Source organism: Crocuta crocuta, unplaced genomic scaffold (genome assembly GCF_008692635.1).
Source record: "Crocuta crocuta isolate KB4526 unplaced genomic scaffold, BGI_CrCroc_1.0 scaffold57, whole genome shotgun sequence".
In the NCBI taxonomy this organism is placed as follows: Eukaryota; Metazoa; Chordata; class Mammalia; order Carnivora; family Hyaenidae; genus Crocuta; species Crocuta crocuta.
The window spans coordinates 2,359,568-2,431,656 of NW_027532163.1; positions in this window are offsets into that span (position 1 = coordinate 2,359,568).

Consider the following 72,089-nt stretch of genomic DNA (forward strand, 5'->3'; position numbering starts at 1 on the left):
TCCATGTTATTGCATGGATCCATGGTTCACACCTTTTGAAAGCTCCATCATATTTCATAATACGGATGCACCACAGTTTTATCTGTTTACCGTCAACAGATATTTGGATCGTTTCTTGTTTTGGATGATTACAAATTAAAAATGAAATGAAAATTCAGGCCTACACAGGTCTTTGTGTAGTCATACATTTTCATTCCCATTGGATAAATACCTAGAAATGGGAGAGTGAGACATAAAGTGCACATTGAATATTGTAAGAAACTGACAAAGTGGTTTCCAATCTGGTGCTCTCCCACCACCAGTATGAGTGAATACGGACTGTTCCACATCCTCTCTAAAACTTGGTTTTGTCATTACAGAAAAAATGTAGTATTAGTCTGCTAGGGCTCTTAAAATACCCTTATGTACCAATGGTGGCTTACACAGCAGGACTGTATTTTCTCATGGTTCTGGGGTCCAGATGTCTAAGATCAATGTGTCAGCAGATCTGTTTTCTTCCTGGGGCCTTCTGCTTAGCTTCTAGCTGGCCGCCTTCTGCTGGGAATCTCATAGGGCTTTTTCTCGTGCATACATGTCCCAGGTGTCTCTTTGTGCATCCAAATGTCCTCTTATCATAAGAACACCAGTCAGATTCAACTGAGCCCATCTTAACGGCCTCATGTTAACTTTACCACCTCTTTAAAAATCCCTAGCTCCAAATATAGTCATTTTTTGAGACATTAAGAGATTATGGATCCAACATATGAATTTAAAGGAGGTTGGGGTGCGTGGATGGCCCAGTCAGTTATGTCCAACTCTTGATTTTGGCTCAGGCATGATCTCATGGTTCATGGGTTCAAGCCTCCCTGTATCAGGCTCTGCTTTGGCAGTGCAAGGTCTGCTTGGGAGTCTCATTCTCTCTCTCTCTCTCTCTCTCTCTATCAAAATATAAAGATAAATAAATAAATAAATCATTCATTCATTCATTCATTCATTTATTCAAATAAAATATAATAAATCTACAGTTTATGGGTGCCTGAGTGGCTCAGTTAGTTAAGTATCTGACTCTGGATTTTGGCTCAGGTCGTGATATCACGGTTTGTAGGTTCAAGCCCTGCATCAGGTTCTAATGCTGACAGTGTGGAGTCTGCTTAGGATTCTGTCTCCTCTCTCTATCCCTCCCCTGCTCACTCTCTGTCTTTCTCAACATAAATAAAAATAAACTTTAAAAAAATGAAGGAAGTGTAATTCAGTCCATAGTCGACACTAATATCACATACAGTTTTATTTTCCAATGTCTTGACAAATAGTGACATTGAAGATCATATCAAGTGCTTGCTTGCCACCTATGTCTATTTTTTAATAAAATGCATATTCAAATCTTTAATAGGATATTCTATTGATATTTTGAGGTGGGTTGCTGTTGATTCATGAAAATTCTTTATGTGATCTGAAAAAAAGTATTCGATCAGATGTGTGTTTGCTTGCAAAAGATTTACCCATGTTAGTGGCTTACTTATTTATAATCTTTACATCATTTTCCAATGGACAGAAGTACTCAATTTTCATGAAGTTCAATTTATCATTTTTCTTTAATAGCTTGTGGTTTCAAAGCTTGTGATTTTATATGTAAACTCTTACTTAGTCTAAGATTACAAAAATTTTCTCCATTAATTTCCTTGAGAAGTTTTATAGTTTTAAGTTTTACATTTACATTTTTGGCCCATTTTGAGTTAATTTTTCATGAGTTGAAGGTCATTTTTACATATAGATATCCAATCATTCTCTGTAGAAAAAACTATTATTTTTCCATTGAATTATCTTGACAATTAGTCAAAAATCAATTAACTCACCATATATGTGTGGGTTTATTTCTGGGCTTTCTATTTTGTTACATTGATCTGTATGTTTATCCTTCTCCAATAACACAGTGGCTTAATTACTGTAGCTTTACATTAATCCTTGAAAATCAAGTAGTCTCTCCTCCATCTGCATTCTTATTTTTAAAAGCTGCTTGTTTTTTTTTTTTTGATGTTTTACATTAACTTGTAAACTTAAGATCAACTGTTCAATTTTTACAAGGAAAAAAAAGCTTACTGCTATTTTGATTGGCTGTGCATTTACTAGGTAGAATCATTTTAGGATTAGCATCATAACAAGTGTGAGTCTTTCAAAACATTAGCATGGTATATTTATTTAAGGTTTTGTGTCTGCTTTAAATTCCATCACCAATATTTTCTAGTTTTTCCCATGCAAATCTTGTATGTATCGTGCTGACATATTGCTAATATTTCATGATTTTAATGCCGTTGTAACTGGCATTGATTTTTTTATTTGAATTCCCACTTCTTAATTTCCAGTAGTTTATAGAAATACAATTGTTTTCTAAATTTTGTCCTATAACCCCAAGATCTTGCTAAAATCATTTGTAAATTCAATAGCTTTATTTATAAATTCTTTCGGAATTGTTGTGTAGAAATCATACCGTCAGTGACTGAAAACAGTTTCATTTATTCCTTTATAATTTGTATGCCTTTTACTTCTTTATCTTGCCTCATTTCACTGACCAAGACCTCCGGTTCAATACTGAGTGGGAGCTGCAAGAGTAAAATCTCTACCTTGCTTCCCATCTAAGTGGGGAAGCAATTAATCATTCTTTCACTATTAAGTATACTAACTACATTTTTTTTCATGGATGATGTTTATCAAATTAAAGAAATATTCTTCTCTTTCATGGTTTGCTAACAGTTTTTATCATACATAGATATGGATCTTATCCAGCTCTTTTTTGGCATCCACTGAGGTTCTTTCTTTTGTTTTCTCATTCTCTCTTCTTCTTTCTTCTCCTTCTCCTCCTTCTCCTTCTTTCTCTTTCTCTTTCTCTGTCTCTATCTCTTTCTGTATATGAACAGACTTCTATGTGTTATCATTTTAAGAATTAGCTAATCAGATTCCTGACTCTTTTTCAGGTTTATAGACTTTTTGCTTCTATCCCCTCCCCAAAGGGAATAGATCTTGGTGTCTTGATTAGGGTTTTCTATCATTCTTTCATCAGGAGCAGGTCACCAAAAGCAGATGGATTTTGCTGCTGTTCCTCCCGAGAAGCCCTGGATTTCTGCCGAAGTCCTATAGATTGGAGTATGTGCAGATCCTGCCTCAGTGGCTTATAATCTTTTACTTTATAGAAGAGAGAGAGAGATGAGGATGTAGGTGAGGCTCTTTGCCCGGTACAATCACTTCTTCCATACATATTCCATGGAGGAGAACTCTTACTGCTCTGTTTCTCATCTTTAATGTGGTTTCTTGCTGGAGGTCTGTGGGCTAAAAGCTTGGAACGGATTATGAGCTTTCCTTCTGCTATTCCAAATCATCACTAACCCACACTTGGCCTTTTTAATAATTCATTAAATTTTTCCTGACTTCTTGTTACCCACTCATATGATGGACACATCTTTCTCTGTGCTCTACCAAAGGGGAGATAGATCATTGTGGTCCAATCTCTCACCCGAAAGTCTAGTCTCTTTTTGTACTTTTGTTTCCTTAAAACTTCACTTCTCTGATGGGGCTAAGAAAACATATAATATTATCCATCTTTTTCTCATTCTTGTGGGAGCAATACTGGGGTTTTTTTTTCCATTTTTCTACATCCTAAGAAAGCAAAGTATCAATAACAACCTTTTTTTTTAAGTTTATTTATTTTGAGGGACAGTGTGAGTGGGGAAGGAGCATAAAGAGAAGGAGGGACAGAATCCCAAACAAGCTCTGCACTGTCAGCACAGAGTCTGACATGGGGTTCAAACTCAAGACCCATGAGATCATGACCTGAGCTGAAATCAAGAGTTGGACACAACCGACTGAGCCACCAAGGTGACCCACAAGAACAACCTTTGAAAATGAGTTACATTATTTAAAAAAATAGAAACTATGAACTTAATTTTTAATTTAAAAAAAAGAGTGGAATAAAGTAAAATATGACTGTGAAAATGGCATTAAAAACTCATACTGATACTCCAATTGTCTAGGAAACAGGCATCAATGAAATAAATCAGTTATTATGTCAAGAGAAGATATAAAACATATAACCTACCAGACTGATATCCTTGATAATGAGTTGATCTTTAGCTGACAAAAAAATGATGGCACATAGATAAAACACATAGTGTGATTTCTCATAATATTTTATGATAACATATGCATCAAAAAATGAAAATTCACATCCCTTTCCATTGAGAAATATTTATTATAATGTTCACTAAGGCCTAGAGTTTCTTACTTAAACTTCTTCTTTAAACACTTAAAGAATAAGTGTGAAAATAGAAAAGAAAAAAACTTCCAAAAGGTCTGAATCAAAATATAAAGGCTTATTTCTGAGAATAGAAGAGTTACTTCTTACCTACTTTGTTCATGATGCAGATAGCATTAAAAAATTAAATTCTTCTGCTTCATTGTAGCAGGTAAACAAAAACTAAGTCAATGGACTTATCGAAAACCTTATGGACTTTTAATTCTAGAAGAATCATAGCTCACTTGCATGTGAAGAAGTGATTGTTTCTTATGAGTATTACATAAACAACATTTCATGCTGCTGAACAATTTCAAATACCCTACAATTTTAAATTAAGAAGGAACAAGAAAACATAAAGAATTAAACCTCAGGAAAATAACATTCATTTTAAACCAACTTCTACTTATAAATTTTGGAGGAATCTTTTAAATAGTGCCTTAAAGGTTTTCCCTAAGTTATCAGTTAATCAGAATGTGTGTGTGTATGTGTGTGTGTGTGTGTTCTTGAATTCAATTTAATTGTCTTATTTCACATTTACTTTGCAGATTTGAAATGAATGCATTAATCTAGCTTATTTACCATAGCATCTACAAGTCTAACAAAACTTTTATCCACTGGGACCTTCAATAATTAGCCATACCATTTTTAATACTCTATTTTAAGTGTTTTTCAGCACCTTGATATCCCTACGCCCCTCTTTACTAGTTTAAATTGCAAAGCCAGTCACGCTTTGCAAACATACATAATTCTTTAACTTTTCTTCTACTGACTTCACAAAATCTGAATCCAAGTAAACCCAATGCTAACCTCTCTTCATTTGTGCCTAAGCAGTTGCAGAGAAAATCACAGAACCCCACTGGCATTGCCAGACTATGAAATCACTTGGTGTTCATTTCGTATTTTATTCTTTATTCTCCCACATAATTCTTTAATGACTGTTTTCTTTTCAACTTTCTAATCCCTCTTCCCCACTCCTCATTCTAAGTTTCCCTGTCTCCAAGAAAAATAGAAGCAAATGGGAAAAAAAAAACTACTTAATTTAGCAACAACAAATGAATCAAATAGCCTAGATCTATGTCATTCTATTCTGCCTTTTTTTCTGCTAAAGTAGGTCTACTGACCCTTTCTCTTAGTCCAGCCCTTTTGTTTACACATCGTATCCTTCCCACATGCCTCAGTGACAGTGCTTTTGCAGCTTTCCTGTCCCTCCTAATCATAATTTTACTCTTATTTTCTGGACTTTTTCCATCATCAGACAAACATACCATGATAGGTCTCAGGTTAAAAATATGCACATGATTAACTCCCTGAAATACCACTTTGCCCTTGCAATTGTTATCTCATTCCTCTTGCTTATTTTTATAGAAAAATGACTCCCAAGATCCCGACTCCAATATCCAATTATCTAGTTGCCTTTCCCATTGCATATGCTACAGGCATTCCAAACTCAGCTCAGCCACTGAACTCTTGGTGTCTCTTGTTTCACATTTCAGTAAATCAACCCTTACAAACTATTTTGGCCAAATAATTAGGATTCATCCTTGATACTTGTTTTTCTTTTACACTACGTGTCACATCTTCATATCTAGAAGCAAGTTTTATTTTCCTGTCTACTAAAATTTGTCTTAATTTTGGATTGTTTTCATGACCTCCACTGCCAAAATTCTCATCCAAGCTATCATGACATCTTGCATAAATGAATGCAATAGCTTTCTAACTAGTCTCCTTACCTCCACACTTGTTAGTATTCACAGAGAAGCCCTAATGATGTTCTTAAAACATGAATTAAATAATTTATACTCTTCCTCAGGTATACAAACAAACTTCAATGGTTTCCAATTATACTTAGAATGAAATAAAAACCCTTTACTAAGTCTTAAGAGGGTCTCTGTGACATTACTCTGCTATTTTGCTTAAATTAATTCGTCTGCCGTGTTTACAATCCTATTGACACCCTAGTCTTATTGTTTTCAAATACACTAAGCTTGTTCACACCTCAGAACTTCTGTGTTTGTGTTTTCTTGGTCAGTCATACTTTCATTCCCGATATTCATGTTTTGATCCTTCATTTCAATTAAATCTCTCATCAAATACAACTACCTTAGAAAGGTCTGGGATTACATCACATAAAATAGTACACTTCAGTGATCTCTAGATCATACCATGTTTTACTTCTTTTTAGTTACTATCACTCCCTGACATGTTATCTGCTGCTTATTGTACATTTATTTACTGTCATTTGTTTACTGTCACTCCAATATGTATTCCATGACGACAGGTACTTTGTCTTGTACACCATGTTATCACCACATCTAACCTAGTAGCTGACAGATGTTAGGTGCTTATGAATTTTTGCAGAATAAATGAACTACTGTATTTGTCTCCTAGAAGTAGTAAAAATTGCTACAAACTAGACAGCTTAAGTCAACAGAAACTTATTCTCTCATAGTTCAGGAGGTCAGAAGACTAAAATAATGGTCTCAGCAGGACTGATTCCTCTTTGGGATTCAGAGGAAGAATCTATCCCATACTTCCTTCCTGGCTTCTGGTGGTTTCCAGTAATATTTTTTATTTCTTATTTTGTAGACATGTCTCTCCTATCTCTGCCTCCATCTTCATAAAACATTCTCTGTGTTTTTTTCACATTGTCTTCCCCTTGTGTGTGTCTCTGTGTTCACATTCCCATTTTATATGACGACAGCAATTTTTGGGTTAAAGCTTACCCTAATCCTATATGACCTGAACTTAATTACAACTGCAAAAATTCTGTTTCCAAATAAGTTCCGGGTTCTGAGGTTCTGGATGGATGTTAATTTGGTAGAAGAGGTTGGGACATGATTCAACCAAGTGCAATTCTATTTATATCAGATCATAAAGATGAAAGTTTATCAGGTTGTGTCAGAATAATTTCAGAATAGCATGTCTTATCATGATTGAAAAGCCCTGGAAAGAATTGCAAGACTTGAATGATTCTCTTGTGTATCTTTTCAACTCACATTCCTTCATTCAAATCATTGTTCTTTCATTTAAAAAAAATATTGTTGTGTGTTTCTATATTATATGTCTTTGTCCTAAGTCACAGAGGCACATTAATTAGCAAGCCATAAATGGTTTCTGCTCTCAGGAAGTTTACAATCCTATTGGATTGCTAGAGTTATTTTTCTTCATGACATTTGGCATCACCTGAAATCTTTAGCTGGTATGAGTCAAGCCTGTATTAGTAAATACATGGCACACTCCAACTGAGTAATATGAAGAAAGTTTAATAAAGGAATAATTTTAAAAGTTTTAAGACAGGCTTTAGGATAGCGATCAAGAAATAATACAGTACCATAGGGATAGTCATAACATAGAACATTTACCATCCTTAGGCCTGAGGGGCAAAGAGGAGAGAGAGGGTGAAAAGGAGAACTTTTTGATAGTGTGTCTCTATCTAGAAAACAGCTTCAGATTATAACCAAGGGTCTTTGTATATGTTCACTTTTTATAAAGTGCCTGAGTTTATTGTGAATAAGTTTCTATCTTTATTTAGTAATAACTTAATCTTTTAAAGTGTTTTGAAGTGATAGTGTATAATAAAAAGTAGAAATAGTGGATAAAGCAACTTGTGAATGTCTTTTTATTATGTATAAGAGGACCATTCTGAAGATGGGATTGTTGTCATCTCTGAGCAATATACATCAAGACTGTTGTATGACATGGAAGGCAGAAAGAAGTGCAAGGGAAGGGATGTATGCAGCTCCATTCCTGTTTACATTTGGATTATAACCAGTGGTGTGTTTGTGAATTTCTTTTGGCCATACTATATGAATATATATTTTTTTAATTTTTAATGTTTATTCATTTATTTTGAGACAGAGAGAGCAAACGGGGTTGAGGGAAGGGAAGGGGGAGAATCCCAAGCAGGTTATCAATCTAGATGATTTTAGAATCATCTAGAAGAACTGTACTTATTGTACCTTATTGTTCAATGTCTTACTTTGAATTGAACATTAAGAGAATACAGTATTTTAATTGTGATTCAGCCAACATTTATCCAGAGTTTTGTCATCATTTTGTCTTTTAAGAAGTATTTGCCCCTACAAGGGACTGGACTGCATTTCTTTGCTGATTGTTGTAGTATAGTGTATTCTTAATAATCAAACTACTCGTGGCTTTGAGACTTTGAACTATAAATAGTCACGATGTTAAAAAAAAAAGATACATACTGCACTATCTCAAAAAATGCATACTCCTCTGCATAAATGCACACATACAGAAGGACTGCTTGCAAATATGGAAATACTAGCAGACACTTAGTAGGATATATCAGAATATAGACTGCTTATAATCATGGATGATTTTGTATTCATTGCTTCATGTACTTCCCAATTTTCCATAGTGTGCATATTTTAAAAGTTGAGTGCAGGGGTGCCTGGGTGGCTAAGTCCGCTGAGTGTCCAATTTCAGCTTAAGTCATGATCTCGTAGTTCCTGAGTTCAACCCCTGCACAGGGCTCACTGATGTCAGTGCAGAGGCTGCTTTGGATCCTGTCCCTTTCATTTGCCCCTCTCCCACTTGCACATGCTCTCTCTTTCTCTCTCTCAAAAATGAATAAACTAGGGCACCTCAGTGGCTCAGTCAGTTAAGTATCTGACTTCGGCTCAGGAGGACATTGGGATAAACAACACATTTTTGTACAATATGGTGGCTAACTATGGAATTGGAGTGTCATAAATAGCAAAGAAGATATGAAATGTTTGAAACACCATTATGATACTATTTTTTTCTAAAATATTTTCCACCTGTTCCTACTATCCTACTGACTGGGGACCTTCTAAATTCTTCTTCTTCCAAATTCCATTCCTCACTGCATCACATGTTTTCAGGTGAAAAGTAGTCCATTTGGCTCATCGCCATCACTTCCAACTCATCATTCCGATGTAAGTAGAAACTTCCGATGGCATGTGGGAGCAGACGTCGTCATCCTGCCTCTTCAAGCATTTTGGCTTGGATCCATTTCAAGTCCAGGGTTGTAATTCCCATGCCTATTTTCTTTATGCAGCTGTGTCTCATGAGGAAGGGAATATGGAATTTCCTGGAGATGAATACTTCTTGGACCCCCAAACATGTGAGGAAACTTTGAACAGATTCTTGTTGGCATGCCCGTCTTGTATATTAATGATGACCTCCTGTCTGGCACCATTTGGACGTTATTCATCAGCAAAGAAACCTTAGATACACTGCCACTCCTCATGAGGTTGTATTGCAGTGTGGAGAGCTGAGGCTTCCGTGCCAGACCACTTGGGTTTAAATAGGCTAAATGAGAATCATAATAGCACCTAAGGTACAGACTAATAAGAAAGTTGAATTTACCAACATATGTTAAGTGAGCATCATACTACCTTAGCTGAATTAAGTACTTGATAAATGTTGATTATCAACACTCACACTCCCATGTAAGCAAATGCATTTAGAGAAGAGAAATTCTATCCATTCTGAATGCTTAGAGTCACTCTTACTAGTGTTATTCAATCATCATCATGGGAAATGCAAATGTTCTATGATTCTTTTGGTGATATTCATGAAGCTTTAAAATGTGTATGTCTATACATATCCTTATGCTAGAATCACATACCCATAAATATTCTTTGTTCTAGAATTATGCTATGCCTATGCATGTATATATTATATGATTCTAAATGTGTATATATACATACATATGTATATAGGCATTGTTACACTTTTTTGGTTTACAGAGGAGAAATATTTTTAAAGCCCTGTATTACCTTTTTTTAATGTTTATTTTTGAGAGAGGGAAAGAGACACAGAGTGTGAGTGGGGGAGGGGAAGAGAGAGAGGGAGACACAGAATTCAAAGTACGCTCCAGGCTCTGAGCCATCAGCAAAGAGCCCAATGCAGGCCTGGAGCTCACAGACCTGAGCCCAAATCAGATCCTTAACCAATTGAGCCACACAGGTGTCCCACAGAGGGGAAATACTGACCAAGAAGTTGTAGGATTTACCCAAAGACATACAGTTAGTGATGGATAGAAACAAATTCTCCATCTCTTAGAACACAATCAGTTTCATGCAAAATTTTATCCTTTGTGTTTATAGTAAGGGTAATTGCTAACACCAAATAAGTGCAAACACTGAGCCCTCAGACCTCTCTAGCAGACATGAACAGTCCTTCATGAGGTTCTTCCCCTGTTCTGCAAATAGCCCTCAAGAAACTACCATCAGTTTACCCAATACTCAAGCGACATAAAGTCTGTTTGCCACCCATAGTCAGATCAGGTGTTGGCACACATTTTCTGAAAAGAGCCAGTTAGTAAATATTTTTGAGTTTGCAAGCCATATGTTCTCTGTGACAACTAGTCAACTCTGCCTTTGTAGTGTGAAAGCAGCCATAGTTGGTATGTAAATGAGGAAAGGAATTAGCAAGGCCACATATAGCCCGCAAGGAGTTAGATATGCAACCCCCCCCCCGCCACGAAGATGATCTCTGAGGAAACAATCCAAAACCTCTATTCCATGATTAGTCGATTAGTCCTACCTGCCAAAAGACACAATGCTTGCATACCAGGCTTCTGCTACACCCTTGCCAGAGTGATAAGCATTATTCAAAGTACAGTCTTTTATTTTTGAGAATTTAAATAAAATGAAATTTTACAGATCATGCTTTGCAAGTAACAGAAACGTCAAATCAAACTGGCTGGAATAATAAACAAAATTGCCTGCCTTACTAATTGAACAGACAAGAGACAGAGCTGTCTAATTTCAGGCCTCGATTGATTCAAGAGCAAAAAAAAAAAAAAAAAAATGTGAGCAAATAAAGATATAAAGCAAACAGAGCACTAAATCAGAAAGAAATAATATGAATTGCAGTTCTGCCACAAAAGAGGAATTTATACACTACAGAAATACTACAATAAAGGGAAAATGTAAGTGCTGAATTACCATTACAATGACTCTGATCAAGTCCTTTTTCATTAAGAAACATGCTACCTCAAAGCTGTTGGACTGCTCTGTTTTCATTATGTCTCTCCCAAAAATTCTAAGCAGATAAGATTAAAATGTTCTATATTATTTATCCATAAAATGGGAGTCTGGTCAACTTATAATACCTGATCGTCTCTTCATATGGAAGTCTGTAAATTTCTGTAAACTATTTATTGACTTAGAAAAGCATTCATGGTAAAATCCCAAGTCTACAGAACAAGAAAGAATAATACAGAATCATCTCAATTTTGTGTGTGTATGTATATATCTATAGCTATGCATAGAGACAGATGCAGAAACAGATTGACTTCTTTCACATCTACTTTTTCTCTCTCTACAAAAGTGTCCTAATCCCATTGGGGAATTCACATCTTCCTTATTATCAACAATGGAGTCTCAGAGGGATTAATTCTTAGAGCTAGATTGGTTTAACATACCCAGTTCCTCAATTCAAAATATGTATTTTGTAAATAGTCATTTAGGCTATAATCAATAAAATGAGAGGAAATGTTACTTTTTGTTAATGTTTATTTTAATTTGAGAAAGAGAGAGAGATAATGAGCAAGGGAGGCAGAGAAAGAATCCCATACAGGCTCCACGCTGTCAGCACGGAGTTGGATGTGGGGTGGATCTAATGGCCTGAGCAGAAATCAAGAGTTGGACACTTAGCCAACGGAGCCACCCAGACACCCCAAGAGAGGAAATGTTTTTTGAGACTTCTGGAGAGAAAGTTTTCTTCTTTGCTGTTGTCTTTGCTTTTATTGTTATTTATTTGTTTTATGGAGCTACCATAGGAAACTCTTTCCACTTGGCTTATATAGGAAAAGAGTGAAGGTGGAGAAAATATCAACACCCATTTTCTAAATATAAACCTAGAGCTATGCTGTAGAAACAGAGCAGAGAAGTGGAGATAGAAAAGCAGAGTTCTAGCCACAATTCTTTTATTCCTGAATCAATCCAAGCCTGCAATTCAACAGATCTATCTCCTGTCTGTTCAGTTACTTGCCAGATATTTGTTTTTTATTATTATTTAAGCAAGTTTGATTTTAGGTTTCTGTTACTTGCAAATTATGATCTGTAAAAATTCACTTGATCTAAATTCTCTAAATAATGAAAACATCATGTCAATTACCATACATTGATGCTTTTTGGTGAATATTTGTTTTGTGAAGTGTGGCTCTTATTCCAAGTAGGAAATGCAGTGTGAAAACATCTGTTTCCCTAGATTTCCTGAGCATATGTAGATTTCAAACCAATTACTGCACTTGAATTATTTTACCATAGGCTGCAGTGGCATTTGTTGAAAAGCATAAATAAGAGGTGGGAGTATTCTGGTATTGATGCAGGTTATTTTATAAGGCTATAAACTTCATCTTTCATTGCCTAAATAACGATGATGATAATAAAGAGTGTCTGTCAGTCTCTGTGAAGTTTTCAGTAAAATCAGTGCCTTCAAATTATTTTGAAGTACAGGAAACTTTGAATTTATGAAATATTTATGAGAAATCACATCATGTCTACAGCGGTTCTCAGCTGTGACTACAACATATGGTTTCTAAATTGAAACAGGTGTGGGAGAACAGGTGGTCACAGCCAAGCCAGGGAAGAACTGGAATTTACTGTGGGGAAGCAACATGATAAAATAGCACACATCGAAGGCAACTTGCTGATGTGATGGCAGAAACCTAAAAGATGCTCACACGGGCAAATACATATGACAGCCCTAGAGATGAAAGTGTTCACCTACTCAAATATTACATATGGAACTTGGGAAGCAATCGGTGTCATTTCCCATGGAGAATGAGTACAAGTGAATCTTCATACTGAATGTGGATAGTCTGTGCATTAATTGCATTAAAAGAAAGAAAAATAAACACTCTCCCTTACTTCTGTCAATACAAAACTAGTTCATATAAGGCCTACAGCCTCTTCGTGTATGCTATTTACATTATTTCACAGGTCAGCGCCAAGCATGCTGTTCTGTATCTGCAAATTTCAAGCATCAGGAAATATCCCCCTTCTTAGAAGGGGGTGGTATAATGTCCTGCTGTTTCACAAATACCTTTAAGATAAGCCATCTTTATTGTTTACAGAATAAAGGTAACAGAAGGTCATATTTATAAGTTTTAAATCTTCCTCCCCATTGCCAGTACCTTATTCTCCATTCAGTCAGAACTTAATAGTCCATTCTAATGGAAAGGAATTGAGATACAAGAGCTTAAAAAAAAAAAGAGGTGTTTCTAGATGAATTTGGAAGGAGCACTTACACTTACATGTGAGCTTTTATCACCTGCTGGAGATTCATGAAATTTCAAATCAAATATACTATGGAATTATATTTAACAAGACATCCTATCAAATCTAGGGAGTAACTCCTCTTCCCTGTCCTTGTTCTTATCCATACCTTTGGTATACATTCAAGTGAGAACAAGTGTCACTACCTCAACAAATTGTGCAACATCTCAGGAAAATTGAACTATCTTTCCTGATTTAAAATTATTTCTACAATGGCACCTGGGTGGCTCAGTTGCTTAACTGTTTCACTTCAACTCAGATCATGATCTCACAGTTGAGGATTCAAGCCCCATGTAGGGCTCCATGATGGTGGTGCAGAGCCTGCTTGGGATTTTCACTCTCTCATCTCTCTCTGCCCTTTCCCCACTTACACTTTCTCTCCCTTTCAAAATAAATCAACTACAATTTCCTATTTTGTGTAATGTAACTAGAAGGGTTAATTTTGGGAACAAAAGGAAACAAGTCATAGTGGAAAGTAAAGAGCTTTGTCATCATGTACTCCACTTACTGATGAAAAGCAAAAGCAGATGTAGTGGATACAAACCATCAAGCTCACCCCCAAACATCTGCAGTTGCGCCCAGACACACGTGTAGCTTTGGGATTAAATATCCCTCTTCCTGACCGCTGGGGATTCAACAGCTGACTGCCCTTTTGTGACCCCCTGTTCCCAACAATTGCCCCAGGATAAAGAGAGCCACCTTCTTAAAGGTAACACCACCTTTTTTGGATGTATCCCACGTCCAATGAGGAAACATCTCTGCAGGGCCCAGCCAGCTCCAGAACCGGTCTTAGCTGTACCTGGATGCAGCCTTATTCTCCCTCTACCCACCTGATCACAGGTGTTGGTTTATCGGGAGCACTACCTGATAAGCTTCCTGCACACAAATCTCTGTCTCAGAAGCTAGGAAGCACAATTTAAAAAATTAATGCCTGAAGGTCCTAGGAAGCAAACTGGATCACCTACTGGCCAGCTGTCAACAAGAAGTTCTTCACTGGCGCCAGGCAGAGGACTGATACCTTTTGGCACACAGTGGCAGTCAAATTTGTTAAAGCTTTTACTGCTGAGGACTGCTATGTGCGGGAAGGGAGAATGCACAGATGGAAGGAATGCACCAGTCTTTTAAGATGCATATAGAAATAGTATTTATAAAGGCAACTGGATGCAAGATGGATGCTAATTCCCCAATATGGCTTGATTCATCCAGGAGTCCAAGTGGATTCAACCTGGATTCCACACTGGTGTGCCCATGTCTAACTCTTTTGTTAATGCAAAGTTTTTTAACATCCTGTAATAGTAGACTATTAGTCTTTGAATAGTGATTCGTTAGTCTCTGAATATTGCTGCTGGATTAGGCCCTTCTGAAAGGAAAGGCAAAATCATACTCAGTGTATGTATAAATGTCAATCAAAAACAACTGATGCTCCTTCCAGAGTAACATATGTCTGATGGAGTCAGTCTTCCACCAAGTGGCTATTTGGACTCCTGGATGAATCAAGCCATATTGGGGAATTAGCATCCATCTTGCTTGCTGGCAGTTGGACTTTTAGCAGCAGCAGTGATGAGAGGGAACCCATGTTCTTAAACCCAATCATGGCTACCCAGTTCATGGCACATTGTGCCAGCACTGAGGTGGCTGACGGACAGCATCTTGATGACGCCAACTGACTTAGTGAATCTATTTGGTTGTTTGGTGCTTTTCTAGGGTAGATATTTTCTGATATATGTTGACATGTGATAGAAAAATGGTTACAGATTATTCCTATTTCCCATATGTCTGTGCCACAGGCTTCATCGTCCTGCTCTCATCTCAATCCTTCCAAGTTCTTTCTTCCTTAGTCAAGCTGCCCACCGATATTCATAAGTCTATATGCATTGTAAAATGTGGACACATCTCTTGCTACATAAAGCAAACGGCCAGGTCAACCATCGAAATAACTATCCGATGATAGAATTTCCCCCCACTGATGTTTTTCAGAGCCACAGTGGGATTATAGGCAGTCAAATCCCTTTAAATGTGAGTTGCTGATAAAATAGTGGTGGATGACGTGGAGGTCCTGGCCACCTGCTCATGGCCTCCCACCCTGTTCATGTGTAACCCTGAATGAAGCATTTCTATACTATAATGGATTATTGCTAGACACACGACCTTATGAAGCAGTGGGCCTGGCAAAAGCCAAGAATTATGGTCAGTTTCTGTGACAACTTGGCTAGGTCACAGTCCCATATTATTCAATCAAATGCTAATCTAGGTGTAGCTTTGGGAGTATTTTGTAGATTTAATTAACATCTAGGATCAGTTGGCTTTAAGTAAAAAAGATTATCCTAGAAAATCTGGATGTGCTAGATCTAATTAATTCAAAGAGCAGAAGTGAGATTTCCCTGAGGAAGAAGAAGTTCTCCTGGGGATTGAAGCCACAGCTCCTGCCTGAAAGCTCTGAGTTATCCTTTCTGATGGCTTGACCTATGATTTCTACCTCACCTATCCAGTCCCACAAATCATAGGAGTTGGTTTCTTACAATAAATCTCCTCTCTCTCTCTATGTATATATATATACACACACATATGTATATATATAGAGAGATTCTCTTTCTATTACAAACTGTTTTTAAAAAAGTATGTGAGTCTTTACTATAGGTGGCATAACCTTTATCCAGAATTTTAATAGTTTATACTGATTCTTATTTTAGGCCTTGCCATTAATGCCACATTCAACTTTTTCCCAACACAGATACCTCCAGAACTACTCTTCTAGGTCACATGATTATTTATTTGGTCATATTGTTAGGTCTTCACACAGCACAGTCTGAGAGCACGCTCCTTCTAGGCTTTCCTCAAAGTTGGGAGCATTTATGGATTGGAATAGTATTCCCAATAGAATCCCAATAGTATTCCCAGAGTTGAAATGTCCCTACCTCTAAAACCCAAGAGGTGTAGCAAGGATTATCCTTTATACTAGAGATGATGTTGTGGCATGCCCCAGAACTCCAGAACTTCCCTAAGCTTTGCTAATAGTCAAGTTGATATAGTCAACCTCTAAATATTCATAGGGATTATCTCATCATCTGCAGTATATGTGTCTTCCAAGATATTCTGACTTCTTGTCACTTCTTGTCCACCTAGCCTCATTAGGATGAAGTCATTTATCTGTGGGACTTCCACTCTATAAAGCAAAAAATTTATATGGGAGTTTTTTCCAGTGTTCCCAGACACCAAAAATAACTTTTCTTAGGCTTTTCTGATACCTCACAACATAACTTTCTAACAGATGCACAGAAGAAATCAAGCTAAACCTCACATGCTCACAGACACAGCTCAAAGCTACGGCTGCTTGATGCCAAGATGCTGAGTGTAGTTCCTGGGGAAGACGCTTGGTGGCACCACTCTTGCTGCTCCAGGTGCGGGCCTCCTCTATAATGGCTAGAGGCAGAATAAACACTGAATGATATTTTCACTTTTCACCCTTTCACATAAAATAAAAATACTTTCTGAACTTCATTCAGTTAGTGGAAATTGGTACTATTGTAGATATTTTGTCAAAGCAAAGGGGCGTAATGTGAACTTTTGAAAAGTAGAGGTACCTGTATACTATTATCCATTCTAAGTGAATACTTAGAAATACATTTCTGGTCTTCATTCTTGAGAGGGATGGAATTGAATATGTTTGCAAGATCACTGGTTGCATACTCCTCTATACCTAAGGTTGTGTTAATATGATCTAGCAAAGGTTTCCTCATACCACACAACTGCAGTTGAGGTTGCTAAATGGTTGACATGGCAGTATTCAATACCATCCTCCAGAATCCATATGGAACTTTAAAGGGATCAATTAAGCGGAGACAGAATGGGCATCACCACACAAAGGATCCACTAAAGTCTACCATTCCCTCCAAAACATGATATTACTTTACATTTTTCTATTTTGGCTGGTAGAACGATGCTTTCGGAGGCTATCATTTGACCTCCCCTGCAATGATAGTTCTTATGCCACAGAGCAAGGAGTCAATGTGGGGCTTGCTAACTATCAAGTGTGTCCATTGCATTTTGTATCTGGGGACATAATAAACTATATTTGTATAGGAAAATTACTACCAGGTGGCTCATGGATGAAATGGACCCACTGTGAGCCAGACTTGGCCAAGATTCCATATATTATCTGGACCCCATAACCCTCTACACAAGGGCTTGATGATGCTTTAGGTCTTTGGTTATTAATGCCAGTTTGGACCTTGTGTATGATAGTCCTCAATATCATTGGGTATTCTGTTTTCCCTACTATATAATTGTTGACGTCAGTGGCTGCAGGTGCCTTTGAAGAAGGAACAGGAGAATTATGGCCTCATAGTCTTGTCATAGTGTTGTAAGGTCTTTCCTTCTGGAAACTTGACAGCTTCAGTACACGGTTATCTGGGCCCCAAAATGGGCTTGAATTCAGAAGCTAGGCAAAGCACTGCAACTTTTTCTGGGGACTATTGCAACTATTACTCTTAATTTCCTGATCATCAATCCTTAATTTCTTCTATTTGTATAGATTGAGAAATACTCATATATCTATCTTGCTCATAGGGACAGCATGTTCTTTTACTCAATTCCGTAGCTCTCCATATTTTATATGGAAACCCAATTGGAATAGCAAACTTGTTGGGAATAAGAGTTCAACCTTCTCAATCTTCTCCAGGTTTCTGCATTTATATATATATATATATTATATATATATATAACATATAACATATATGTAATATATATAATCTCAAATAATATATATTAATTAATTAATTAATATATTAAAATATATATTGTATATATTATCTNCCTGAGTCAAAATCAAGAACCAGATGCTCAGATGACTGAGCCACCCAGGTGCCCCTCTGCTACTTGTAAATTAAATTTGAGCGTTCTGTCCTTTGGTGTTCTAAGATGGGACTACCTTTACATAATGCCAAAGATCTCTTAAGATTTTATTGCTTACCTTTGGGTTTTCATGTTTTTTGTTTTTTTCTGAATCATCAATTCCTCTCCTGTGGCACAGACATATGGGAAATAGGAATAATCTGTAACCATTTTTCTATCACATGTCAACATATATCAGAAAATATCTACCCTAGAAAAGCACCAAACAACCAAATAGATTCACTAAGTCAGTTGGCGTCATCAAGATGCTGTCCGTCAGCCACCTCAGTGCTGGCACAATGTGCCATGAACTGGGTAGCCATGATTGGGTTTAAGAACATGGGTTCCCTCTCATCACTGCTGCTGCTAAAAGTCCAACTGCCAGCAAGCAAGATGGATGCTAATTCCCCAATATGGCTTGATTCATCCAGGAGTCCAAATAGCCACTTGGTGGAAGACTGACTCCATCAGACATATGTTACTCTGGAAGGAGCATCAGTTGTTTTTGATTGACATTTATACATACACTGAGTATGATTTTGCCTTTCCTTTCAGAAGGGCCTAATCCAGCAGCAATATTCAGAGACTAACGAATCACTATTCAAAGACTAATAGTCTACTATTACAGGATGTTAAATAACTTTGCATTAACAAAAGAGTTAGACATGGGCACACCAGTGTGGAATCCACGTTCCCGTCACATGCTGTACCATCTTGAAGCTGCCACCTTGTCAATGATTGCCCTCATCTAAAGAAAGTCACCTCCTCCAAGGTCATACTCCTTTCTTGGGGCAGCCTTTAGTCTGTGCAGGAACACTAAGAACCACATGTTGGTTAAAACCTTTATTTTTACTCATTACAGCCCAACATCTCCCCCTGCCCAATTTTGGTTTACTTATTCCTCCCTCATCATTGGTGATCCTAAGAGTGACACTGAATAACACTGATGCATGTACATTTCTATCTCAAAGTTTGCCTCCTTGAAAACCCAATCTGCTACAGTGGATTTATACAGAACTACCTAACTTACTCATAGAAAAAAAGAATACTTAGCCTCTAAGAGATAGATCTTATGTTAAATGTTCTTAACACAAAAAGGTAATATGACAGTAATAATTAAGAGGACAAGACGAAATTTTTGTAGATGATGGATTTGTTTATGGCATAGGTTGTGATGACATTTTCCATAAAAGAGTCTTTAAAATTTAAATAAAGTAATAATTCATTTAATTTAAAAAAAAACAGCAAATATCTTTGTTGTGCTGTTTTCTTATTGGTATAAATGGGCTATTCTCTTAGTAGACGTGAAAAACAACATACTATCTTCTCCAAATAAAATAATGTGTAAAGTATTAGTTTCATGAGGAGTAAATTGTCAAATTTTTTAATTTAAAATACATTGGACATTGGTTAGCCTCTACAAGTGCTAGAACTGGAATTACCCAAATGTGTAGACTAAGCCTTTAAGTAGTGGGGGAGAGGTGCTCACACACACACATGAAACCCCTAAAAAGATAAAAAATAGTTGCAGTGTATTCAATATGTAAAATGTGTCCAGCAATATCACTTAAAAGTATTACATATGTTATATTAATTATTCTTCAGGGTAACAGTGAAATATATGGACTATTATAATACATAACAATCGGAAAGTTGAGGATGAGAAAGGTCATACCATTAGCAAGTAGCAGAACTGAGATTATAATTGCAGCCTGACCAAATCTGGACCACGCTTTGAACTGTTACACAGAAAATGTAATGAGAAAGAGCAACACAATAAAAATAATTAAAATAGAAAACCCAGAAAAACCACGATTAGGTTATTGAACAACATATCATATTTGAAAAAATAATAATTGAAATATACACATTAACTATTCAATGCAACAATACATTGTACACTTTTAAAAACAATTCAGTTTATGATGTTTATGAATTATTTTTAAAATTTGTCACAAGAAGTCTTTTGTCTTCCAAAGACAAAAACAGAAGTTCATAATTGCTTTTACCAGTAATTTATGTACTTGGAGGGTTTTAAACTCAGCTTCTCAAAAATAGTCACATTTTAATATGTTGCATGCTTGCTGAAATATTAATTCTTTGAACACCCAGACTAAATTTTCACCAGCCAATTAACATCATGCTACAAACTTGCATCTCTCTCATAGCTGAAAAATAAACAAAATTTATCACTCATTTACTTCCCACTTCAAATAAACTAAAATACACTTCTTGAGACATGTTTGTTGGGTCTAAAGGTCTCTTATAACTTAAGTTAAATAATATCTTTAGAGACTGAACAAAAATGTTTACTAAAACTCAGACATCTTTATAAAAACCCTAAAGTGCTTTTGGGTTTTCATGCAATGGCCTTGAATTTCACACTTCACAAATGTGTTGTAAACACATTGCATTTTAAAAGAATACCAAGCATATTTAAACTATTGTTAACCCTTCAAAATCTTTCCTTGCTTGTATAAGGCAGAATGTTATAGTTGACTATCTACCATCATGAATAATTGATGGCCTTTGGGGGTTGTATTTTGATTGCTTCAATGGTTAGTGCTTCATGATGAAGTAAATCATGTTATCCCTACTAATCTATGATGATAAGTTACTCCAAACTCTACGATTTAATGTAATGATAATTCAACAATTTTTTATCAAATTATTTTACTCCAAGTGCTCTCATGTCAGTTATGGGTAAAATATTGAAAAAACTACATACATACTGCCTTCGTTAAATTATACTCTAGTTTAGTGGAGTTGTAGAAAATAAAGGAAGAATCAAATTTCAGATTGGGATGAAGACCTACGATGAATATAAGCCCGGTGATGTGGAGAAAACTCATTAATTGACTTCAATCTTAATCTGTTCTGAATTTTAAGTTCTATGTTTATATCTTAAGAACTCACACCAGAAATTGTCACCTCTGAAACCTCACTCTGGATACCTTCAAGAAGTATTTTAAAGTGGCACATGAAATATCTATTACTTTGCTAGTGACTGTGTAAAATAGCACAGACTGGGTGGCTTAACCAAAAGGAATTTATTTTCTCACAGTTCCAGAGACTGGAAGTTCAAGATCAAAGTGCTGGCAGGTTTTGTTTCTTCAGGGCCTGTCTCCTTAGCTTTCAGAGAGCCACTTTCACATGTGTCCTCACACAGTTCTTGCTCTGTGTATACACATCCTTGGTGTCTCTTTTTGTGTGGCCCAATTTTCTCTTCTTAAAAGGACAGCAGTCAGATTAGATTACAGCACACCCTAAGGACCTCATTTAACTTAATCACCTTTTTAAAGGTTCTATTTCTAATATTTTGAGGCTCTGGGTGTTAGGGTTTGAACATATAAATTTTGGGAGCGGATACATAATTCAGGCCACAGCAAAACCCAATGGGGTTTTTGTTGTTATTACTTTTGTTCTGTCTTTACAGTCAAGCAGAAGCACTTCATTAAGGGTAGTGAGATAACGTGGTGTTAGAGGAAGTGGGGAATACCAAGAATAAACTCATGCATGCATAAGCACAGAAAATTAGACTTTTCAAGGAAATTCTGTTTATTATTCTCTATGTTTTTTTACAGCTAGCAGTTGGCTTGAATTATGTCAGAAACATAGTCCTGAACTTCTAAAGTTGAGGTCATATCCAACATTGAGGCATTTCAACCATTCATGTAGCTTCAATATAAAACTTCATATAAAACTTTAACTGGTCAAGTTAGAATGATAATGTTAATCAATCCTTATGTTTAAGTAGGACCAAGTCTGAGCTAAGACTTGTTACTTAGAGTATTTTAGAACCTAAAGACCCATGAGGGTCATAAAGCTTAATGATTTCCAAATTGTACTCTGCAGAGCCCAGAGAGGAGGTTTTCTCAACCCCCATGAAGTAGAGAATTTCACAAATTATCTCTTTTATATATTGGGTATCTAAGTGAGCTTCAATTTGAAGATATAGGCCCATGGATAGTCGTCTAAAAGCATACAATGGTCTGAAACCATTTAATGTTCCAGTAGTCTTATTTTACTACTAAGGAAATTGTGTCCCAGAGAGATTTGCTGACTATCTAAATTCAGACAACTAGAAAGAAAAAGACCCATACACTAAAGTGAGGTTATTCTTTTTTTTTNAGCTGTCATCATAAAGTGAGGTTATTCTTAAGTCTTAATGCTAATCCAGTGTTTGTTCAATTCCATAGTTCTATACTTTGCTCTTTTAGGGAGGAAAATGGACTAACACCTTTTGGAGGCATCTATACCATACTAGGAGATGTGTGTGTATGCATGCATGTGCACACCTACATATGTGTGTATGTATATATATATACATATATATANTGAAAATGGACTAACACCTTTTGGAGGCATCTGTACCATACTAGGAGATGTGTGTGTATGCATGCATGCATGTGCACACCTACATATGTGTGTATGTATATATATATACATATATATAGTATACACAACTATATACATATGCACATATTTATGTATGTGTAACTAAATATTATACACACATACTGTAACCCTTGCACACTATAATCCTTATAAAACTATGAGTCTGGAGTTACCCTCTCTGTTTTACAGATATAGAACCTGAAGCTCAGAAAGGTGAAATAACCCTCCTTAAATTATAGGTAGTGATAAGAGGTGGTGGCAGAGTTATGATTTGAAGTGGGCACTGTCTGACTTCAAAGCCGACATCTTGTTTCTCTTCCAATATATTATCTCCTCAAATGATACAATTCCCAGTTCTCAGGTCCTAGTTTCTTTTTGGATATGACTTTCTGTATGGTACAAGCATGAGCTGTGTTTCTGTAATTATTTGAATGCAAATATGATGAACAAGTTTTCCCCACCTCTGAAACTACTTTCCAGAATAGTTCATGGGTGTTGACCTCAACTAGTTGAAACAACTTGTCGAAATATATATATAATTTATAGCATTTTAAAACAGAGAAGATAGTTCCTGAACCAAAAACCTTCCAGGTTCTCAATAACACAAAGTCAAGATTCTTAAAATAGGACAGTTCCATTTAGTTTGAGACCAAATGCCCAGCTTGACAACCTGCCCAATTTACAAGGCAATATTGTTCATAGGAAACATTAATACTCAATAACGAGTTCATCACTCATAACTGAACTGAAGCATTACACAGCCAGCCATGTGAGAACCCCTGGTGAGACTTTCAAGTCAAGTGATGAAGCAATAGGAAGCAGACTAGGAAGCAACAAGCGAAACCAGAGGAGAAGGCATTGCCATCTGGCCTGTTTGATGTCTCTTCCATCCTCCCATGACTGTGGCTGCTTGATGGCATGAAATAAGCTAGAGGAGATTTGGGGAGGGACCGTGAGAAATGAAAGTTCACATTCCCTATGCAAGGTGTTCACTCCATTGGTTTGTATCTGTCCTGACTTTGAAGGGTTAATGATCACTGAGTTATACATGGGGCCAGCACACCTGTTTGGGGGATTGGTGCCAGGTGGGTCAAACATACGGAGTATGTAGAAATTGATGGTGGAAAATAAACAGAGCAAAACAAAAGAGAATTAAGTGGTGGGTAATTTGTTCTCAACGGTAGGGATTAGAGCATGGGAGAAATGAATTCCAAATCAAATGNAGGAAGCAGACTAGGAAGCAACAAGCGAAACCAGAGAAGGCATTGCCATCTGGCCTGTTTGATGTCTCTTCCATCCTCCCATGACTGTGGCTGCTTGATGGCATGAAATAAGCTAGAGGAGATTTGGGGAGGGACCGTGAGAAATGAAAGTTCACATTCCCTATGCAAGGTGTTCACTCCATTGGTTTGTATCTGTCCTGACTTTGAAGGGTTAATGATCACTGAGTTATACATGGGGCCAGCACACCTGTTTGGGGGATTGGTGCCAGGTGGGTCAAACATACGGAGTATGTAGAAATTGATGGTGGAAAATAAACAGAGCAAAACAAAAGAGAATTAAGTGGTAGGTAATTTGTTCTCAACGGTAGGGATTAGAGCATGGGAGAAATGAATTCCAAATCAAATGCATAATCAGTTATCAACTAGTTTATGACAGAAGTAGGACCTGATAAATTTATATGTGACTCTGGTTTTTAATCCTTTCATGAAGTAGAGACTCTTTTCACATGTTACACATAGGAAACACTAGAGTTATATCAGTGTTCCTCAACCTCTGCATTAAATAAATATGAGGCCAGATAGTTCTTTGTTGTGAGGAACTGTCTTGTGTATTGTAGGATGATTGGCAGGATCCCTGGCCTCAACCTGCTAGATTCCAGAAGCATTCCTTATAGTCTTAGCAACCAAAAATGTCTCCAGAAATTTCCCCTGGGGGAAAAACTCACCCTTGATGGAGGATCACTAGTCTAGGTCATCCGAATCAATGAACTCACATAGTATACCAACTACAATCTGATTGCCCACCTATAGCAAGTCAGAGTGTAATAATAACATTTACCCTACTCGTTATTTACATGTTGGCCTGATGGCTCATTGGGCTAGAAAAATATTGAGTTTGATTTTAGCAATGGCATCCATATTCATTTCCAGAGCTAGACCTTCATAGGTAATGAATAAAATAGATTCTCTCCCAAGAGAAAATTGACTGTATATTCACTGTGTTTGGTCTCTTCTTTCATAAGACAGAAAAAAGACAATTCACTGAAGTATGATATAGGCCCAAATTTTCATATTTCTATCCTCTATCTTCTTTTGGATATCTCTCCACCCCTTTGAAAAAAATAAAGGAAAAATTCTGTATAAATAATAGTTCCATTGGTGCAGCTTGCCTCCTTGGTAGTCAAATCAGGAAGTTATAAATATGTGATTTTTCTAAACCTTATACAGTCCTATCTTCCCGATTTTTTATATTAACTCTACAGTTGTAATATTTCAAGAGTCTGTTATGATTTGTACATTTTTCTTATGATCTCCTTAACTTACTAAAAAAACATTCTAGGTCAACACTTTAGTTCACTGAAATTCAGGTATTTTTATACTCAAACACATGAGGCTTTCAGCACAACAAGGTGAATTCAATAGCAACAGTCAAAATACGTTCTATGCAATGTGAAAATGACCTGACGCACGGGAATACTCTCAGTACAGGGAAATGTGTCTCTGCTGATATATAGATAGCATTTTCAAATGTTCACAAAACCACTCCTGAAAAATATCCAGGCTAACACATATTTTAATTGTTCTTTAATGTTTAGGAGAAATAAATGTGTGCAATAATATTTTGTTGATTTCTTAAGTTAAAATGGCAAATAAAATTCCATTTATGTGACAAAAAATTAATAAATTTTGTTAAATCCCTTTATAGAATGCTATCACTTAATTTGCTGAATGACCTGAGGTAAATAAAACCGATGAGTAACGTTACCCTAAGGTAAATGCAATCCAGTGAAAGTCAAATAAAATGAAAGGAAACCAAATATGAAATTAAACTATTTTGAGTCTGTGTAAAAATGGTTTCAATGAGGCAGATTTTTACTGAAAAGTTGCAATTGCCAGGTAAGGAAATAGGTATATGTACATGTATGTGTGTGTATGTGTATATGTGTCTGCACATATGTGCTTATGAAGTTTATCAAGGTGAGCTTATGAGAAGTAGTATTTGATGACTGGGATTGATTCTCACCAAATGTGTGTTTTCTTTTCCTTCTAGGACAAACATTTAGACTACATTTCTAATGCTTCTGGACAATATTCAGTCTTGTGTTTGAGTTTTGGCCAAAGAAACATAGGCAGAAGCATTAAGGTTCTTAGAGAACTTGCCCATAAAACTTCCTGCAGAATTCTTCTTTTGGCTCACTTCCTGACTAGATGCATTGAATCCAGAAGACTAAAACCAAAAGACCACAAGACGCTTAAATGGGAGAAACCTGGGCTATGAATGACCGTGCACCACCCCCCCCTCCACTGTGTTAAATTACGATGGGAACAAGAAGCACACGTTGGTTGTTAATTAGCTAGACTTGGGGTTATTTGTTAATGACCTCTGGAAGATCTTGCCAGTGACTCACTCCTGTCCCCAGCCCTTACCATGTAAGAGATCTCTAGACTGACTTCTAACTGCCAAAAACTTGCATTTCTTTTTTCTTTTCTTTTCTTTTTTTCCCCCTAAAGTCTGTTTGGCCACCGAAGCATTCCTGCCCAGAAATTCTAGGGAATTAACAACCCCTTCTCACTAGAAGCTCTCAATCAATGACAGCTGGGATTTTATACAAAACTCCCCCTCTTCCTGGACCCTCCTGTGGGATACGTCTGAAGCAAGACCTATCCCCTGGATCCTAGAATTTCCAGAGCAGGATTAAGCTTTAGTGACCCAGTGTGGCTGCTGGCTAAATAACACCCTTTGCTGGCTGCCGGCCCCGCCTTCCCTTTCTTGTATCCTTATTTGTTTCCTGACCATATATACTCAAATCCTTGTCTAGAGTCTGCTTTGTGAAAGCCGAAACAAATGCAAACATTTAACCTTTCCAGACAGCTATAGAGTTCTATATCCAGAAACACACAGGTCCAATTTGGCCTGAAACTCTCCCTTCCTAGCTTTATAGCCAATGGTATTTTAATAGCACTGTGTGGTGACAGATGTTAGCTACACTTATGGTAAATGAGCAGAGCATAATGTATAGAGTTGCTGAATCACTATGTTGTAAGCTTAAAACTAACATAATATTGTGTGTGAACTATACTTCAATTTTAAAAAAGATTCTCCAAAGGCTTGTATTTTCTCTAAAACATATGAGCAATAATATTAATTATTTAATAGTGTAGTTATGAAGAGTAAGATGATAAGAATGATAACTTTATAAGGTGTCTAGTATTCGGTGAATATTAGCTAAATTATTTCATTTTTTTCATTGCTACATAGTTTAATAGTGGTGAACGTGGTATTTGAACTCAATGGTATTTTTTTCTTTCTTTTTTTTTTTTTTTGAGAGAGAGACAGAGTGAGAGCAGGGGAGGGGCAGAGAGAGATAGAAACACAGAATCTGAAGCAGGCTCCAGGCTCTGAGCCATCAGCACAGAGCCTGATGTAGGGCTCAAACTCACAAACCATGAGATCATGACCTGAGTCAAAGTCGGAGGCTTAACCGACTGAGCCACCCAGGTGCCCCTGAACTCAGTATCATTTTGCTCGTAAGCTGGTATACTTTCTCCCATGTTATGCCAGCTACTGGTGATAACCATGCATTACTAAAGTCATTTCTGAAATAGTTTAGTTTTAATTTTTTCCTTTGTATCAAAGCTGCACATCTATACAATTGAGAGTTAAATAGTTTAACAATGCTTGTTTTTAGAGACAGTAACTGTCTTCCATCTCCCAGCTTGATTTCCCTTCCCCAAAGACAACCACTTTGATTCTATTAGATTCTAATTCTTTTGAAATTTACTTTTATTTGATTATATAGCATGCCTATATTGCTTTTTAACGATTTGTGTTAAGCATTATCTGTTGCTGTCCCATCATGGAGAGTGAGGTTTTAGCTGCACTGATCACACATACACATCCTTCTCATGTCCCCAGCCTCACGACATAGCTATATTATGATTTAATATTTACTTGGTATTAACATGACAATGTCTAGGTAAAGCTACACATAATTAAACCACATCAATTGGCTTACTTTTCAACATAATCACTGAGTCAATCCCAAACTGTCTATTATCCAATTGCTTTCTCTAATGACACAGGTATCCTATCTATCACAACTTCTTAGAGAAGACTCACATCGGTGTCACCTGCTGTGCATAATCTTGATAGACTCCTTGCTAAGGAGAGTTCACAGTGCTCATTCAGGCATCTCTTTTCACCTTTCTTCTGGGGATTCCTTTTACTTGCTTTTTCTGTATTAAATGACCATTTTCCTGTATTCAATCCTTTTCTCTTTACTGTTTTACTTCATTGTTTTGGTTTAACACATCTATAATAGTTCTCTGATGAAGGATAACTGGGAGATAGATATAGGTACAGGTATAGGTGTGGGTTTAGATATAGATTTAGGTATTATATGTTTGTGCCTGGAGTTAATTATTCTACTCTCATGCTGTATTGATAATTTCACTAGGAATAGAATTCTAGAATGGGTATATTTTTTCTTCCAATTTTTGAAGTGTACATTATCTCCAAGCTTTTAGCTTGATATCCTTTTCATTCCTAACCATTTTTATGTGAATGATTTCATTGTTGTGGTTATGATTGTTTTATAGTCTTCTATTTCAGCTAATAAAATTATCTTTTTCCTTCAAAGTTTCGACATTTTATCATAATATACTTGGGTGGGTCTAATTTCTAATTTTGTTTTGAGCACTTGGTCTCTTTCAATATTCAATATCCAAATATTTCCATCTGTAAATATATGGCTTTTCTTTTACTTGGACATTTTCTTCTCTTGTTTTATTGACTATTCTTTCTTCCTCTCCTTTGTTTGTTTGTTTGTTTGTAATGTATTTATTCATATTGAACCTCCTGGACTGGCTCCATAATTTTCTGATCTTTTATTTCTTATTTTCTACAATCTATCTAGTAGCTCTACTTTTTAGTACATTCCATAATTTTATAGTCTAGCCTTTGTATTAAGCCTCTTGTTTTTCCTAAACTTTTTCCAAATTGTTTACTGTTATTTTCTATTGGGTTTTCCTGTTACATGTTTATAAGACCTTCCATTCCTGATGATATTAATGGTTTTTTTTAAGTTTTATTTCCATAAATAGACTATTATGTCCTCCAAATGGATTTCTGTTTCCCTGTGTGTGTGGATTTTTTCTTTCATAGAGAGGATTTCCTTGCTTGTGTGTGAATCCTGAGCTGTACTCTCAGATTTAGATGTGCTAGATTACAAAGATGATTGAGAGCAACCAACGCATCAGTGAGATCATTCCTCTATGGAGAATTTAGAGTTTTGTCCTAGTATCCATCAGTTTCTTGGGAAATGTTCTTCCCAGAGAGAAGCAACTGGAATTTGTTTTATTAGCACCCAGCAAACTATTTGTAGCTGATCTCCCATCTACTCCAGAAACATTCTATTTTACTTCCTCTAGAGACTAAACATTTAGTCCTTTGAAAGTAATAGAGGGTGCAGGCATTGTGCTACACAGGATGGTGGCAAGGATATGGCGATACAATTTCTTTCAGCAACTTTGGACCACTCCTACCATATGTAGCTCTTTATTCCACTTGTGGAAGCTATCTGGCACTGTGAATCCTTGACCCTTCTGGCAGTCCTGCAGTGTAAGTCAATGCTCAAATTTCCCCATTGCTGGTTTAGAGTTCAGTGTTTTGAAGTCTACCATATTATTTTGTACTCACCTATGCGTTTTCCAAATTCCATGATTGTTTTGAATTGTCTCTTTTCCTTCTCTCTCATTATTGTACATTTATTTTTACATAGTCTCATTACTAAGAATTTCGCATAGTTTCAAGAAGGGAGGGAAGATTCATCAAATAATACACAATCTTTAGAAGGAAGGTCTACTTGAAATTTTAGATGCAATGTTTTTACAAGAAGAGAGGTTGGTATAAAAATGGTCTATCTCTAAACCTAGTCAAGGACTATCATTGGAAGGTTAGACACCACATTAGTCTGTTTATACCACATCGTTAATTCTAAAAGTATTTTTAATGTGTCTTCAAGAACCTGTTACAACACAAATTAGTAGTGAACTCTACATACACACACATGCACATACACACATATGCACACTCACAATTTAAGCATCATGGCTCAGAAATTTTAGTGGGTTCTCCTTCCTTAATAAGTAAAGGCCCAGATCTGACAATGAAGGCCTACTACATTCACACTTCTTCAGGAAAATGGAACTACTTATTTTCATTCACAGCTACCTAAAATATTTGAATCAGCTTTGGGACTGTGTCCATGAGTTTCCTCCAGTTTAAAAGATTTTTCTTAATAAAGGTATTCAAACCTCTTCTGGTGGCAGAAGCACATTTTCCAAATGTGAACTCAACTATCAATATATCTTAATAAAAAGTGTTAAGATTATTTTATGCATCTTCATCTCCTTGAGAACAGGGATAATTTTTTATTTAGCGTTTAGTTTCTAAACCTCTTCCACATCCAGCAGTTAAAAAAATAGCATACAAGTTATCTTCAGTAAATTAACTGAAAATCATGGTAGTCACAATGTGTACATCAAAATTGTATTTCAAGGATTGCTACCTCTCTAACTCTATACACACTCCCTAAACTTCCTAGTAAAAACATCTTAAATTTACCTAGACTCATGGCCAAAATAAAAATAAAGGGTGTCTATCTTTCCTGCACTTGTAGCTTTGTGTGAACATCCAACTAAATTTTAGCAAATAAGATGCAAATTACACAGCAAGGCAGGAGATAACAAAGATGAATGCTTCGAGCTATTGAAGTCCCTACAAAAATTACTTTTATTTTTTAAACTGTTTTTGGAGAGCTTCACATATTCTCTATTAGAGGTATATGCTGAAAATATTTTTCTCCTAGTGTGTAGCTTGCATTTTTACTTAATTGATGGTTTCTTTTGGTGAACAGATGCTCTTTCTGTTTTAATTAAGTCTAATGTATTAAACTTGGCTTTTATTGTTAGCGCATTTTGTGTGCCATTTAAGAATTTACTCAAAGATGTAATGATATTCTTCTATATTTTCTTCTGGAAGCTTTTTAACATTCATATTTAGGTCTATACCTACTAGATTAATAATTGTTTCTATTTATATGGATGTGTGATTTTCTAGCACCATTTATTAAAAACTTTAGGAGCGCCTGGGTGGTTCAATCGGTTCAGTGTCTGATTCTTGATTTTGGCTCAGGTCATGATACCACAATCATGGGCTAGAATCCCAGGCCTGCTCTGCAGTGGGCATGGAACCTGCTTGGGATTCTCTCTATCCCTCTCCTTCTGCCCCTAACTCATTCCCTCTCTCTCTCTCTCTCTCTCTCTCTCTCCCCCCCCACCTCTCTCCCTCTCTCTGTCTCAAAATAAATAAATAAACTTTAAAAAGTTAAATGTTCCTTTTGTTACCAGTCCTACCAATTTTTCCCAGTAATAATACTTCCTAACAAATCACTTTCAAATGAATCCTTATTTCAGTGTCTGCTTTTTCAGAAACAAACTTAAGATCCTTGTTCCAGAACAACAGTTCTACTAGGGGTTGTAGATAGATTTTTTTTTTTTTTTTTTTTTTGTTTCNTGATATGCCTGCTTTCAGTCTAATAATTGTTTTTTTAAGGATAAACTGTCATTCCTTTCTGGTTGCTTTTAAAATGTTTTCTTTGACATTGGAGTTTGCAGGATCATAACAGTGTGTGCAGCATACATGTCTATCTCCAGATGCTTCTGAGGTTGAGCTCAAATTCTACTTGCTTTGTTTTTCCATTTCTCTCTAGAAGAGTTGCATTCTTTTTCTTTCTATCTTTCTTTCTATCTTTCTTTCTTTCTTTCTTTCTTTCTTTCTTTCTTTCTTTCTTTCTTTCTTTCTTTCTTTCTTCCTTCCTTCCTTCCTTCCTTCCTTCCTTCCTTCCAACTCTTCTAGGAGATATTTTTCACAGGAATCTTGAAGTCTCCATTACAAAGCCATTTCCCCTCATTGGTACATTTGGTTACCTTATGTGGAAGTTTGTTTTAGATTATGAAAGCTTAAATGTATGATATATGCTTTAGAAATGTTATTTATGCAGTATTTCTAAGTACTAGAGAGTTTGACTCTGGAGGGGTTCCACTTTTGTCATAAACCTGGAATGAGGGGTTCTGAATTATCTTAACTTTAAGGTCTGAGAATTAGGGCCATGTTTTCATCACTAAGGCCTATTTCAGAAATGTATATTTTTGCATGTCATGATTCAAATAGGCTTCCCTAGAATTATGCACTTGCACTGCTCAGGGGAAGAGGGCATCGTGTTTATTTGTCACTCTTGCAGAAAAATTACAGAACTCCCCAAATATACATAAGCTAAAGGAAAGAGGCAAAGCTAACATTTGAGGTTTCTGCCTCTCAACCCCGGGCCCTTTCCATATACTGCCTGGTTTCTCCTTTCCTTACAAGATCACAAGTTTCCTTGAAAGTAGGTCCTAATGAAGGTGGAGGAGAAAGGGGTAAGGAAGGAAAAAAACTCCTTGGACATAAAGAAGTTTTGATTACTTGCTCAGACAGTTACAGAATCCAGCTGTGTACCCCTCCTGCATCTCTAGTTCATAAAATGATTGTAAGAAGCTCTCAGTGATGTTTTAATAAATAGAACTAGTATATGCAAAGTATTTTTGCAAATTTTATACACAAAAGATACTCAGTAAATGAGCTATTTTTGACACATCATTATAAAGTTATTTATATTACTGGGTAAAGTGGTATTTATAGTAGCTCTCAAAATTATTTCTTGAAAACAATATCTTTTTGAGCACTTTTTTGTTAGCCTGATTCTATGTCTATGATTAAACGGCCACATCATTCCAGTAACACACTAGCTGAATTTTGATTCACCAAGGAATACTTTTTCTTAATCATCAAAATAATAAACTCATCTTTCTCTTTGCCAATGAACCCTGAGTTTTAATCTCCAGAGCATTTTGAGTCAAAACTTCTTAAACACATCATGGCATTTTGCATTCTGAATCTTTTTTTCAAAGTTACTGAACATGGTCTAATTGAGCTATGGATCCTTGATTCCCTGCGTTCAGTCCAGTCAGGACAATGTTCACTTTGAATTGAGAATAAAGTGAAATTTGCTCAACTTTTCACCCTCTCTGGTACTTGAAACCTGATCTCTTTTTTACAACCCTGGGTACAGATTATACATATGACTAGTACTTCACACAGAATTCAAAGGAGGGAGAACGAGCCCTTGATAAAGAAAACATTGATTTTCTTTTCCAAACCTCTTACAATAAAACTCAGTGACTTGTTTCACTCTTGTTCTACAACGACATAGCTGGCTTAAAGGCCTTTATAGATTTTTTTATATATATAACAACCACATCTTTCATGCTCCAAATGCCATTGCACCTCATCTTTGAGAATCAACAGTTCCTGCTTTGATTCTGCAATCTTTTATCTTGCTTGCCTTTTATCAAACTGCCTCTGCCATCAGCCATCTGAGTCATCTGATCTCAATCTTCCCGGTTCAGGCTATGCTTTTTCTCATTGTGTTTGCACTTTTAATCTTGGAGTACCTCTTATTAGGCAAGCCTCCTCAATCACATTTCTCACTTGAGTGTTTGTAATGCAGCTATATTTTTTTTGCAATTTTAGCAATTAACATTGCTTCCATTATTTCTTTATATGGATGCAAAATTTATTATAAAAAAGCTTAATAGTTAGTTTACACAGTGTCATTTTTAGCTGTTCAGGCAATGGGTAAATCCAAGAATAAATTAAATAATGTTACTCGTTTATTTTCTGCTTTATACTTTACAAACTGTTTTCAAGTAATTTGTTTTATCATAGTTTCAATCTTAATGCACACAGACTAGTTTATGAGAAATATTTTTTAATGTCTTTTAAAGATAAAGCAAACTATAATTCCAGGGTTTATGCAGCTCACCAAAGCTCTCCGTAGTAGAAGATGCATCTGATGTTAAGTCCATATTTTCTGACTCCTTATCCTCTATGCTTTATACTATACTGGTCACTGAATATCCCCATTATAAAGTACGTGCTTTAAAATTTTGAATATTGAGCTTATCAATACAGATTCTCTCTTTCCTTTCTGGTCTCTGATCTCTAATTTTCAAATGTAATTATACAAAGTAATAGGCTCCAGTTCTGCTCTCTCAGATTAAGGCTGACTCCATCCCCTGAATCCATTGTCCAAGTCATTAGCTTTCAAATATATTTGACTATGAACTAAAGAACAAAACAAAATATACATCAGGGAGTACACACACACACACACACACACACACACATAAAGACAGCTAAATTTCATTAATACTCTTACCCATGTCATGTGCAATGAGTTTTCTGTTCTGTTCTATTCCATTGTTTCAATGTTGGCTGCTTACTAATTTAATTTATCATTATTCTTAATAAGGTAAAAAATCAGTTAAAAACACTTACCTAAATTAAACTAGATAAGAAAGATAATCACTTTAATGTAAAGTATGTTTATTTCTGTATAGCATGTTGTTGGATGATTGACATTTGGGGTTTTTATTTGCACATTTCTATATTACCAGAATTTTAAAAGCAGTTATTTTTGAAAATAATAAAGTTTCAATCAAAAGACTAAAAGAAATGATGGGGACTTAAAAATCAGAATAAGACTATTTATAATAAGGTATATAGTTTTTATTATTAAGCTACGGGGGATCAAGTAAAACACTACTTAAGAAAACACTATCATACTGGAGAAAAAGAAAGGAACTTGTTAAGAGTAGAAGACAGGTTCTTTCTAATTGTTGGCTTTCCTTTCTTTACAATTCATACTCCTCATCTCAGAGCCATGATTCTGGGGTAGGTTAGGGGTTCAAACACATTTAATACCAATTACTAAGATGCAGAGGAAATTTAAATGAATATGTCATCCATTATCCCAATGACAAAAACAAGGCAAAAGGGAAAAAATGTGAAATCCAAGGTAAATCCCAGTTTAGTAAGTTCCTATGTCATTTCACATATGAAGTCACTTTTTCTGGTAAAAATCACAGCCAACGTTACCACTTTAGGGATTTTCTTTTATGTGCATACACATGTGCTGCATTTCTCTAACAGTTCATTCAGCTCATGTAAAAGCAGGTTCTGTTTTCCTTTACTGTTTAGCCAATTAAACACACTCTATCAATGTGTCTTTTGCCAACTGTTTCATTATCCCTAAATCCATAGAGTTCATGTGCATGGCATTTGCCTACCCTTTATCCCTCTTCAATAAAAATAAGTAAAACAATTTAAATTATCCAGCTGTTTTTAATCCAATGGGTCTATGGGACAGTTTGCTCCCCAAAGCATTAATACAAAGCTATAGGAAGAACAACTTTTCTTGCTTTATTTTTTTTCCCTTGAAATTGGGGATGTTTTATGAATGATGGACAAAAGTTTCATAAACATTAATCTCATAGACATGGGTCACTGGAAGGAGTTCAGAGATTCTTTCCACTAAATTGGTGAAGATTCCTACCCAGATACAGGAGTATGGGAATGATTAAAAAGACATTTGGTAAATGGTTCACTTTCTCCACTTCTGTCTTTATCAATGTGCAGCCATTTATAGCTTGGTGCAGCTAAATTACCAACCTATAGTTTTATTATATTTTATCAAATCTGGTCTCTTCAGAGAAAATTTTCCTTTCAAAACGTTTATAAGATTTGATGAAAAAATATATTTTCCCTGCCTGTAAAAGCTGTCCCCAGTTACTTCCAGATAACATTTGAGAGTCTGTGAAAACAAAACACACACTTTCAAAAATATCCAGCAGCAGACAGAATATTCTGTTGGGTGGCAATGATAGTTTCTGCCTGAGTCTTAGCCCGCGTCAGATGCACAACAAAGGTGACAATAGGAGAAACAGGCCAGAACAATCTATTTTCCTGAGTAGTGTATTGCATTTCACTGTATGAAAGATGCCCATTGCACCAGACATCTCATTTTTACCAAATTCTGCCTTTAAGGAACTCATTGTCTCAATTCGGCCTCTAAACATTTGTATTGTATGAGAAACTTTGTTTTTGAGCTGAACATAAATTGCCTTAAAGCTATCGACTTCCACTTATTCTTTCCAGTCAAACTCTGTTGACAGGAATCCAAGTTATTTAAAGAGAAGCTCACATAACTCTGGGCTTTGCCTGAACCATCTCTAGGCCATGTATCACCTCCAGGTTATGCACTTCTCAGCTCCTTGAAAATTGCTACCATTTCTTGACCAATGTGAGATGCTGTCAAGAAATGTGTTAATAGAGTGAGAATTGCCTCACACCTACTCTCCATATGTCCACCAGAAATATTTTTAATTCCGCTCACCCCAAACAGAGCAAATGTTGCAGTGAAAAGTGGTAAGCTACCTGCAAAATTGTCTGCTGGGGAACATCAAAACCAAAGAATTTATTTCCCTTCAGATCCCTTCTCCAAAATACAGAAAAAAAAAAATTGAAATACAGCATCACACTATCGAGTCACGAGAAAAATAATTAAAACCTGAACATAAGTTGATTTGATTTTTGGTCCTATCTTCCATCTCAAAAATTCTATGACCCTGACTGTGACTATGTCCGGCTCTCTTAGATGACAATTACTATTCATAGACTATTTAATAGACTTTTAACAGACTTAAGTAATACACTTAAATATATATATGGCCTTTAAGCTTATTCTCTTATAGTTGTCCATTTCTTTTCACAGAGAGATATTAAAATAATTGTTTCAATGTTTTAATGCCTTAGTCCTGGGCAAAGAAATATACATACAACCTGACTCCTTAAAAAACAAAACAAAAAAACAAAACAAAACAAAAAACCCGTCCAGTTCACTGAGTTGATCCTGCCTTGAAAGCAACTAAATAATGTAACTAACTGATTTACCCTTAATTATGCACTGTACTTTTTATTCACTTTCTAGCTTACTAGTCTCCAGCAGGCTGCCAGAAATATTTAAATTCAGGGTAGTAAAGAAAGCTAGAATGGGCTAGAACACTCCATATTTAGAGACTGGGAAGGTGCTTAGACACGGACCAAATAAGTGTCCGTTTAAACTGACAAGTTTTGAGAGAAAGCATGTCCTCCTCTTTATAATCCAGATATGAGCACGTCACAGAATTTAAAAGCGTTGGTATAAGTATAAAATGTTACTATAAAATTAAAATTCAGATTGATCACGAATTTCATATTTCTTAAAAAGTCATGCCATCATTTATAATGCCCTATTAAAATTTTTATTAGATTGTTACAATGCAAGACATAAACACATCTCCAATATCAGCTCAAATTCGATATGCAGATTACTAAGCCACTTTCATTTCTCAAGCTGAAAATGTTTTACCTTCACTATCTACAAACTGTTAGTAAAAGCCTTCAATGTACATTCAGGAAAGAACAAAGCTCATGCTTTTAGAAGGTATGATCTAAAAAACGAATGCAAAGAATCAACCAATTAGTATATTGAGTATAAACAAGCACCAAAGTGAATGAGTCAGAATGATGTATCTTTATTGTGTATGAGTGTGTGTGCTCATGTGTGTAGATCAGTCAACAAAAGTGTGGAATTGGTTTTGTTTTAAGATGGAAAGTGATTTAACTACTGTCCTAAAGATGGCATATCTGTATAATATGTTATCCCTACCAAGGAAATTTTGGTTTTACATCCATTATCTCCTTTTAAGGGTTTATTCTCTCTTACTTTTACAGATGAACAGAAAGAATCCCAGAGGGATGAAAGAACTTCCTCTGAAAGGCAGATAATTAATTATGGAGGATAGACTAAAATCTTCCTTCTATTTCACGTCCCTATGGCCCAAAAGATTTGTGGGAACTAATCCAAATGTTAGAGCAGCTATAGTATGATGCAGAGCACATTTATTTACCATCAAAGAAGAAAACTCAAAGCAGTAGCCTCTAATGATTTAGAAAGCATGTGTTTGGTAATCACTGGGATAAAGCCCAGTCATAACCCAGGGTTTCTCTTACTTTCAATTATTTAATAGAACATAGAATCCTCCTTTAACTTTCAAAACTTCAGAAATTAAGAAAATTAGGAGCTATAGATATTTAAGTGCAAGAGGAGGATTTTGTGTGAAAACATAGTATTGCATGAAATTGTCATTTCTGGATTAAAGAACAAAGATAATGTATCTCTTTAAACTATCTTCTCTTGATATATCCATACTTGAAAAGCTGTAGGCACTTTTATTTTCCCATCATATCACTGATAACCGGGAAATTTCCAATGGCCTCAGAACAGATACCAAAATCTTCCAATAAGAGGCCTTGTCATTTAACCACAATTGATTTTCCCATATCATGCTTCAAAATCACCATAGCTTTTCATGTGTCTGTCCCTTTTACATGCTAAGCCCTCTTTTCTACTCTTCTACCCCATCCCATCCTCCATCCCACTCCTTCAGCCCCTTCCCCTACGTCCACCTGATATTTTCTGTAACTGGGACAGTTACAACACATGACCATTGCACTCCAGCCATTGGGAATTAAGCAGCTGCCTACACACAACATCTCAGCCTACCCCAACCTGTCCAATGCACCCACTAGGGAGTATGTACTTGTCTGGAATGAAATCAGAGTATGTGTGATTCACCCTGACATAGAGAAGCCACTGCCTTGACTTCCTGCCTGTATGTTATTCTAGCTACATAGCATCAAAGTCTATAAGCCAACCCAAATATACCCCCAGCCAAGTACAACCTCATAGATCAGGTGTTGCACTGTACACAAAAATACCAGTTAGCCTTTAGAATACATCATTCCTCTTTCATCTTAAGCCTCTCGTGTCCATGGAAATAGTGCTGTGGCAGGTGGATCTGAAATCATCTTCTTAAAGACGTCAAAGATTATGTAGGTGTGGCCCCCTGATGATAACCATTACTCATATGAGAGAAAAGAGATTCCTTCATCCTCTTCTTTTTTTTTTAAAGTTTATTTATTTATTTTGAGAGAGAAAGCACACAGAATGGTCAGAGAGAGAGGGACACAGATAATCCCAGGCAGGCTCCATGTTGTCAGCTCAAAGCCCAAAGTGGGGTTTAAACTCAAGAACCATGAGATCATGCCCTGAGCCTAAATGAAGAGTTGGACGCTTCACCGACTGAGCCACCCAGGAGCCACACCGCCTTCTTCTTTCTCTTCTTATCTTTCCATGCTGTTCATTTGATAATAAATTATATACTGATTTCTTTTATTATTATTTTTCCCATATCCTCTGTATCTTTGGATTTGTTATGGTCATAGAAACTTCATATTTAAAACTGTTTTGAATGTTTTCCTGAATATATAGAAAGTCTGTCTTATTTTTCTCTGCAACCTCTAGCTGCTATGTAGTTCTAACATTGAAGACCCATGTGTACTGGTCAATTGTTTTCCATACAGTTTTGCATTATATTAGTTATCTTTTATGCTTTTTTATTTTATAACTTTGTTGTAACATTGGAAGAGAAGTTCTAGAACTGCCCAATCTCAGTTTTGGTTCCTCATCCAGCTGGCCACCTGCTGCTTGACAGTCGTTATTTGAGCATAATTACTGTCTCAGCCATCACTCCCTTTGGATATTAGAGAATGAACCCCTATGCCCTTATGTGACTAGATATGTGAAAACTTTCTTATAACTGTACACAGGAAAATGACAAACCAAAAGACAAGAATGTACTTTAACTACAAGAAACAATCTCAGTTTCTTCAAGAAATAAGCACAAAAATATGCTCACAAACTCATATTTTCCTTCAAAATAAGGATTTGGTGTTAAATTGAAAAAAAAATCTCCTTATCCATAACTTACACTGGATATAATCCTAGAAATGGAGAAAGTGCATATTCTACATTTAAAGTATTAAAAATATTCTGTTTTAAATTTTTTAAAGTTTATTTATTTATTGAGAGAGAGACAGAGAGAGAGCACTAACAAGTGGGGAAGGAGCAGAGAGAGAGGGAGAGAGAGAATCCCAAGCAGGCTCCACACTCGGCATAGAGTTGGACGTGGGGCTCCATGTCATGGTCATGAGTGAGATCATGATACGAGTTGGAATCAAGTCAGACATTCAACTGACTGAGCCACCCAGGTGCCCCCGTTTTATACATATTATTATTTCATTTATTCAACAGCAGTCTGAGATTGTCCTCTCTCTGTTACAGATGAGGGAGTGATAACAGAGTGTACTCTGCATTCCCCAGATCAAATAACTTCGTGAAAAGAACACAACTCCACTTCCAGGCCCCTGTATCTGAGTGAAGTGTTTCCTTCTCCTAGGTCGATAAGCAGCTATTCTGTTTAAGAAAGGAATACACATATTTCCTAGGCTGAAAGTCTGGCTATAGTTGAAGAAGGTATACCTTAAATTTATGTGAGAGGGAAGCAGAAGAGTCTCACCTGGTCATGAACTATCTTCCCATCATGGAATCAGTGAGTTAGAAGGGGACAATTCTGCCAATCAAGCAGTGTCCTTGACATCATGTGAGAGATACTGCATGGAATGTGGAATCACAAGATGATAATGGTTGACACCTGATTGAGAGTGTGGGCATAATCAATATGCTCCTAGTGTATTGCTAGCCAACAAGCTTTAACTCTATAGGCAATAAACTCTATTGCACCACCTTGGTAGAGTACTCTAGAAAGCCATATCTATAGTATAACAATTCACTCTGCATCATCTGAGAGCAATAGAGCTCCTTTGAAATAGAAGCTAAAATACACTACTGCAGATTCAAAGCCATTTATTCAAAATGATTTTTGTATCTATTATATTCACTGTTTCTTCTATGAATAACCTTTCAATCTCAAGGGAAAACGGACAAAATTATAATCGAGGTAAAAGAAATAACAGAATTTTTCATGAGATACTACAGAATATAAAAAAGATGTGTTCAGTTGGGTTGAGAGGTAGGGTAGGTCACAAAAATCTCATTAGAGCTGATAATACTGAAACTGAGTTTTGAAGGATGACTAAGAATTAGTTAGTTGGAAAAGGACTGGAAACTGGCAGGGTGGATATGGAGAGAGCAAGATGTTTTAAAGGGAGGAATCACCAAGTAAAGGGACATTGGGGTATGGATGACATGGCATGAAATTGTTAGGGAATGTCTCCAATAGTGAAGTATATGGACTCTGTCCTATGGCCAAAGAGTGAGCCTTGAAGTAGAAAGTCAGCATGAATTGATGCACATCTTGCATAAGGAGAAGCAAGTTTGGATAAAAGATGGTTATGTATTCTAAATTATTGTCTCAAGCATTTAAGAAGAAGATCTTAAGATCACCTCACCTCCTAGGTGACCCTCTCTGCCATCACTATTCTCTCCATGTCTGCAGTAGATATTGCCAAAAAATGTGGTGAGTCTCTCCTATATGTCTGGCACTGTATAAAGCATCTGAAACACAGAATCATGGATCACTCTTCTCAAGATATACTTTTGAAGTAGCAGAAATAGAAATAAATAAGTGTAATTTTAAAAAGTAAATAAACTGGAATAATAAAGTCCTGGAATTTTCATGCTAGAATATGGATATGGGAGTGAGGAAATGAAGAAATCACCAATTTACCAGGGTTTAAGGAAACCCACAAAAAGAAGGTAATACCTGGGTTGAGCCCCATGCTAATATTTAACATTTATCAAATACCTATTTTTGTCTACATACAGATGCTCTATGAAATTTAATGCCATTTAAATCTCACAATAAATCTAAAAATATTGTAAGCCCCTTCTCCCACCGTTAAGTGTTTCAGAAAGAAAAACAGAACCATGGTGAAGGTCACACACATGTAAGAGAATGGGAATTTGAATTGATAGTGTCCTCTTGAAAGAAGAGTTGATGTCATTTTAAAAATGTTGGGGGAGGGCATTCATGATAGAAGTTACAGGGGCCACCCTGTTACAAGGGTCCCAGGACTGCCCAGTACTTTTTGACTTTTTGCCTGGAATGCAGTTTTGCTCTTGTTCCTACGCAGGGGCAATGAGTCAATGACCTAACACTCAGTGACAAATTTGCTTCTCTCTTCCAGGAAAGGTATGAGATTTCACGGCCCTCATTTCAATAAATAAACTTCATCTAAAAGTCCTTCATCCTTATTTTCTTCATGAATATTTTAGAAAAAACTTACTTGAGTATCTTACCACTTGTTTGGCAGGGAAGGATGAAAATGTATAGATAAAAGGAAATTTTTAAAGAATTAAAGTGAATCTTATAATAAAATAAAAATTTATTGGACTTGTTGACTGGGGCTGAGAAGTCCCCCAGGGTACAGGACTTTCAGTGCTAAAACTGTTTGCTGGGCAACCAAGGATGATTTGGTCACTCTAGTACACATTTTTGCTTTTCTTGTGTTTAGTGCATTGTAGAAACCCAATGAATTTTGGATGAATTAATATTGATCTTTATTTCAATGATTACTAACAAGCCACTATATTTTTTTTTCATTAAGTACAGCTGAATGGATATGAAAAGAATCATTAAATACTATGATTTAGTAGACTATGAAAACTAAAAAGCCCATGTGATTCACAGGGCAAAAATACTATCAGTGCCAGTACCTGCTGCCAAAGAGGCACCTGATTCATGTCCATATACCCAAGAGAGCAAAATAGTAATGTCATAGGCCCTTAAATCACAGTTCCATCCTTTCTTCTTAATTCATGCATTACTATTTATAAGTTGCATGGGTTTACAAGTTTACAATCACAGAATTGAATTTCAACATTCATAAAGAACAGGAGGTCTAAAAAAAGTTATAAATTCATTTTGATTTTATTTTTGTGTGTGGTATTAAGAAAATGGTCCAGTTTTATTCTTTTGCATTTTGCTGTCCAGTTTTCCCACCACCGTTTACTGAAGAGATTGTCTTTTTCCACTGAATATTTTTTCTTGCTTTGTTGAAGATTAGTTGGGTATACATTTGTGGGTCCATTTCTCTATTCTGTTCCACTGATATATATGTCTGTTTTTGTACCAGTGACATACAGTCTTAATGATTACAGATTTTTAATACAGCTTGAAGTCCGGAATTGTGATGTCCCTAGCTCTGGTTTTTCTTTTCACCAGTACTTGGACTATTCAGGGTATTTTCTGGTTCCATACAAATTTTAGAACTGTTTGTTCTATCTCTGTGAAGAATGCAGGTGTTATTTTAATAGGGATTGCCCTGAATATGTAGATTCCTTTGCGTAGTATAGACATTTTGACAACATTTGTTCTTTCCATCCATAAGCATGGAATGTTTTTCCACTTCCATGTGTCTTCTTCAATTTGTTTCATAAGCGTTCCATAGTTTTCAGCATAGAGATCTTTTACTCCTTTAGGTAGGTTTATTCTCAGGTATCTGATGGTTTTGGGTGCAATTGTAAGAAAGGAAACCATCAGAATCCTAGAGAACACAGGCAGCAACCTCTTTGACCTCAGCAACAGCAACTTCTTACTAAACACGTTTCCAGAGACAAGGGAAACAAAAAAATGAAATGTTGGAACCTCAAGGAAAAGAGCTTTTGTACAGCAAAAGAAACAATAAACAAAACTAAATGGAAACCAAAAGAATGGGAGAAGATATTTGTAAATGACATATGAGATAAAAGAGTTAGTGTCCAAAACTATAAAGAACTTACCAAACTCAACACCCAAAAAACAAATAATCTAGTAAAGAAATGGGCAGGAGACATGAATAAACACTTTTCCAAAGTAGACATCCAGATGGCTAACAGACATGTGAAAAGATGCTCAATTATCACACATCAGTAGGAAAATACAAATCAAAACCACAAGGAGATACCACTTCATGCCTGTCAGAATGGCTAAAATTAACAACTCAGTAAACAACAGATACAGGTGAGGATGCAGAGAAAGGGAAATTGTTTTGTACAGGTGGTGGGAATGCAAATTGGTGCAACCACTCTGGAAAACAGTATGGAGGTTCCTCAAAAAAATTAAAAATAGAACTACCCTATGATCCAGCAATTGCACTATTAGGTATATATCCAAAAGATACAAAAATGCTGATTCGAAAGGGGCACATGCCTCCTAATATTTATAGCAACACCATCAAGAATAGCCAAATTGGGGGTGTTTGGGTGGCTCAGTCGGTTGAGCATCTGACTTGAGCTCAGGTCATGACCTCATGCTTCGTGAGTTTGAGACTCACATGGGCTCTCTGCTGTCAGTACAAACAGATCCTCTGTCCCCTCTCTCTCTGTCTTTCCCCTGCTTGTGTTCTCTCTCTAAAAATAAATAAACATTTAAAAAAAACAATAGCCAAATTATGGGAAGAGCCCAAATGTCCATCAGCTGATGAATGGATAAAGAAGATGTGGTATACACCCACAGACACACCCACAGATACACACATATGCACACACAGGCGCACACACACACACACAATGGAATACTACTCAGAGATCAAAAAGAATGAAATCTTGCCATTTGCAACAATGTGGATAGAATTAGAGTGTATTATAAGTCATTCAGAGACTTATCAGTGAAATAAGTCATTAGAAAAAGGCAAATATCATGATTTAACTCATATGTGGAGTTTAAGAAACAAAACAGATAAACATAGGGCAAGGGAAGGAAAAGTAATAAAAACAGAGAGAGAGAGACAAACCGTAAGAGACTCAAGTACAGAGAACAAATTGGGGGTTGTTGGAGGGAAGGATGGGGGGAATGGGCCAAATAGGTGGTGGGCATTAAGAAGAGTGCCATTGGCATAAGCACTGAGTGTTATATGTGATGAATCACTAAATTCAACTCATAAAACCAATACTACACTATATGTTGACTAACTTGAATTTAAGTTAAAAAATGTTATAAATGAATAATTCAATGTTGGATATCACCTCCCCTATCATTTGGAAGGTGAAGAGAAGAAAATTCTGTAGTGAGAGTCATTCCAAGGGGCTTGCATCAGAAAGGCACCCACTGCAGAATAATTCAAAGGTTCTTATTTATACTAATGACAAGCTCAGATTTAACCAAAAGGCAAGTCACTTTTGGAATGTGGACAATCGTCTACAAAAGTCTAAAGTGGGTATGCTAAAACCACCACAGGTCTGTTATTAAAATCTCATAGTTTTTGAGTATGTTTAGCTTCTCTGGTTGGTGGGAAATAAAGTTCTTTTAGAGAACATGTCTTAGGAATGTACCACAATCATCAAAATGTGTTTAGTTTCTTCCTATTGTCGGGGATTATACCACTTGTTGGCCTAAAAGAAATGAAAAATAAATAAAATCAAAGTTTCAGAACTAAAGAAGCTCTTGGACTATCTGGGGCATCAGATAACAAACAGGTACAACAAAATATGAAAAGATTTAACATTCAGGTTTGAATTAGGCAGAGAAGGACAAATATCATATGTTTGCACGTATAGGAGGATTAGGAGGAACTTGACGGAGGAACAAGGGGGAGAAGAAGGGCGGAAATGGTGGGGGAGAGGGAGGCAAACCATGAGAGACTCTTGAATGCTGACAAAAACTGAGGACTGATGGATGTGGGGGGGGATGGGCATAGAGGAGGACACTTGTGGGGATGAGCACTGAGTGTTATGTGGAAACTAATTTGACAATAAACTATTTGTAAAAAAAAAAAAAAAGATTACAGTCATCAAATACAAAAGAAGAAATTCAATAGTATCATGAAAAATATAAAGGAATAAATTCAATGGTATCACAGGAAAAAATAAATAAATAAATAAAAGCAGCATGTAAAAAAAAAAAGAAGAAAGAAAGGAAGCAACAGCTGTTAGAGACATTGTGAGAACCTTCGAAGAGGAAGTGAGGTTTAGGCTGTACCTCAGATGAGCTTTCTCTTAAATGTTAAAAAAAAAAAAAAGCTGTGAAGACTTTAATCTCTAATTTTTTTGAATGTATATAAAATCAAATGTACCAAGTGTAACAACCAATTAATGTACTGCTTTGAAAGATCTTTTAAGATGACAGTTGAGCCACTGGGTAAATAAACGTGGCCCCTAACAGTGTTTGATTCCTGTACTTCTGCGAACACCTTCCACAGAGGGAGAATGACAATAAATGATCTTACTGTTAAGAAAAAAGAAAGATCATCATGAAGTGAAGTGATTACAGTGCTTTCACAGAGAGAAAAGAGAAACTTCAGCCAGAGTGATCATTGAAAATATGTAACAGAGGAGTACCTGGGTGGCTCAGTCAGCTGAGTGTCTGACTCTTGATTTTGGCTCAGGTCATGATCCCAGGGTCATGAGATGGAGCCCATGTCAGGCTCCACACTGAGCATGGAGCCTATTTAAGACTTTCCCTCTCCCTCCCTCTCTCTGCCTTTCTCTCCCCTACTCACACACGTGCTCTCTCTCGCTCTCTCTCTCTCCTAATTTTTTTAAAAAGAAAAATAAAATATATATCAGAGCATATCATCCCCTTTTTAAAACCTTCTGGTTACTGATTCATGAAGTTACAATAACTCTAACTCTTTCTCATAGCCTCCAAAGAGCCCTACAATCAGACCCTGCCTACTTCTTTGGTCTTCTTATACACTACTCTCCTTTGCCCCACATGCTCCAGACCTAGCAACCTCTTTCTTCCTCAGACTACAAATCCAGCTTAGGGCCTCTGCACTTGGTATTCACTCCTCAAGGAAAGTTCTGACTCCTTAATTCCTCTTGTCCAGAACTTGTCATTTTTCAAGACATGGCTGATGCCACTTTACCCAAACTCCCTATAACATCACCCACCAGTCAGTCTCTAATGAATGACTATGATGTATATTAAAAAAAAAAAAAGATATTATTGGACATAGGACATTTATAGAGGTAATCAAGTTAAAATGTGGTAATTATGGTGGGGCCTAATCCTATATGAGTGGTGTACACAAAGAAGAGATTTGGACACAGAGACACATACACATGGGAGAAGGACATGTGAAGACGAAGACAGAAATCAAGGTGATGCTTGTACAAGTCAGAGAACATGGAAGACTGCCAGCAAGCCACCAGAAGCTCAGGGAGAGTCATGCAACAGATTCTCCTCACAGCCCTCAGAAGGAAGCAAACATGCCAACATTTTGGTCTCAGAATTTTAGGTTCTATGAGACAATACATTTCTGTTGCTGAAGCCATTCAGTGTATAGCACTTTGTTATGGCAGCCCTAGCTAACTAATCTAGTGGTCTGATTAGTTTTACAACATTTACCAGCAACTGAAAGCATGTTAAGCATTCATTCATTCCTCCACTGGAAAGCAAGCTCCCTAAAAAGAGACCTCTTTTCTCTTGTTTCTGACTCTACCTTGGCACCCAGACAGTGACTAGCATGTATAGAGTGGCCCCTCTATGAATATCAGGGGATGACTGAGATGAATAGAGAAGAAATAAATAACTGTAATGCAGGGTAGAATTTACACAGAGCCACGCACTAGAGATGACAATCTAGGGGGATTTTTCTGAAGATCTATAAGCAATATTATTATTATTATTAATTAAGTTTTCAAATTATTGAAATATTTAGCAGTACTAATTTTGAACTGGAATAAAACTACTGGCTATAGTTACATTTCACTGATATTTCAAAAAAAATTTATATTTTGAGAATTATACAACGCCGACTAAGTGAAAAAGGAAGAGCTGAAATAAAACAAAAGCACTTACCTGGGGTTTCACAACTACAATTCAGGAAGCAGAGTTGGGCAGCAAAACCCCAAACTCTTCTGTGGAGGAACAAAAGTCAAGGGGGTTTAAAGGCACAAGGGAATGCATGTATACGTGTTTACAAAGAATTTTTTTTAATGTTTTTATTTATTTCTAGGAGAGAGAGAGAGAGACAGCGTGAGCAGGGGAGGGTCAGAGAGAGAGGGAGTCACAGACTGAAACAGGCTCCAGGCTCTGAGCTGGCTGTCAGCACAGAGCCCGACGTGGGGCTCGAACCCACGAACCGCGAGATCATGACCTAAGCGAAAGTCGGACACCTAACCGACTAAGCCACCCAGGCGCCCCTACAAAGAATTTTGATGAGTGTCGATGGCAGAAAACTAGTCAGGGCTACATACAATTAGTGTGCTCTCATATTGTTTGCTCAGGCTGAGCTTAATCAAAAGTCCAATACTGTAGCAAGTTTTAGGTGTTCTTGGAGCCGTTGGAATTTTTGTCACTTGGCTGAGTTCAAGAGTTCGTGGTTCTACCCAGTGAGGACATACCTAAGGCCCATTTCCTTAATGGCCTCCAGGTTCCATTAACATAAGTGACTCCATTTTCTTTCACCTTCCTCAAAAGTTTATTTATTAGTCACTGTATTTATTTTGGTTCCTGAGTCATGGTTGTTTATAAACGTGAATTTCCAGAAGTTGTTCTTTTTTCCTTTTCTTCTAATTCTACTCCTCGGCTGTTCTAGTTCCATTTATCTAAATGTTCTCCATTGGTCTCCATTAAAACCTTTCAGAAATCTAACATTGGGGGGGGAGGGGGCAAGATGGCGGAGAAGTANATTAACATGTGTGACACTCCACACAATATATTTTTAATTTGACTAAAATGAGAATATAAAAAGAAAATCCTCTCTATTGTTGAAAGGAAACTACATTTTGTTACTGTTTACACTGTATAAAAGCAATGCAGGCATCTGATCCCCTTGTCATACCTTTTCTTACGTGCCATATATATCCAGATTTAGACAAAATAATCCCCATCTCTTACTATTAGGAATAAAGAGTCTTCACTAGTTAAGAGAGCAACAGTAATACTTAAAAAGGAATAAAAAACTAAATTTCACCTTGTGGAACTACATAAAAGTGGTCACCCCAGATTCCTTACATTGCATGCTCCAGAAAATAAATTTATTTTGTACCTGAAAACCTGACAAAATTAAAAACATTTCTGTCTTTAGTGTACATAATCACAGAATAGCTTAAAAGACAAGATATCTTTAATTAATATTTACTACATGAAGAGGATTTTAACTCACTGAATTAGTTGCAATTCACTATATTTAATAAAAAGATTTGAGCACAAGAATAGATTGGAAAGGCACATTAAGATCTCTGCTCTGTGATAGTGATGATGTTGGACACAATCACATCACATGGTTGTTTTCGAATGGTTATTTATAGTATCCCCTTGTTAAAGCCAATGGGAAGTTGTTTTTCCATTAGTGAAAGATTGACACAATTTAAAAATGTGACTGTATTTATCTGCCTGATTTTAATTATGATGATAAGAGTTCCCTCAGCTGGATTGGAAAACCTTTATTAAGGTAAAAACAGGTCCTTTCCCTTATCTTTGTCATATTTTAAATGCCTATCTTCTCTCTAACATGGTTGTTAAAATATCCACGTTTCCTTCCAATGAGACAAATCCACAAATCCAAACCAGACCGGAAATTCATCTTTATGATATGCCCCAACCTCATGGACTTGAATAAGTCTTGTTTTTCTCTGAGTTGCCTGTTGTAAATAGATGTCTCGGAGACAGAAGCATTTAACAGAGAAAATGGGTTTATGAAGTTTGCACCATAAAATCCAGCATTAATACTGCAAAATCAGGTATAATGTTTTTGTTAGGGAATTAGCCAATTACCGAGATGTTCCCTGGTTCATTTACTTTGGCAAGAAGGAGGCACAGTGACCCTATTTATCATTGGTGTATCTTGGGGTGGAAGATGCTTTGTTTCTCCCTGCTTATCTATAATTGAGACTTGTGTTCAAATCTCACCCCCTAATGCACACGTAAGTCTGTTAATTGATTTTTCCAATTCACTACCACTAATTTGATATTTTGCTTTATCTGACTGTATGGAAAGAATAGTATTTGCTTAATAAAGGACTTGTCATACTTAAATAAATAAAATATGTGGCATTGTCTAGTTTGTAACACTGATTTATTCAAGTATGTCCTGATGAGAAAGAGGATAGCTTCTCTTTGAATCTACAAAAATAGCATACAGCCATGGAATATAAAGGTGCATAATGTGGGCAATTTCTACAATAATCAACTCTTGTTTTGAAGTTTGTTAGACTCATATATGTATATATAACAATATTTTCCTCTGCAGAATATTATTTTATGTCTCCCTGATGATTTATCAGTGTTTAGTTTACATTAAGATTTTTCTAAATTTAAGGGGATTTTATTTCATTTTATAGAAGCACAGATTTTAGGCTGAGATTAGAAATTTTAAATTAGGATTAGAAAAATTTTTCAGATGATTGTTAAAAAATTAAGTAAAACATTACTCATTATGAAATCACTCATTTCTGCTTTTATTTCTTTTCTATTAAGGACACGCTTATCTTATAACTGGGACCCAGCCCTTACTTTAGTCTTAGGTAGTTACATTTTGCTTTGCTGATCTGAATTTAAGGAATCCACTTTTGTGAAGTCATCTGCATCTGTGCTAAAGTGTTGTGGAAATCCTGACTTGTTCTCTGTAATAGATGCTTTTCCTAGTGACAATGTCAGATTATCCTGGGAAAACAGTTTCCATTAATTTATTTCTTGTAGTACCCAACCTTAATAGTACCTGGTATTGTCTTTAATGCAGCTTGTAGCTGGGGCCTTTGAACAAGAGAAAGAAACATGAGAACACTTCTGTGTGAAGAATGAATGACTCTGGTTAACAGGTTATAGTAACCAACAATCCCAGAATGGAGGAAGGTGAATGCCTTTTCTGCTGCAACAGACAAAATCATGTCATATATTGCATGAGTGTCCTGGAGCAGAGCTGTAAGTAGAGTGCTATTTTCTGAAAATAGCATTGCAAAGGCCTCCTCTTCAACTTCAAAGGACCTAATCCTTGGTAGAAGAGAGGTTTAAAGTTTGAAATGAGAAATATAAGTTGCATCCTTGCTCTGTTCAGTAAAATTTTTAACAAGTGGAATAATCACTGAAAGACTTTTTTCTTCTTTGTAAAATAAGAGAAGGAATACTTATCCCACAGAACTATTTTAATAATTAAGTGAACTCTCCCATAAATTAATGGACTTTCTGTGCAGAATCAAAATGGCTAATATGCTATAATAAAATGGGTTACCATAGAACCATATAAGAGACTAAAACTTCATTCATCTGATCATTTAAGATCCCTTAGTTTCCTATAGGACTTTTTAAAGTATAGAAACATTCAGAAAATCTTAATTTACTTTTAACTCCAGATAGATTTTGTTAGCTATTTATTTTTGGTGCAATTTTCATTGCTAAAGTTAGTGATCAAATTGAGGTCAAAGTTCATGATAAATCATGGACTAAAGTTTCACAATGGTGAGGACCATGTCTATTTTATTAATCACAGAAGCCCTAGAACAGCAACCTCCAATAGAAATATAATGAGTCATAGACATTTAATATCCTATACATTTTCATGTGTATCAGATGAAATTAATTTTAGTAATATATTTTATTTAAACTAATGTATCTAAAGCATTGTCATTTTTACATATAATCAACTTAAAATTTTTATACTGCTTTAAGTACTTTTATTTCAGTTAATTTTAGTTAAGTAAAATTTAAAAATCATATTCTTCGTCACTCTGCCACATTTCAGATGCTTGACAGTCTCATGTAGCTGGTGGCCCCCATACTGGTCAGTACAGCTTCAGAGCCTACCGTAGTACCTGGTACAGAAGAGGCACTCAATATATAATGAAAAATGAATAAATGAAAATAATCTCCATATTTGTGTATGTGTTATTGCTATGGCCAATTGTCTTCCATGAAAAACATCACTTTCATTACTGTTCAAAGGACTTAAAAATTTTTTTTTTACATTTATTTATTTTTAAGAGACAGAGACAGTGTGTGGGGGGGGAGGGGCAGTGAGAGGAGACACAGAATCAGAAGCAGGCTGCAGGCTCTGAGCTCTCAGCACAGAGTGGGTGGCGGGGCTCAAACTCACTAACTGTGAGATCTTGACCTGAGGTGAAATCAGACGCACTCAAAGAATGAGCCACCCAGGAACCCCTCAAATGACTATTAAAATCTTCCTGAAAATAATAACCAACCAAAAGATCAAAGGAGGTTATCTCACAGTTCAGATGAAGATATTTTGTTTAAATATCTCTCCAGCCTCATACTTGGGGTCAAAATAACATTCAATAATATATAAAGACTATATACAAAAAGATTTATTTTACATTAAAAATAAGATAATAAAAATTGATTACATGCATAATAATGAAATTATGTATGTTATAATTTTTAGAGGAAGAAACAATTATTTTGACAAATTAACTTAGTGAGAAGTTAGAAATATGTTTTTATTTTAATTGAAATATCATCAGAAATGCCTTTACAATAGCCTGGAAATTCTAAGGCATTTATGTCGGCAGATATTTATGATATTTTCTGTATTTTTTTCTGATGTTCTTTAAGTTCCTACAAGTTTCTAAGACACAAGTAATCAGCAAAAACTAGTAGAAACTTCAAGGCACTTACCTAAGTGTCGATTACCAACAGTGAAAAAAATCATGGAAAGAATGGATATGGTAACCAAATTCATGAGTGAAGGAAAGCATAAGTCCTAAAAGCTTCCAATGTCTACCCCAAATCCCTATAACTCAAAGTGAAAAGATGGTTAGGATACCAAATATACTATGAAAGAGGTTTGGCCTCCCAAGTTTGCAGAAAGAGTTCTTTTTTTGTTGCAAATTTTTTGCAGTAAAATTAAAAATCCATACACACATGGAACAAAAGAGAGGGGCAAATTTGCCTTCAAAAGATTGTATGGTCTCTAACCCAGCCACGCTTTATAATAATCCCACTAAATATACAGAAACTTTTTTTAATGTTTCTAATTTATTTCTGAGACAGAGAGAGAGAGAGAGCATGAGCAGGGGAGAGTCAGAGAGAGAGATACAGAATATGAAGCAGGCTCCAGGCACTGAGCTGTCAGCACAGAGCCCAACGCAGGGCTTGAACCCGTGAACCGTGAGATCATGACCTGAGCTGAAGTCGGATGCTTAACCGACTGAGCCATCCAGGCACCCCATAAATATACAGAAACTTTAAGGCAGTTGTCAATGAAGATGCCTATTGACCAGTGTTGATCACTGGAAAAAACCATGTCATAGAAGTAAGTTCAGCAGGACCCATCTGAGTACACAAGGAGAGGACTCTGCTTTAAGACTCTCTCTCTCTCTATCCAGGCAACAAAATTTCGCAGCATGAGCATACATGTAAACGGTGGTGGTTAATTGACTCCAAATGTTCTAGTAATTTTTGTCTGACACAGAAACGTCAGTCATATTAAATATCTGATCTTGAGTCTACACACAACAGCAAATTTCTGTTGATAACCTGCCTGTCAGGAAGAAGATATGTCCAGTGGAGATTCACAGAATTCTGGTGTACAGGATCTTCTGACATTATGTTTCAGTCTTTAGACATGGTTAATGGGAATCTGTACCTATGAAATAAATCCTCTATTGAAGAATTGACAGTTCACATTTTCAAGGCTGGAGGGTGGGAGGACCAGACACCGAACCCCAGAAAATGACAGGATGATACCTACCACCCCATGAAGACTCTTCTGGCAAACTGCTAGACCTTTCCTTGGCAAACAAACTGATTTTACTAAAATGATTTACTGTAGTTGTTTACATTCATAGAGACTCCTGAAAGGAACAAAAATGAAACCCCATAAAATGAATATTGCTACATATGTACAATGCTGTACTTTTTAATGACACAAAGATCTAAAGTTGTAAGCAAAAAAAAAAAAGACTTTAAAAGGCAGAGACCTCTATGAAGTACAGAGTTGTAATCCATACTTTAACTCCATTAATGGAACAATTGATAAACTGACAAGGAAGAAAATGATTGGTCCTGAAGATAACTGAGTCTTTTTCATTATTATCAATCATTGATGGCCTGAGAGATTTCCTAGATTCTGTAAGCCTACTTTGTCAGAAAAAAAAAGAAAGAAAGAGGAGGAGAGAAAAAATATTCATGGAAGAGAGTTAAGAATAATTCAGTTACAAGGCAACTATGATAAAAATTCTGTTCTTTTCTGCATCTCTGTCATTTCTTTCTCAACAAAAATTGTAATACTGCTTTGATTAAAAAGAATCCAAAACCTAAGTTATAATTACCATTTCCAGGATGACCTTTCATTTTTATAAGCATATTTTTAAAATGTTAAATACTTGCTGATGGGAAAAGGCAATGTGTCACGAATCAGAGTAGTTATTTTCCACAGCAGAGCATTAATTTCTTTTGCTACTTTTGTGTTTACACAGTGCTGAATTTATGTTCATCTACTAGAGCTATTTCTCAAGCAAATTGGGCTTTTTTAAAGAGTTGATTTGAGGTAAAACCAGTTTAAAATGTTTACTACCATTTTTGTACAAATGAACTTATAAAATTATTTATAAGTAAACCAATATTAAGAAGAAAAGAAGGTATCTGCTTTGATCTCACATTATTCAAACTCTAATATCAGTCATTTCTGACACTCTCAGCATGTTTTACTTCATTCTCACTCAAAAGTAAAAATAAAACAACTACTAGCTTAGCTTTAAATTTTGCATTATGAACCTGGAAGCCTAGCTTATATTTCCTAAGTAGCATTAAAAAAAATTGCCTTGCTACCAAAGAAACATATGTGTTTGAAAGCTTGTAATCCAATTGACTTTAAGGCATTCTAAGTGCCTTTTAGGCATGGATCCCTGGCTATGTAATAGATGCATTGCACCCTCAAGATCGCTGCTGATAAAGGATAAGCATGCACAACTATGTTCTCCTTTGAAAATAATGATATTTCCAGCTGAAGGCTGGGTGAATGGGAATTTGCTAATGTAAGAATTCCTCTGAAAGTCAGATTCTACATAACTACACTTCAGAGTCTTACTTGCTTCTTTTCACCCTGTAGAGGGTCCACAAAATCCAACTACTTTTACACAGACTTGCTGATTTTCAGCTTTTCTCTCACTTGGGTAATTCTTATGACCAAATTGCTCTAGGATTTATGTCACCGAGGAAAGAGAATGGTCTAAGTAACTGAGCAAGGAAGGTAATTTCATTCTGTTCAAACTTCCTTAAGCTATCAGGTTTTAAACGAAACAACCATTACAGGCAATCATTGGATTTCTCTTTAATTGGTCAACTGCCTGCAAGTTATCTTGAGTGGGCCAGCAATGCTTAGCTTTCACAAAACTGGTGCGAGTATAGTGCATAATTCAGCAACCAAGATATTATGGAAATTTGACATTGAAAGTATGTCCTTGATGTTTAAATGCTCTGTCAGATTTCAATCGACATCAGTTGTCACTGTGATTGCAAAAGCAGAAACAAAGAGCAAGAATAAAATGTTCATGGGATGTGACTTGAACTCTATTTTTAAAAATTAGGCTCCACCAATGCCAAGTCTAAGGTACCTTATCACCAAACTGTGAAAAATCTTGACTCCATGAGTGATTTTTAAGTGGACAGGTTAGTAGCAAAAGTATTAACCTAATTTAGAAAGGCCGGTGGTCTCTCTGAACTCTACTGTCTTGGCACCTCGTAATATAACTCGGGACCTGAAAATTGGCTCTTCAATAGCTTCTACTGTGTAATGAATAGATCACAGTCACAATGCATCTTTGCAATTGCTTCGCAGGCACCTAGGCTGGGGGATTCTTTCGTACCCTGGGCTAAACGCATCAGGGTAGATGCAGAGCTCTCACAAACCAGGAAAGCTTCAATGAGACTTTATCATATTGACACAAAAGAGTGATTACAAGTTTTTATTTATAAAAACGTTCTGACTTCATAATAGTTTATGATGCATCCACTTGGCTAGGCCACCTACCCTACAAGGATGGACTAAACAACCAGCAGGCATTTTGCAGAATGTGCTCACCATCTGCTAGTAATTCAATCAAGCATTGGTTCTTGCTGTAGGGGGAGTTTACACATGGAGCTAAAGACCCTCATCAATTGACTATAACATTATTACTTTTTGTGGGCCTGACCCAATCAGATAAATCTTTAAAAGGGACTGGGCTTTTCCTGGCAAATGAGATTTCAGATATTAACTGAGTCTGCAATTGTTCTCTGTATCTTCCTTTCCTGACTGTCTGCGAACAGATAACAGCTTCAGCTCAAGCCTATGGGTTCTACAATGGCCTGATCTTGCCTTCTGTTTGACCTACAAATTTTGGACTTGTTTAGCTAACCCCTACTATCACACAAGCCAATCCAATTCTCTGTTATCTCTCTATAGTCTATCTATCTATCTATCTATCTATCTATCTATCATCTATCTATCTATCATCTATCATGTGTCATCATCTATCTGTCTATCTATCTTCCTACATCTCTATCTATCTGATATCCTGATTCCACTTTTGTTTTAGTTGAACCCTGACTGATACAGACCTCCACACATTAGCTGCTATACTCTCTGAAGATGCTAAACTGAAATTTGCAAAATTAAATAAAATCTATTGGGATGCATCTGTATTATTTTAATTCAAAAAAATAGCATACATTTGAAACACAACATAAATCTGTTTATTTATTCCACAAAAAAATTATTGAGGGCCTGCCTAATTCCATTCTCTGTGTTGAGAATATAGTGATGAAAACGCCAGTAAAAGTGTTGCCTTCATGGAGTTCACAGTAAGGTCTGAGGAAAGACACCAGCAGTACACTAACAAAATAGGGAAGTCAGATGGTAATAAGGATTAAATGAAAATAAGCTTCCGGTGTGGTTCCATATGCTTTATTTTATAATTATTGATTATAGTATACATTATATTTTACCCATGATTCACTATGTGTTATATTTCACACTTTAAAAAAGGATAAAAAGGGGTGCCTGGATAGTTCAATCGGTTGAGGATCCAACTCCTGATTTGGGCTTTGGTCATGATCTCTCAGTTCATGGGATCTAACTTCATGCCCAGCTCTGCATTGATGGCATGGAGCCTGCTTGGGATTCTCTCTCTCCCTCTCTGTCTGCCTGTCTCTCACTCTTTCTCTCTCAAAATAAATTAACTTTAAAAAAGAAAAAAATATTAAAAAAGGATAAAACGTCCCAAAGAAGGTTTGGTGGAATAAGAGATGTCACAGGGTTGGGTTGGGGAGAATGTTGTCATAAATTGTCCTGTCAGGGAAATGAATTTTGAGCAGGGTCATAGACAAAATGTTTTGTAGACCAGGGTCCTAGGTTTGCAGTCACTGGTTTCTAAGAAAGATGTAAGCACTCTGGGCCCAGTGACAGAACTGAGGTAAGAAAAGTGAAATGCGGGGGCGCCTGGGTGGCTCAGTCGGTTAAGAGTCCAACTTTGGCTCAGGTCATGATCTCACATTTTGTGGGTTCGAGCCCCGCGTCAGGCTCTATGCTGACAGCTAGCTCAGAACCTGGAGCCTGTTTCAAATTCTGTGTCAGCCTCTCTCTGTGACCCTCCCCTGCTCATGCTGTCTCTCTCTCTCAGAAATAAATTTTAAAAATTAAAAAAAAAAAGAAAAGAAAAGTGAAATGTCCAAGATTCATGGGTCACACACAGTTCAATGGGCCTTGGTCATGATTTTTAAGCATATTTAGTGCAGTAGTCTGCGATGGTTTTTTTTTTTAAATGTTTTATTTATTTCTAGGAGAGAGAGAAAGAGAGAGACAGCGTGAGCAGGGAAGGATCAGAGAGAGAGGGAGTCACAGACTGAAACAGGCTCCAGGCTCTGAGCTGGCAGTCAGCACAGAGCCCGACTTGGGGCTCGCACCCACGAACCACGAGATCATGACCTAAGCGAAAGTCAGATGCTTAACCGACTAAGCTACCCAGGCGCCCCTGCGATGTTTTAAGCATAAAACTTACATTGCACTTCACAACCTAACACAAACATAGTTCTCTATGTTTTCTTCTTCTATAATGTATCAAAATCCTTTTTCCTTTTCTTTTCATTTTAATAATTTGTTTGGGGACATATTCATTTATGTTTTGCTTCTTTTCCATTTCATTTTGGAGGATGCTGCTTTTAAAACTAAATTGGTTTCCACACCTGTTAATGAATTACAGCCTTAGCCAAAAGTAAACACTGCTTAATATTTCTTCTTTTATTATAGAGAAACTGAACAAAGATTATTTCAAATGACATGCAGTTCAGAGAATTTTGCTAAGCTAAATATCCATAATTTGAATAGCATTTTTTCCCTTTATCAATTACCTAATTTTCTTTACCATCTTCTAATAGCCGTTGCTTAAGTCAGATATTTCATTTAGGGTTACAAAATTGTGGTTTTGCTAATTCTACCATTCCTTCTACATCTCTTACCCACAATTTCATCTGTATCAAGGAATGGTATCTCTCTCCCACCTTGGCCCCACTACCCCCACAATGAGTATGTAAATTACCCTTAAAAAAAAACAAAATAAAGGCAAGTCTTCTTCTTTATTTTATTCTCTTATGATGAAATCTTAGTTCCTAACTTTCCATTAATTATTTGCTTTGCTTTAATTATTTGCTATATACTATACATATAGCCAGTGCCGCTCTAACGCTTATCTTGAAAATGTCTATTTGAGTTCTCTATTCTATTCCACTGATCTATGTGTCTGCTTTTGTGCCAATACCATACTGTTTCGATGATTACAGCTTTGTAGTAGAGGCTAAAGTCTGGGATGGTGATGCCTCCCTCCCATTTTGGCTTTCTTCTTCAATATTACTTTGGCTATTCGGGGTCATTTGTGGTTCCATACAAATTTTAGGATAGTTTGTTCTAGTTTTGAGAAGAATGCTGGTGCAAACTCAGAATTGGACCCACAGATGTATGGCCAACTAATCTTTGACAAAGCAGGAAGAAGTATCCAATGGAAAAAAGACAGCCTCTTTAACAGATGGTACTGGGAGAACTGGACAGCAACATGCAGAAGAATGATACTAGATCATTTTCTCACACCATACACAAAAGTAAACTCAAAATGGAAAAAGGACTTGAATGTGAGACAGGAAACCATCAAAACCCTAAGGGAGAAAGCAGGAAACAACCTCCTTGACCTCAACCGCAGCAATTTCTTACTTGACACATCCCCAAAGGCAAGGGAATCAAGAGCAAAAATGAACTATTGGTACTTCATCAAGATTAAAGGCTTCAGCACGGCAAAGGAAACAATCCATAAAACTAATAGGCAACCGAAACTGATGTAATGAGAAAAGATAGTTGCAAATGGCATATCAGATAAAGGGCTAGTATCCAAAATCTATAAGGAACTCACCAAACTCCACACCCAAAAAAACAAATAATCCAGTAAAGAAATAGAAGACATGAACAGACACTTCTCCAAAGAGGACATCAGGATGGCCAACAGACACATGAAACGATGCTCAGCATCCCTCCTCATCAGGGAAATACAAATCAAAACCACACTGAGATACCACCTCACGCCAGTCAGAGTGGCTAAAATGAGCAAATCAGAGAACTCTAGATGCTGGCGAGGATGTGGAGAAACGGGCACCCTCCTACACTGTTGGTGGGAATGTAAACTGGTGCAGCCCCTCTAGAAAACAGTGTGGAGGTTCCTCAAAAAATTAACAATAGAACTCCCCTATGACCCAGCAATAGCACTGCTAGGAATTTACTCAAGGGATACAGGAGTGCTGATGCATAGGGGCACATGTACCCCAATGTTCATAGCAGCACTCTCAACAATAGCCAAATCATGGAAAGAGCCTAAGTGTCCATCAATGGACAAATGGACCAAGAAGATGTGGTTTATCTATACAATGGAATACTACATGGCAGTGAGAAAGAATGAAATCTGGCCATGTGTAGCAACATGGATGGACCTTGAGGGTGTTATGCTGAGCAAAATAAGTCAGGCAGAGAAGGACAGATACCATATGTTTGCACGTATAGGTTGATTAGGAGGAACTTAACAGAGGACCGTGGGGGAGGAGAAGGGGAAAAATAGTTGGGGAGAGGAAGGAAGGCAAACCATGAGAGAGTCTTGAATGCTGAGAACAAAGTGAGCACCGATGGGGGTGGGGGAGACGGACAGGTGGGTGATGGGCACAGAGAAGGGCACTTGTTGGGATGAGCACTGGGTGTTATATGGAAATCAACTTGACAATGAACTATTAAAAATAAAAAGAAATAAAAATGAAAATGCTTACAGTGTTAAAAAAAATAAAGAAAAGAAAATGTCTATTTGTTCCAATATGATGTAGGGAACAATCTGAGTTTAAATGTGAATTTCTCATTTGCTTCTGCATCATTTGATCTGCACAAAACACTAGGCAAAAGCAGACAACTGCTCCAGACTGAACTGAGCCACAGAGAAATACAAGTAATGAAGAAACAAAATCCCCACACACTTCAAACCTTTACCAGATACTTTAGGTCAATGCCTATATTTTGAGCCCTGTTCATCTAGTTCAATGATGTTCCCTCCAATTTTAGATAACCACCCATCCACTACCTCTACCTATCAGTAACTCCCAACCTGCAAACGTTTCGATGTCCACTTCACAAATGTTCACAAATGTCCACTTCACAAAAGGTAAAACACCACATGTATTTATCTCCTAACCATTTCACCTGTGTAAAGTTGTGCTACTCTTTAGTAGATCCCTGTCTTTTTTTTTTTAAAATGCATTTGCATTTGGAAACTTTCTTTGGTTTCTAACCCCTTTTTTCTCATAAGTTTCATGGTTTTTACTATAGGATTTTGCATAGCATGGTGATTTTAATATATATCGCGTTGTAGCACAACTGACTGTGAATGTCAAAGTTTTTTTTTTAATTTTTTAATGTTTTATTTATTTTTGAGAGAGAGAAAGAGACAGCATGAGCAGGGGAGGGTCAGAGAGAGAGGGAGACACAGAATCTAAAGCAGGCTCCAGGCTCTGAGCTGGCAGTCAGCACAGAGCCGGACGTGGGGCTCGAACCCACGAACTGCGAGATCATAACCTAAGCCGAAGTCAGACGCTTAACCGACTTAGCCACCAGGTCCCCCGAATGTCAAAGTTTCAAAGTATGAATACTAATATTATTACTGACATTAAAGCTGCCGAATGAAGTTTAAGATTTTTTACAGGTTTGTAAAAAGCATATAGAATTCACTTCTGTCTCAGTCTGCCCCAGATTACTGCCTTCAGGCCTGGACAAGCAGGGCCCTAACTCTGGGTCCTACATCTCAGGAGGCACTACACTTTGGAAATATCTTCCCTAGAATTGTCTAACTCCCCTTATAGTGGATGGGACTGAGATAAAGCAATTCCATGGTCCCCCTTACTGTCCCTTACAGAGACTTTCTGACCCTCTACCCTCCTGTGGTACTGTCCATATACCTCAAAGAACTCCTGGACTCATCCTTATGAAATTGGCCTGGGTTACCATAACTGGGTCCGGATTCCAAGAAGACAACCTGATAAGGAGAGTAATCCCTCTAGAGTATTTCCTTTGCAAGAGAGGGTGTTTGTATGTGATAGGTCTTCCAGAATGGCATTGACAGCTTAGTTTGGGTAACTCAGATTGTTCTGTTCTGCAAATGCAAGCATATACTCACTCGCATTCACAAAAGGATGCACACTATTTATGCTCTTTGTAGTTTCCTATTTTCACTTAATGCTAGAGAGTATAACATATGAAAGTATAAAAATCTATCTCAACCCACGTGACAGTGCTAACTCATTTCTTTTGCAACTGCATAATACTTCCTTGCAGTGCGAAACAACATTTCTCTCTTAATTTGGATTTGGATTTCATCTAGTCTTTTTGCTATTAAAGTGCCATAATGTATAACTTTGTGCAAGTCATTTAATATTTTTACAAGGGTGTCTTTGAGATAGGTTCCTTGAAATAGGATTCCTGAGCCAAATGAAATAATAACATATCCAGATATTGCCATATTCCTCTCCCAGAGGAGCTGAATGGTTTTTCTGTTCCCACCTCAAACACATGACTTCTTGTTTTCCCACAGACTAACAGAGAATTTTGTCAATTTCTAGATTTTTTGACGATAGAATAATTAGGAAATTCTCTCAGTGGAGATTAATTTGCATCTTTCTTTTGGAGTATCAGGATGATACTTTATGTACAGCTAAGGATCATTTGCACTTCTTTTATTTGTTAAAGTTCTGATCACTTTTACCTACTTGTTCCATTCACTGTGTTGGAATTTCTCTTTCCCACATTTAGGAACTCTATGTATTTGGAATATTATGTCTTTGCTTATCATAAAAGTTGCAAATATTATTTCTTTTGTGTTGTTTCTTGACTTTGCTTCTGTCCTTTTTTGTTAATCCATTGAAACGTAGATTATGTGTTTGTGTTTGCTTGTTTACTAAATTCATCATTGTTTTTATTGTTTCCAAACATGGGAAATAGGAAGTTTTCTTCCAGTTTTAGTTTATAAAATAGTTTACCATTAACATAAAATGGTTTCATGTTTTTCACATTTAGATATTTAAGCCATTTGGTATTTGTTCTGGTACACATCAGGTGAGGTAGAAATCTAGTTCTAATCTTACAAATGGTGATCCAGTCTTGGAACACCATTTCTTTACATTTGTAATCTTTCTCTGCATCATTTATTGGTTTCTAAGCATAATGAATCTCTTCCTAAATATTTCAATTGATTCCACTGATATTTCTGTTTATTCATATCCAAATGCCTCATGCTTCTGGTGATGTGTTCTTTATTGCCCTTCTATTTATAAATGCTCCTACAGTCACTTCCTTGCATAGTGTATATTATTATTCCTTGCATATTTTTTTATTTATTAATTTTTTAATGTTTATTTATTTCAGAGAGAAAGAGAGTGACAGAGCATGAGGAGGGAAGGGGCAGAGAGAGAAGGTGATACAGAATTGGAAGCAGGCTCCAGGCTCTGAGCCGTCAGAACAGAGCCCAAACTGAAGCTCAAACACATAAACTGGGAGATCATGACCTGAGCCAAAGTCAGATGCTTAACCCCCTGAGCCATCCAGGCACCCCTCCTTGCACATTTTTCATATGGACAGCATAATTAATTTCTATAAGTCCAGGAATAATACATCTTTTTAGTAAGTTCTTTAAAATTATATTTAATTTCCAAAACAAATTGTGAGAGAATTAACCTTTTCATGATACTGTCTACCTTTCCAAAAACAGATCACATCTTTCCATTTGTTTAAAACTCTTTGTTTATCAGAGAAAAAAATAAAACTACCGATCTTAAGAAGACTAGGGATAAGTTGGGGCACCTGGATGGCTCAGTGGGTTAAGGATCAGACTCTTGATTTTGACTCAGGTCACCATCTCACGGTTCGCAAATTCCAGCCCCGTGTCAGGCTCTGTCCTGACAGTGAAGTCTGCTTGGGATTATCTCCCCCTCTCTCTCTGCCCTTACCCTGCTCAGGCCCTGTTTCTCTCTCTCAAACTAAATAAATAAAATTAAATTTAAAAAAAGACTTAAGACTTGTTAACAAGTAGGTAATTTGCTCAAGTACCTAGAAACAGAAGTTCAGTTCAGAATAAAATCAAATAGTATAATTTATGCATATATTATCGATAACTCTACTCCAGGGACCAAGAATATAACAACATATACCAGTTTCAATGAAAACTGTAATGCCCAAACAGAAGGTTTGGAGGGAAGTTGGTTTGAGAAGACTACTATCTTGAGAGATTTGAATCCTGGGACAACAGGGATTCTTTTGTCTGAAGGATACATTGAGAAAAGATGAAATTCTCTGAGTTCTATTTGTGACCACTATTTTCTGGCAAAATTAAATTTTAAGATGGTTATTAATCGCAGCTTAGTATATACCACAGCTTTCGAAAAACACCTGATACCAAGTATACTTGGAAAACTATGAAAAATTTTTAGACAAATGGCAACATGTCATTAATCTCAGACACTCCAAAACCTTGCTAAAAACAAAGCAGTGTGCGTGTAGCTAAGAAGCAAAAAATAAAATCAGTTACCACTTTTTTCCACCCCTGTACTCAAGATGAGGGTCTATAAAATGCCCTCTAACTAGTTCTCAGGCATGGGAAAGTCTATTCAACTGCTGCTCCCTGTTTATACTACTATAATATTCAGCCAAGGCTTTATTAAACTCTCTTAGGAAGGGTGCGGTACAAACATACTTTTCAAGAGCATCTGCCTCATGGATGAGTAGAGGTAACGGGTACGGTGAAAACAAAACTAGGCTAAACTAAAATCAGAAATTGCAACACACAGCTTCTACTAACTGTCCTGCCATTTATTGGATGATTTGAACTTGGCTTATTCTCATCACCTTTCTGAGCTACATTTATAAAATTTCTCATTTGTAAAATGGGAATAACAGCACTTATATTACCTACAGCAAACAGTTGGGAACATTATATAAGTTCGTTCATATAAAAATTTTTGAAGTTGCCAGCACTATAAAATTTGAAAAATAGTTTAATGTTGTATATTTATTTTATAATAAAGAATTTATGCTTCTTATGAAATGTTAGAAAAATAGCACAAAATATGCGAAAGAAAATTAAATCCATCTAGAATCCCACCAACCAGAGATAATGATATAATCATTTCTCCACTAACTGGCCATACTTAAATTCAACACAAACACATACACACTCACACTGATATATGCATACACATTCAAACATTCATATGGTTGATATCATACTGTATATTCAGAATTCCCCTATTTTTAGTTTTTCACTCAATTTTATATTAAAACTTGGCAAAGTTATCTTTATATACGTTTACACTGCCAAATTCATTCAGATGAGTTTTTAATGTTGGCTATGTAGAATGTATCTCATTGATTGTTATCTTTTAAATGTCACACTCATCATAAAATACATTATTGTTAAATTAATTTTACCATATTAGAGAAATTTCATTTTTCACATGATGTTAATGATAGAGATAAAATTAGATACTCTTCTATCTTCTGTTATAATTGTCTAAAGGTAAATAACTTTTCAATTAAAATAAAATATAACAAAAACGGTCAAGTTTCCACTGAGTGCCTCCCCACCCCCACTTAATTCTAATTTTAGTGAGAGACCATTTAAAAAATTTTTTAAATGTTTATTTATTTTTGAGATAGAGAGACACACACACAGAGCATGAGTGGGAGGAGGGCGGAAAGAAAGGGAGACACAGAAGAAGCAGGCTCCAGGTTCTGAGATGGCATTACAGAGCCCAACACACGGCTTGATCTCATGGACCGCGAGTTGATGACCTGAGAGAAAGTCAACAATTAACTGATAAGCCACCCAGGTGACCTGTGAGGGGCATATTTTTATTGAGGTAGAACTTACATAGAATGAAATACACAGATCAAAAGTACAATTGGGTGAGTTTAGACCTATAAGTAGATATAATCACTCCATCAAAATATAGAAAACTTACACCATCCTAGAAAATTCCATCATGTTCCCTTACAGTTATTCCACCCTCATGGTTAACTACTGTTTGTATTTATACAACATTGATTTGTCTATTCTTGAATGCAATACATATAATTGGAATCATACAATATGATTCCATATTTTTTGGGTGTGTTTCTGGCTTGTTTCACTCAACATAACTTTTTTGAGATTTATCCATATTCTTGAGTGAATCAGCAATTAAAGCATTTTTATTATTATGAAGAATTCTATTTATGAATATGAAACTTTGTTTTCAGTTTGGGCTTATTATAAACAAAACTACTAGATACATTTTGTACAAGTCTTTCTGTGGGTACATTTTGGGTAAATACTTAGGAGTAGGTATAGTTGTATAAGAAACTGCCAAACTGTTTTCCAAAGTGATTGTACAATTTTACACAGCAAACAGCAATTTATAAACACCTTAGTTGCTGAATAACCTCACTGATATTTGATTCTGTGAATACTTTTAATTGTTTGTATTCTGGTGTCTTTGATTTGGTACTTCATTGTGTTTTTCATTTGTATTTCCCCAAGGACTAACTATATTGAGCACATTTTCACTTCTGTAGTGTCTATCAAGTTTGCTCATTTTATGGGGTTATGTTTTTATTACTGATTTATGGAGTTATCTATATATTTGAGATAGATGTCCATTATTTCTTCAGGCATTTTTTTGGTCATGTTCTCTCTCTCTTCCTCTTTTTTTTTAAAAATAGGATTTAATGTGTATATACATATAATATATATGTAAAATTGTGTGATATTGCTCCATGGAACACTGAGGTTCAGCTGATTTTTTTCAATATTTCTCCTATTTTCTTTAATTCAATAACTTCTATTAATCTGTGCAAAAACTCTTTCACAATATTAAATCTGTAGTAAAGTCAATTCACTAACTTTTTTAAAGCTTACTTATTTATTTTGAGAGAGAGAAAGAGAAAGTGCAAGTGGGAGAGAGAGAAAAAGAGAGAAAGAGAGAGAGAGAGAATTCCAAGAATCAGCACAGAGCTCAGACCCATGAACAATGAGATCATAGCCTGAGCTGGAGTCGGTCACTTAATTGACTTAGTCACCCAGGAGCACCTAATTTTTATTTCTGATACTATACCAAAAATATCCACTTAGTTTTCTCAAAATTCAAAATTTTCATTTTCCCCCTAAAAATCTCTGTACACGTGCATATGCACACACACAGACACACACACACAAATTTTTTTTCAATTTAATCTTTTTTATTACCATATAGCAAAGTAATTTCTTGGTATACAGTCTTATGCATTTTAACATTAAACATATATTAAACATATAAAGATCCACCAACCACTCAGAATACATAACAATTTCATCACCCCCACAGCTTACTTCTGCTCTCCCTCTGTATCCACACCTTGCTCCTTCCCAAACATGCAACCATAATTTTCTCTTATTGAGATTGTTATACAAGTAGATCCATATAGTATGCATCTATTTGAGAGTCGTTTTTTTAACTTTGCATTATGTTTTTAAGATCATGACATATAATAGTAGTTTATTCATTTTTACTTCTAAGTATTATTCCACTGCATGAAGGCAGCACACTTTGTCTACCCATTCCAACTCTGAAGAACATACGAGTTGTTTTCAGATTTGGGCCATTATGAACCCTGCTGCCAGGAACAATTTTGTATAGATTTTGCCTTTAGGCCATCCGGAGCCTTTACTCCAAGATGTCATTCTTATTTCTAAGATATGGGCATTTGGGATCTCGGTAAATGCTTCGAGTCCTCAGTGAGGTCTTACACTTTTGCCAGTCCAGAACTCCATCATCTCCAAACATGACATGACCTCTGGCATGTCCATTCGGCTCTCGGTCCTGCAGCAGCCTCCTTCCCCTGGGGCTCGTAAAGCCTTGCCCTTTGTATGTGTAGTCCAAATACCAGCCAAAGTCCAAGTGAAGAATCCCCACTGAGACTTCTCCGGTCCTTATCTTCGCTGTCTGTCCTCTCTAGGACCATATCCTGAACATCCCATCTACAGAAGCAGCCCCACACCCCGTACTCTACCTTGTCAACTCAGCTAGACTGTTACCTGTTACTTGAGCTTCACTGCAAAGTGCTAACATCCAAAACTGTGCCCAGAAAGAACATGGGGCAGAATTCACCCTTTTCTTCTTTCAAAGATCACAATACTGTGCCCCTTTTTGTTCAATACATGCAAGCAGTGACATTTTGTTCAGCTTTCTAGTTGCTTACAATAGGGACGCAAGTCTGATACCAGTCAGAGCCATGAGATGGTTGGGAGCCATGAGATGGTTGGGAGTCATGAGATGAAGTATGCATTTAAAAAAATTTATTAATGTTTGTTTTTGAGAAAGAGGCAGACTATGAGCAGGGTAGGGGCAGCGAGAGGGAGACACAGAATCCAAAGCAGGTTACATGCTCCACGCTATCAGCACAGAGCCCAACACAGGACTCAAACCCACAAACCCATCAGATCACGACCTGAACCAAAGTCTGACATTTAACCGACTGAGCCCTGAAGTCTGCATTTTTAGACTTTTTTTTTTATAGTTGGAATATCTCTGAGAGGCTACATGATTGAATAGTAGGGTTAGGATTTAAACAGCAGTCTACGGATTTCACGTCTATTTTTTATTCTCCATTATATTACAGCCTCTTATAGTTGTTCCTATTTCTGCCACATCCTAGAGCCTAGCCCTCATACATTTTACATAAAGCTGTTTACTTATTTTTTAATATCCCTAATCCCATTTCTCCTGTAATGTGTGGTAATCACAATATTCTATAGTACAATTATTATTATTGAAAAGTATAACATCACCACCATTATTGTTAGGAAATTACTTTCTACTTTTTGATCTTATTTTTAAAATTCTCATTTTGTACCATGCCCTTATCTTTAATCCATGCAGTGTTTCTTATTAGAAGAGCCTAGAAAACTCATAAAATTCCCAGAAAGCCAGGATAACCATCGCATAAAGCTTATTTTAAAACAAACAACCAAATATTAGACTCCCAAAGCATTAAAACACATTCACTTGTTCAGACATAAATAAATTACATCCTATTAAGTAGTAGAGAGATTAAAAAAAAAGTCCTTTATATATTAACATTCACATGGGTCTGTCTGCATATTTTGACTGCATTAATACTTAATTTGTTTCCTCTCCCTCAGCTATTTTAAGTTGTCAGCTTTAGTCATTTAAATTTCATATTATTTTGCAAATCATTAAGCCTCTACACATTACTATTTTCTTAAGTGTTATATATTTTGTGAGAGACAGAGAGAGCAGGGGCTGGGTGAGGGTTTGGGGGGGTGGGGGAAGTGTGCAGAAAGAGTGAGAATCCCAAGCAGGCTCTGCATGGTCAGCACAGAGCCTGATGCAGGGCTCGAACCCACAAAAGGGAGATCATGAACAGAGCTGAAATCAAGAGTCACACGCTTAACTGACTGAGCCACCCAAGTGTCCCTACACTTTCCTATTTTTTTTTAATGACCATGATTCCTTAGCTTTTCACAGCAGCCAGTTTCTGCTTAGCCCGAGCCCCTTTCTGTGGGTCACCTGCTTCTGACTGGAGCAATGAGAGATAACAACTCTCTAGGTTTGTCCAGTTATATCTTGGCTGTTCTCCATCAGCTCTCACCCAGAGCAAGTATATCAACTGCATTTTTTTTTCTAATAGAGAAGAGAAGAGATAAAGGGACAATTAATAGTCATTGATTCAAACTTGGTACGAGGTTTCTAAGATGAATCTGCCTCCATAAGTCTTCTCAGGAACAGAGATGAAGAAAGTTTATTCCTAGGAGACTCGAATTCATACAGCTGGTAAGTGTTGAAGCTGAGTTGTAAACCTATGCTTAACTTTAAGACAAAGCTCTTTTCAATAGTGCTTGAGACCACACTCCACATTAAGCTGAAAAACAAAACCAAAAAACAACACGTCTTCCGTGGAAGTATGTAATTATACCAGTTAGCAGAATAATCATGAATTGTTTCACAGAAAGAGCAATCAGCTGTTCCTTTGTGCCTTCAATCTGGAAGTATCACATGTAACTTAAAGCTTTAAAACATGTGCAGTTTGCGGAAAACAAGATAGTTTCTTGGTTACTTGTCACTTTACAAAAGTTACCTTCGTCACTTGGCTCATTTTCACATTCTCAGCATTGCTCTCCTTTATCAACTTCATTGTGGTCTATTCTGCCTGCTTTTCCAAAAGTTTTGGAATTATATGTTTCAATACCATTATAGGTGCCTAATGTATTGGTACTCTTTAAAAAAAAAAAAGACTTCAGAATATTGTTAATCAGTGAGCATCTTACCTGTAAAGGAATCCTAACAATGGGACAAATAGTTCAACTTCCTTTCAAAAGAATGTTACACTGAAAAGGCATTTTCACCTCTAACAAAATTCTATAGAGTGGCCCGAGACATCACAATCATATTTCACTTGAAAGCTAGGCCTAGAGACATAGTTTGCATGGAGAACAAGTAAACAGGGGCACTTGGGTGGCTCAGTCAGTTAAGTGTCAGACTCTTGGTTTCTGCCCAGGTCATTATTTCGGGGTTTGTCAGATGGAGCCCTGCATCAGCCTCTGCACTTACAGTACTGAGCCTGTGTGGAATTCTCTCTCCCTCTTTCTCTCTGCCCATCCCCTGCTTTCTCGCTCTCTCTCCAAATAAATAAATACTTTAAAAAATTGAACTGGAGGGGCACCTGGGTGGCTCAGTTGGTTAAGTATCTGACTTCGCCTCACGTCATTATCTCACGGTTCATGGGTTCAAGCCCCGTGTCGGGCTCTATGCTGACAGCTAGCTCAGAGCCTGGAGCCTGCTTCAGATTCTATATCTCCCTCTCTTTCTGACCCTCCCCAGCTCTCTCTCGCTCTCTCTCAGAAATAAATAAAACATCAAAAAAATTTAAATAAATAAAAAATAAAAAGAACTGGGGCACCTGGGTGGCTCAGTCAGTTAAGCATCCGACTTTGGCTCAGGTCATGATCTCATCACTGGTGGGTTCAAGCCCCACGCTGGGCTCTGTGTTGACGACTCAGAGCCTGGAGCCTGCTTCCCATTCTGTCTCTCCCTCTTTCTCTGCCCTTCCCCCACTCGCATTCTATATCTCTCTCAAAAATGAATAAATGTTTAAAAAAATTAAAAAGAAAAAGAGAACAACACAATCCACATTGCTCACACAATAAGTGCTAGCAAAAAGGAGGAGGATTTTATTTTTTTAATTAAAAAAAATTTTTTTTAATGTTTTATTTATTTCTGAGAGAGAGAGCATGAGTAGGGGAGGGTCAGAGCGAGAGAAAGGGAGACACAGAATCTGAAACTTGCTCAGAGCCTGACGCGGGGCTCGAACCCACGAACCGTGAGATCATGACCTGAGCCGAGGTTGGTCGCTTAACCGACTGAGCCAAAAAGGAGGAGGATTTTAAATCTCGGTCTTCAGCTCCAACTAGAAGACTGAAGATTTAAATAAAGTAAATACACACCAACAGTATCAATAGATAACAGGCCATTGTTTTAATCATGGGATAAGTAGCTCCTTTTTGAAAATTTAAATTTCTGAATCCCAACCTCTTAAAATCATGTGTCATTTAAAAAAGTAGCAAACAAAAGGGGCTCCTGGGTGGCTCGGTTGGTTAAGCGTCTCACTTCAACTTAGGTCATCATCTCATGGTTCACGAATTTGAGCCTCATGTCGTGTTTTGTGCTGATGGCTCGGAGCCTGGAGCCTGCTTCAGATTCTGTCTCTCTCTCTCTCTCTCTGCCTCTCCCCTGCTCATACTCTGTCTCTGTCTCTCTCTCTCAAAAATAAAACACTAAAAGACATTTTTTAAAAAGTAGCAAACAAAAAAGCACAAAAACAAGTGGGTACCATAGTAAGCTCTCAATTACCAGAACTGAATCTAATTGTAAATGAATTTGGGAGAATGAGTAGATAATAAACTATCTTATTGATGTGTTTTCTTTTACCAAGCAGTAGCTCACACCTGCTGAGTTTGCTGTTCATAAGGTTTATTTTGATTTAAACAGTTAACATTTCTCCACTTAAACCAATAATGCTGTGTGTAGCAAAACACTAGGAAGCAAAATATAAAAGCAACTTTCCCTTTATAAGATATTGATTTTTAAATAACTAATCACGGGTTGAAGTTATCCCATAGGAGGATATAAGGCAAAAGTGAAACTAGGATTAATAAAGCTATATACACAATTTCACTACTTTACATTTGAGTTTTAAAAGAATTAATGAAACGGCTCAGGGAACAATGTTAGAATCTTAAGAGATAGCTTGTAACTAATGAAGATTTATAGAGTTTTTATTTTCATTTTTTTCAAGAAGGATTTTCGATGTAAATAGAAGCAAAATAATTGTGTCCTTGTGCTTAGGAATAAATCTGACCAAATCTAGGTGTAGAGACACTCACATTTTCTCCGTGGTATTTCAAGGTTACTTTGAGGCATGGGAAGCTCCCAATGCAGCAAGATAAAGTTCATCCAGACTTAGTGACCTTGATAACGGCCAATTGAAAGGCTCGGGGAACAAGTGACTCCCTGAATGAAGGTATAGCTTATGTTTTGGTATTTCATTTAAAGTGTAGCTTGAGTAGAAATTGGCATGAAATATTTGATTCCTCAAGGAGTCTTTCTGTTGAACAAGCTGAATGGAGTCTTGGAGGCATCACTACCTACAAACATAAGGATAATGGAGAACAAGAA